The following is a 69948-nucleotide window of genomic DNA, read 5'->3' as shown; positions in this document are numbered from 1 at the left end:
AATGGGGAGGGGAGGGGAGGGGACCGATCTCCCCGTACCCATCCCCGATATTTTGCGTATGTCCCCGTCCCCTCCCCGTCCCCGTCAGAATTACTTGAGAGAATCCCCATCCCCTCCCCGAATAATAACAGGGGATCCCCGAGGGTCCCCGATCCCCGAATAACTAATACATTTTTTTTTAATTTTGAGTTAATCATATTAAAATAAAAGTAAAGTTCGAAATATATTTGTTCGAAATATATCTTACATTAATATCTATTACAAAAGTCACATACATTAAATTAGTAAGTAACGCAACATGCAAGGAATACAAACTTCTTTTACAAACTATCATGAACAAATTAATAGTTTAATACAAAATTGTTACAAATAAAATCGAATTTAGATTCAAAATTAACTTTTTCAATGGTGGCGTGGGCACTTTATAAATGTGGACTATTCCCTTTACAACACAATAGTTAAATCGGAGCAAATCAAAAGCAAATATTAGATTATATTAGATTAGATTAGATATTAAAATTGTGATTCGCTGTGGGCAATTATAACATCTAAAAATAAATAAAAAAATAGATTTAAGTTTAAAATATTTAAAGAATATTAAAATTTAAAAAAAATATTTGGCTAATAGAATCTACTTAGTCTTTTTAATGTCCTAAATAAAAATTTAGGACTTTAATTAGTTAATTAGGCCTAAAAGTTTAATAATATAAATATTTTGATATTTTTTTATTTTTACCAATATTTATAATTTTATAATTTAAATTTTATAATTTATTTACTAGTAATTTTAAAAAATTAAAATGGGGAAATGGGTAGGGGATGGGGATTCCACCTCATCCCCGTCCCCTCCCCGAATAAGAAATTGGGTAAAAAAATTTCCCCATCCCCTCCCCGAATAAGAAATTGGGTATGAAATTGGGTATGAAATTATCCCCATACCCTCCCCGAATGGGGAAAATCCCCGAGGGTACCCGTCCCCGTAGGGATTTTTGCCATCCCTATGTAATATATAGCATCGACTATGGGTCTATGGTTCTCTTTGACTGCTTCAATGGTAATTTTGGGTGTAGTGAACATCAAAAGAAAGATTATATGCTACTAATTGCAAGACAATCAAGGAGATGCACCAATTAAACGCGCATAGCTATCATGAGATACTGATATGGATAATGGCAAGTTAGTAGGTAGGATTTCTTCTTTTCTATAAGAAATAGAAATTAATTTTTACCGGCTAGATTTGCGATAAACTGAGGAGAGAATGAGGAAATCGCTTTCTTTGAATCCCATGAAAGGATGTGGATAGTTGTATGAGGAAGCCATTTATGGCTGTTGCTTATCCAACAAAGATTGATAATATCAACTTAGAATGATATCAGATTGGGAAAATGGAAAATATTGATTCAACAGATGTTATTGACTTGAAAGGATATAGATGGACTGAAAAATGTGTATGGTATTGCTTTCGTGTAATGGTTTATTGTAGTCATCTAAGCTTCTTCTTCGCAACGTGTATATTCTTCTTTCCCATATATAATCAAATTACTTGTTAAGCAAATTCATTTTGTGCTCTAAAATGTTAAATTTGGGACTTATCTATATTTGTCCGGCAGAGAATACAGGGAAGTCTCAAATGGCAATGGAAAAGATGGTAGAAGGTCGTTTGCATAAACACTATGAAGATGATGTTCTTATGGAAAATTTATCATAAACGATACTTTGACTATTAAGGTATTATAAAGGTATGTGGTGGGCATCTTGTTTTATTGTAGACTCCGTTGCTAAAAGTGCTGGTCATCTTGTTTTATTTGAGGCTCAATTGTCCAATCTTAGTTGTCTATTATTTGGTATTTCAAAGCGAAAGTAGCAACATGCTGAGGGTCTAATCTTTCAATTAGCATAACCCACTTCGAACTTTGTTTTTTTTTTTTTTTGGGTGATCTGCAGTTTTTCTTTCAACCCTTGCGCTATAGTGTCAGGTGCTATAATGCATACTCATGTTGTATGCGAGTACGCCTGCAAGGATCCAGACAATATTGGTTATTCATGAAAAGTAGCAGTTGATTGCAGTTGTTGATTAATATTTTACTCTATGCTCTGCACACACTTTTGAATAAATAATAATCCACGCAAGGAAGTGGGTTCAGCTGTAAAGATTGGGAGCTGGAATTTGGAGAAGGAATCCAGAGCAGAGTTATCCTTTTGTTCCTTTTTTTTTCCCCTTCCTTTATCAGAAGTTGTCTGGTATGTAAATTTTCTGGCAATAAGAAAGTTCAAAACAGTGGCTTGCTCTGGTCATTCCATGTTTATTTTTGTAAGTTGTTTTTTTACCTTTTTTTCTTCTCTGTCATTTTCAGTTTTGATCCTCCTTGAGTATTGTAGATCCATCAATATTTTTTTAAGAACTTTTTGGGTATTTATGGTTTTTTACCTTTAGTCAACCCTGTTAATCTCACATCTTCAATACATTTTGCTTGATTACAGAAGCTGGATAAGGAATGCATATGTGAAATTGACCTATCCTGAATGTTTCTATTTACAACACAACACAGAGCAAAATGGTCAAAGCCCTTATGATAGGTCCCAGTCAGAGACAGCTAATGATCACGCGTAGCACAAGTGATATTTTTCTGCTTATGGCGAGAAAGGACCAAATAATTGTTGTTTTAGAATTCTCAATGCCTTTATTCATATTCTGGAGCTTATTTATAATAACAAGACTTTGGTTTCCATCCTACAACTACGGCTAAATAAACGAATAAAACAACTTAGCTAAGAATTCGAAGTAAATAACAATCTTAAAGGAACTATGTTTAAATATAAATTCTCCATCAATACGGCTTGATGTCGTAAAGCCTTCCCGCTGGATCCTTGAAGAGTCCTTGAAGGAGTCAAGACATACGTCCACGTGATGCCCACCTCATGCATGGCTTGCATGGTTGCTTGCATGTGCCCATGCATATTCTTCAAATTTGCTGTTGGGTTTTGCTTCTCGTTGGGACTTGCGTATGCTCTTATCACCTTACCATATTTTGCTCTCTTGTCAATTTACTCACTCCTCAAAAGCCTTGGTGAGGATGGGAATCGATTCTATGACATATTTAGAACGACTGTTCCAGACAGTTCTATCTAGCTTCCTGGCTTTTGATCCACCTCTGTTCTAGTATATTTGGATTCATCAGTTTAGTTCTTATAATCCTAGAATGCCTTATTGCAAGTGAGATCTGGTACCAAATTCATTTAATTTTATAATTTATCCTCTTTGAGCGAGGGTTTGTTTACTTTCAACTTTTTAATGCAACACCCATCTTATATTTGTTCGGCGTCGCCCATAATTTGCAGGCTTGAAGCATCAAGTGCTGATGCACCAGTAACTCTAGCTGCCTGTAATTAATTGTTGGCTCTTTGTAGGGCAAACATATGAAGTTAGAGTTTAGCCCTAAAAGGTTTTGTTTCGGGGAGATCCAACTGAAGCTTTTATGTAATTTAATTATTCAATATTGTATTATGGTTATGAAACGTTTTTGTTTTTCCTTTGGTTAATGAAATTGCATGTCTGCTTGTAATAACACTTGAAAATTTGTTCTGTTTCCTCTTTTGTGGACGCAATAAAAGATGATTTACAGGGCAATTTGCAGAATTACGAGATTTGGCAAAGCGTTTAGTTAACCTGAGAGTAGAGAAATTAATAACTAAGAACCTGTTTTTGAGGGGATTAACATGTCCTTTCTTATGTTTTACAATCACTTTTCCAATAGATTTTAAAATTAATTTTTTAAACTACTTACCATTAAAATCATTAAACACTCTCGTCAATGGATTTTATGACTTGGGCACTATAGCTCTGCCCATGGACTAACCTATTGGCAGAACAGTAAATCCAGAACGGGATAATAAATATTTTAACATAAGTCAAAGAAAAGATAAAAGAAAAGAATTCGATAGACATCTACGTTGTAAAATATGATACTATGTAAGTGTAGCAAAAAATAATAATAATAATAATAATAATAAAAGAATTTGATGGGCAAATAAGTTGCAGCAAAACTTGTTAAATACTTGGGAGATAAACAGGGGCAGAGCTCGGAGTAAGTCTCTGGGAGGCCAAGTTCAAACGTTAAGTATTAATAGGGATTAATTTTAGATGGTTTTTTCATCTATAGCTATGATGTAGTCGCTGGGAATTTGGGAATTTTGCTTCTGACTGCAGCAATTGTGGACTTTGATTGATAATTAAGGCTAATGGTGATGCCACATTGGTACTAGCAGAGGCTTTATCCCATTTTTTAATTTAAATTACCATAACAGCTCTTGTGAAAATATAAAAATAATTGAAATATCGTATATTTGTTTTTACATCTCCAATCCACAAAGAAATATTTTTATTTTGAAATCCCTAAGGCCCAACCTCTCCTGGCACAAAAAAAAAAACAAACAAAAACTATTTATTTTACTGAGTTTTATCTAATTGATTTTTTTTAATGGATCTTATGGCACTTGAAATTCAACTTAATGTTTACATTATGGATGTGGGTCCTGATAACAAATTTTCAAGATTGAAAGGGGATTGGTAAGCCAAAAAAATAGTTAATGCTAAGAAAGGCAAATTGCATTCATTAACTTATCTATTAGTGACATTAGTATTGATTTTATTAGTTGCCCCAACTATAGTAGAAATGACATTTTCAACCATAAATTTTGTGAGTCGTCTTTGAAATTGGATGGGAGAAACTAATTGTATATATAAAAAAAGATATATTTTATAGTCTTGACGATGGGGTTGCTCTTCAATCTTTTCAACATATGAAAATATGTCGAGGACAGTTATAAATGTATTAAATTGAATATATTAATAAATTTTTATTTAATTTGTTGATCATTTTTAAATTATTTTATTGTTTGAATTTAGCCCCTGCTAGCTTGAATTCCTGGCATTGCCACTAACTGAGGCTACTGTTACAAATAAAAAAATAAAATGAAAAAGCAATTAACAAAATAAAAATCAAATAATTGGGCCACTTTATTTCACAAAATATAAAATTACATTTTCACCCTATATATAAAATTTACAAATTAATTGTGTAGGGGTCAAATCGATATTTTTATACTTAATTTTTAATATTTCTTTTAGAAACTTCAAATTTTTTTCAAAGCCTGCAGGTGTTGTGCCCCCCTCTAGTCGTAAAGAGCCTCCACCCCTATAAATAAAACTAAAGCTACTTGGTATCGAAAATTGAAGACTTCTTCGAGACTTTAACCCTTTCAAAATCAAAATCATGATGGTGGCAAAAAGGAATTCAGGACTTCAACCTTTTTTTTTTTAAATATGTTACTGACATTACATTAGACATTATAATTAATATTTATAATCATACTATATAACTGAGACCACTACCATACATTGATACACTGAAGTACTTGCCCATATATTTTAAACCCTTTCTAATATTCGAGGGGTGCCTACTCCACTCACATTTCGTAAGTGAGAGACTATTTCCACTCAATTATATTGATAATTGAGGAAGTACTGAAATTAACCCATATAAAGCTCTTATGGAGGCTCGAACCCTTACACTCAACATTGTAAGTGCAAGGCTTCTCTCATTGATATGTTAAGTAAATATTTCGTAACATTTTCAAAATTCAATAAGATGATTTTTCATTAAGTACAATAAGCAGATATAAATATTAAAAAATTGTGTGATTATAGGGCATTATATAAATCCTATGTAAGTCATTGCTAACCTATCACACAATTTTAGTTTTTTATTTTCTAAGAAAATCACAAAATATCAACTCATCGCAAATAATTCACCAAAACTTACTGAATTTTATATTTACTATTAATTCTAAATTCTAAATAATTACTAATGAAGTTCAGCAATTTATAAATTAGGAGCCCGAGTTGACAATTAATAATTAACTTTGGACCTTCGTGCGGGACAGGATTTTTCTGTAACAAATACTGCAGAATTCCAAGGTGGAGCCGCATGTATTTGTGCATTTTGCCATGCCTACCTATGTGAATGCGGGACGTACAATTCTCTGTCTAGAGGATCCTTTTGATGGTGCGTCCGAATTTTGTTTTACTAGAGATGCTGTAACAATTAATATCAAACAATATTCTGAATGGCCGTACGCTTGTAGACATTTTTTTTCGCAGCTGGCTTGATGATGATATAAAGGCCGTCTTTCCTGTAAATAGATCTGTTGGATGATGACCACATTCAACAACAGATCTTACACATAGTGGACCAATCAGTCACTGAAATTCCTATCGAATTTTCATCTCCTCCTCATCGTGGGAAGCTGATCCAGTACAGTCATCATGATCAATTATCTTATTATTGAACAAAGGGTGCAAGAGGATTGCTTTGGGCAACCATTCCCAGTTACGATCAGGGGAAAGAACCTGATTCTGAGTTTGCCCATGGCAGATAATTTTTCTGTATTCATTACAAAAGCGGAATAGTTTTTAGATAATGCATGTTTCTGGTGTATGCTGTCATACTCAAAGGACTAATATTTAATCAACTTCAGCTACTACACAACCTCTTTGATTTACTCTTGGGGAGCCAACTTAGCTCGGGAGGTCAGTGTGGCTGCATTAAGGCACATCTATTCTTACAAACGGCCTCCTTTTGATGCCAATTCAGAAGAGTCCAAGTCTCCAACATGAGCATGTGTAGACAAATCATGAAAATGACATGCCAACTTATTCCATCACACTCCAAAGGGCCCAAATGGTCATGTAAGTAAAAGGACAGAAATATCCTTGCCAATGCAACAAATAACGCCAATAAAAATGTGCCAGGTGGCATGGCGGCTAGGATCCTAGGGCACTCCATATAAAGATACTCAAATTATTTTTTTATCAATTAAAAAACACAATCACACAACACAAGGCTTAGGCTTTTTTTCAATCTCTAGTCATCTCTATTATTAAGAACTTGCAAACTCTTACCATCCAATAATAGCCTCAAACTAATTTAAACGTCAGAGTGTAGTTGCGGGTCATTGCCGGCTCTACCTCTAACCTTTTTTTCTCCATTTTGTAGGTTAAATAAAGTTCTAGAAGCTAGTTTTCTCTAGATCTAAGCCTCTCATAATGGCCTTGCCTCTTCCATTCTTTCTCAAGTCCCATGGAAGGTCGAAATCAAACAACATATCTCAATGAAATGGGCCACCCCTTCAGTTTAACATAATTTTATTGTGTGTAGTTAGGTTTTTGCCCCTATTTCCTTCAGCTTAAAATTTAGGTAAAACAAGTAGTATTGGAAGGGCGTATTGAAAATAAATAAGTTTATTTATTATTGCTATTGTACTAGTTACATGAAGCAAAATAAATTTCATAATAGTTTGTTTTGAGAGTTTATATGGCAAAGATAGTGCGAAATGTAGTGAGATGAAAGGCATAGTGGAAGACACTTTGCATGGGCTTTATGAAGTATATAGTGCAAGACACTCAAACCCAAAAACTAGTGCTAGTGTAAATTAAGTGCAAGCCATGTTGGTGGTATTGGCTTAATGGGTTTAGTAGTGGGCTCACTTTTCTTGATTTAGGTGATGCTAATGATAATTATGATGATCATTTCTCTAAATACACTAAGATGGTTACTGAGACTAGAGATAACGTAGAATTGTTAAACGAGTTAGACCATTACTTGATGGAGTTTGTTGAATTTCAAGTTACTTATACATTGGATATTCAAATTGATATTTTGGCATGGTGGAACTTTAATGGTTTGAATTACCCAATTTTATTGCAAATAGCAAGAGATGACCTTACCAGTCCAGTACCTACTGCTGCATATGAGTTTGCCTTTAGTACAAGAGGCTGCATTGTAAATGAATAAAGGAATTCTATGACTCCTGACATAGTGCAACCACTCATACTAACACAAATTTGGCTACGATCTTCGCTTTTTGTAGAAGTGACAACAAATCTTCAAGCGTTGGTTGGGGAAAATGAATTTGTGAAGGCACTTGCAGAAGGTATAATATTTAATTATTTATGATTATGTCATAAAGATTTTTTAATTAATTACTTTATAAGTTATTTACTTTAAGGCCTTATGTTTCATGAAAAGCTTTGTAAATCAACACAAGTGGATCATCCAAGTGTTTTAAGATGAAAAATTTTGGTTTCTTACTTGTTTGCTTCATCTAGACTCCAAGCAATTAGGTAACTTTTTATTTTGTACAGCGGCTAGGATTGATGAATTATTAATCTTCATTGAAAATGCATCTTTACAAATATGAGCTATTTGTGATTGAGGCTTATAATTTATAGTAATTTTTGTTCGAAATAAGAATAAATTAGGCTTATAGTTTGTTATAATAGTTGGTTGAAAAGAAATAAATTATATGGTTCAATGGTGTTATGGTGTTTTAGTACGCAACAATTGGGTAAAAAGAATGAATTTTTAATAATAATAATAATTCTCTAGTAAGAAAACTCTTATTTTAACAAAATAAGGATGCCACTAAAAAACAAAAGAACATAGTTTCTAATATATTGAAATATTTTTTTTAATCTTTTAGTGTGTTAAAGTGAGGATGCCCCTTAAGTGCCAGAGCCCTCATTTAATGTATTGAAATCTGTATTTTTTATCTATTAGTGGCATCATTATTGTAATGAAGTGAGTATGTCTTCACTAAAGAATGATTATATATATAATCATTTTCAGGTATGGGCGCCCTCATTTTTTTTTAATGCAAATACGCTCTTAAACTGTGGGTTTTAATGAACTTATTTTTAATGAACCATAAAATCATGCGGTTTAATTTTCAAGTTAGGATGACCAATCGACCTGTATTTGTCTAAGGGGCTTCCTCCACTTTTACTTTTGTTTACTTATCCTTAATGCTTGTATATAGGAAATGAGACTTAATCCACATTTACTGCGAATTTAGAAGATGTTTTCTTTCACTCATATATAACTATCTAATTCTTTTTATTAACCTAAAGACTAAATAAATGAATAAAAACAATGAGGATTTCTATTCAAGTTCCTTTTTTTCTAGAGTGAAAAGCTTAGGTTAACAGAGAATCAAAAATCCCAAGAATATTTATACAAATAAAGTAAGCAACCCCTTCTTTTTTTATTCTTCACATCCAGGATTACGCCCAGGATCATTAGGCAGGAATCTGAAGATGAAGAGCAAAACAAAGAATAACACTACCGTGTAAACAAAGAGTTTGAGAGTAAGCATTACACAATCTCCAAATTAGGTTTTTGGGGAAAGGTAAAAAGAGAATAGACTCTCTATTTTTATACTACATATCCAATTTTGACATCAAAAAATGAAGTTCTTTTTAGAATTTGATTCTTTAAACAAAAAATCGTTTTATTTTTTAATGAAGTATAAAGTCATGCGGTTCAATAATATTAAAAACTGACTTTATTAAACTGCACAGTTTAAAAGCATATCCACATAAAAAAAAAAAATAAAGTTCTACACTGGAGAGGGACTATATATGTATACTCATTCTCAGGTGCGGGCGTCCTCTTTTTTTTTTTTTAATGCGGACATGCTCTTAAGCCGTGGGATTTAATTGGCTTATTTTTTAATAAATTATAAAGTCTTGCAATTTAATAGCAGTAAGAACTAACTTTCTCAAATCGCATGACTTAAAAGTATATCAGCATGAAAAGAAAATAAAAAGAAAAAAGAAAAATATCAGCATGAAAAGAAAATAAAAAGAAAAAAGAAAGAGTAATGATACAGCCACAAACTCTTGTACAAACTGACGTGGTATTAATTCATTGGTTGAATGAAAATATAAATTAATAAAAACAAATTATGTGGGTCAAGTGATATTTAATTCAACCAATCTTATCATGCCACATCAGTTTGTACAAAATAAGTTTATACAAGAGTTTGTGGATGTATCATTACTAAAAAAGAAAACACCCACAGCAGATACACACACACACATACATGAATGCATTTTTTATGCTTAGGTTCAGTCATTACTTTAGATTGTACATGTCTGATGTAACTATTGATACTTCTTTAGTGGAGGTTAATTAATGCTAATGGACTAATTCCCTTTTCTTTTTGCAGATTCATCATTTTCTATTTGTTGATGGAGAAATGGAGATGATTTTATTTTATTTAATAATTTATTTTTGTTGATGATTTTATTTTATTCAATAATTTACCTTTGTTCTTATTTACTTGGATTAACTTCGTTACTTTGAAGTTGTTTTCTTTATTGTTGTACTTTGTAGTTGAATATTTTGAATTTGTTGTTTTAGTATCCTGAATAGTTTTCATTATTTGTTGTGAGTGCGTGTGTTTTTTTAATAATAGTTGCTGTAACTCAACTCGAATTAGTAACTTAAACTGTATTTGAACTAGAATTAACAATTCGATACCGAATCGAATTACGAATCCAAACTGGACCAAACTAAATTTAAAACTAAACCAAACTGAAATAAATTTTCAACTTGTTTGGGTTGAAAGTTTAAGCGCAGACGGATTATAAACCGTAAAAAGCCGAACCGAAAACCAAAATGTCTGCCGCTAGATGCGGCAATTTGCTTACTCTATTCGTTAAGTTCTCTATGAAATTAATGCCCTTCTTCTTTGGCAGACTGTGTTGTTGCCGAAAAAGTTATACTCTTTAAGGTAGAGAATCGTCCTACACCAGCAGAAGTTATGAGGATGATCACCAATGTAGATCTAAACTATATTTGATTAAATCGCATAAGTAATGGAATGGATGTTTGCCGCTTCTCATAAAATAATCAAAAATTTCTTGCCTTACATTTTATTTAAAAAAGAATAATAACAATAATAATAATAATAATAACAAGATGTTTTGATTATTTTCAGAAAGATCTGAGGAGATCGCTCCTCAAAACTGGAGCTTAACCTTAGCCTCTTGAATTTGATACCTAATCCTATGACTAATTGAGAATTAGTTTTCCTTTAAATGTAAAATCGTGTATTTAATTTTGACATGGAGATAGTTTGGATCAAATAATTCTAAGCATTTGTAAACCCTACAGAATACTTATCTCATAAACATTAAAGGAATTCACCTAACCTTCATGGCTCATGCAACCCCTTTATAGTCTGCTTTCAGACTGAAAGCAATACAAATAGCTTTCTCATTAATACGTGAGACATGTGTTATTTAATCATCCAACTACTTCGTCCTGTTTCTCCATCACTACATCTTCAAACAATGTTTTGGAGCATCGCCGTTCATTATCTTAGTCGCGATTTGGCCATTTGGGCCTATAGTCGATTAGTATTATTATCCTGAATACACTTTGAGGAGAAAATCTAGAATATATCAGAGATATAATGTCAGCAATAAAATAAATAAATGATGATATAATATGCGTGCATTTATTTTGAAAAACCATCACACAAGTGGTAGTTATATTATACTTGATTACACATGTCATCAATGCATCAACTAGTTGTAGTACATTAAAGGTATTCTAAAACTTCTATATATTGAGGGAATGTGTTCGAATTTAACATTTGGTTCTCCTCTGGATTGTATTAAATAAATATTTTGCATCTAAAATTTACTTATTTTAAATTGTATATTTGTAGAGTGTAACAATTTATTTCTTTTTTAAAAAAAAGAGAACTTAATCGATTCTCACACTCTAAAACCATAAGTTTTTATGCCGATGTTTTCCATAGTTTACAATGGGAAAATATGCAGTATAGCTAGCTCACAAAGCGTTGCATCTCAATTAATTTTTTTGTTACATATCAAAATGCAGCAGTTTGTGAAACGTCTTAAAGCTTTAAAAGACAAAGAAACTGTAACCCTTAGCCAAGAATTTTGGTTCATGAGGGGAAGTTTAAGACATAATATATTTTTAGAAATTTTTAGTAGTGATATATAACATCACAACTGCAGTACTCACGAGCGGCAGTTTGAAAATTTTAAAATTACAAGGGATAGTGTGAGAAATGTTAAATTACAAGGGGCATTTTGAAATTTTCAAAAATTATAAAGGGACAGTTTTACGGACGAAGTGTTTCCCAAGTCCCAGCAGTTAAAAATAGACCAAGGTGTGTGACAGCTAAATTTCTTCAATGAAATTGAGGTGTTTGACAGCTCGATCATTTTTGTGCAAAGTGTACGGAACTTCAGTCATTGTTTCACATTCATTACGATAATGAAGAGGCAGAAAATTGGGGGGTTGTGGGTGGACCACGTCCACATGGCCCAATATATACCCAAAGACAAGCTTCTTTTAAGGTACTGAAATTTTGATAATGCCGGGGACGCAATTGGAAAATGACTTGACTGTTGTTCACATCATCTTCCAGAATATGGAAACAAAACACAGCACAGAATTCTACTTGGAATTATTAATCCCAATTGCATACATATGAAGCAAGAAAAATAAATCACTTCAGACGTATTTTCTACTTCTAACTTTGCTTATTGAATGTAAAAACTACTTTAAAAGCTGGGTCATAGAAACTGTAAATATGTACACGCTAATGCTATATAATATATACCCAAGGATTATTAGAAAACTAAAGTATGTTTTCTAATTTAATCTTGGATATATTTAGTAGATAACGTTATTGGGGGAGTTGATCACATGGGCAGTGTCGCTTTTTGTTGCCCATGTAATCAATACCCACGTTATTTGGTATATCGTTCTCACATTTTGTTTTTTCCCTTTCCGAAAACTTGTAATTTTTTAGTAAATTATCTTCGGTAAGGGAGAGAACTTTATACCAAACAGTGTTGTATTGTAGTAGTTCTATTAGATCTCACTGGAGGGAGAAGAAATGGGGCAATTCCAATTTAGTAGCTCTTCAATCATCTGCATTGCAATCCTATCTTCATCCTCTCTTCCATTTCCGGCTTCAACTTCATCATCAACCAACGTCGGGGACGACCTTGACGACGGAAATGGCAATCCATTCTCCAAATTCTGCGCCTTTTTGTTCTTTCCCAGCTCAACTCTCATGACCCAACTGGATCCTGAACGAGATCCTGCTCGCTTCTGCCAGACCCCGATATGAGAATTATCGTTGTCGAGCCTCAAGCAAGTGAGCGAAGGCGATAAATCTTTGCAACACTTCCTAAGCTTCGAGTTTAGGAGTTCCGAAAACCCCTTCTCAGGAATATTGTAACTACTACCCTTGGTGCCTTCAGCTTCAGGATTATTGGGCTTCAGGATTGGAAAATTAGTCTTGGCATTTTGGCCATTCATCAAGACGGCTGCTTGATCATAAGCTCTTGCCGCTGCCTCAGCTGTCTCAAATGTTCCAAGCCACACCCTCCTCTTCCTGTACAAATTATAAAAACAAAACAGAACAGAAGCATAGGATGTAAGAAAATTAAATAAATGTGATAAGGAGAAGTAAATGCTGTAATAATGAGAGTGGGTGAATTTACAGTAATGGGTGGCGAATTTCGGACACCCAAGAGCCCCACTGGCGTTGCCTGACGCCTCTGAACTTCTTTGATTGTACCATGTTGGTGGAATTAGATAACTGGGCTATTGTTATTGCACTTGCAGGGGATCATAAATATGACTGATTAGGGACGATGAGAAGTGAAGCATGATGTATGCTCATGTATATATTGTGGTACAAAATGTTGTCGGTGAATGGCTCCAAAGTCAACTAGTAAAATAGTCTTTGCCGCAATTAAGATTTCACCTGCACACCCTCATAATTTCATTCATGATAAAACGAAACCCCATAGCTGAGCTTCTTAACCACAAGAATAAATGCGTAACGTGCCACGGCCTTTTGGCTGTGCTTGCCCACACACATAAGAGAACCAAGGACGACTTAGTCTTTAGCCACATATATACAATTATTAGAAAAAAAAAAGAAAATTTAATAAACTAAAAGAAGAAACATTATCCTCATTATGTTCACTTCAGTGCATGTGAAGTCTACATGCTTTAGGTATCTTCCAACTTATTAGAAGAAAATAATTCTCTGAAAAATAAATACTTGGAAGAAAGTAATAAAAGGCAATTGCTGAAATCAATTTCCGATGAAAGGGTCCGTAACATTTTTTAATTAAAAGCTTCGAGGTATTGTTTTCTGCAATATGATTTTTTTTTTTTTGTTAAGACTAGGACGTTCATCTAATTTTAGTGTTTATCGGTGGGTAAAATCTGGATTTTTAAGAAAACTAACTTAAGAACTGATTGGTTTCAGAAATTTATAAACTGGTTCATAGGACAGGATATAATAGATTCAATCAAATCAATTTGGTCTTCGAGTTTTTTGGTCGCTTTTTGCCCCTTTTTTTTTAATATAATTTTCGATTCCTTTTGATTTTACAATGAACGAACAATTGAACTTAACTTATTGAATTTGAAAACAAAGAACAAAACTGATCTCAATTTGGTTGCTAAAAACTTTTACACTTGGCGATGTCACGTGTTAAGAGAACTTTCAAAAATTAGGTAAGCTCATGCTACGGGTGGATTATGATTTCTGTACTGATTTACCTAACCGAAGCAAAGAACAAATTAAAGCAATGGAGACTTTCGGCCACCCGGCAAAGACAACAAAATAGCATAAGTCTTATTAGTCTAGTTGGGGGTTGAATGCGCGTGGTTCCCATAGTTGACAACTTGGTAAATTCTTTCTACAAACTTCTTCAATTTCAGACTCATGAAAGTCGGTCTCTTTAATAATTGTAGGGATGAAGTCTTGATTTTTGAGCGGCAATGTCAGCCCTTTGGGTCAGCATGTCTGTTGATGTTCACTGATACAGTTGATTATCGGACCGACCTTGCTTCTTGTAGCCGTTAAACAGAAGTCACGACGCCTTTGTCTTTCCACATTTGCGTGTTAATTAATCCATCTCATCGATGGTTTTTCATAATAGTTTTTGTTTTTTTAATATTATATATATGCTCCAAAAGAAGAATCTATTTATCATCACATGTATCTTTTTGTGTGTGTGTGTGTTTTTTTTTAATTGGTTGTTGTTTGCTAAAAATTCAAATAGACCATTAGTTTAGATAATTAATCAATTAAATTACTTCTAATAGTTATTTTATTGTTTAAGTCATTAGCACCCATTTGGGATCATTTTTGAAAGGCTTAAAAGTAATTTTGAAAAGTTAAAAGGTAATTTTAGTGTTTGGTAATTTCTTTCCTTTTAGAAAGCAAAATTCACAAATTCGCTCCATCATACAGCAAATCAAAAAGCAGGAAATGAGTAGTTTTTTAAAATCAAATTTTGGAAATTATTTTTATATTTAATACAATTTGATATAGATCCTCATATACATTATAAAAATCCAAAGTTACCCTTATTAATTAAGAATAAGATCATTAAATTTAAAGATGTTATTTTTTATTACCAATTATATTGAAATAACAAAATAAAAATAAAATTAATAGTATAAAATATTTATTGTGTTTATCAATTTTTATACATACATAATAAAAGAACATTTATATACATATAAATAAATTTTGTTCAACGTTATATCTAATTCAGTCAGTCATATTCCTACAACAGTTAAATAGTGAGAATTACCAAACACATAAGATTGTTTTTAAAACTCCTACCTTTAAAAAAATTTTATCAAACGTTTAATTGATTATCTACAAGCTGATTATTTGTACAACACAGTTAACAATAATTATTTTAAACTTAAACTAATAAGATTATCTCAACAAAAGATTGATTTGATTATTTCTTTCCTTTTTTCTTTCTTTCTTTTTTTTTTTAAAGGAAATTTGACAAGATCTAATTGGCTCATCGTGCAATTATTGGTTTGCTTGAGTTTTAGGCAAATGACTCACAGCTCTGGACTGTAAATCACCACATCAGTGACACAGAATATGGGCCTTGCATGTTATTGGCTAGTCCTTTGTTCCTGAAACTGGACCAAATATTGGCCGGCCCAATTCGCTCATGCAATCTATTATAAAATAAAAAATGTTCGAAGCGGGATAACTTCCTTAACTGTCTAAAGCTTGGAACAAATCATGGACAAAATAATTGGCGCCTTTGAAGCAAAGGTAGGATCAGTCTGTCTTTCTTCATACTTCACCACAAGAAACAATTCATGAAAAGGTTCTCTTTTCAATTTCCATCTCCATATATAAATGAAAACTAATACACGTCGCACGGTTTCTCAGAAACAACTCTTTCGTTTCGAGCCACTTCAATATAGCGTTAGCGGTTAGCTTATTTTTGCGACATTTATTAATTGAACTTATGATTTTTATCTTCTTCTTATTTATGTATCTGTTCTGTTTTATTAATTTGTTTGAGTGATTCCTGGAACTACAGGAGAGAAATGGCACCGCGTTTGCTCCACGGAATACTTATTGTGAGAATTTATGGGATTGATAAGCTACACACTGGATGCGGATTTGGTTCATGCGAACAGGTACGTACGTCTGTACAGTGTATAATTAACATCCACTTTTATATTGATAGCTAATGTTATCAATCAGCTATTCATTTAGACTCGACATACTACTAGCAATTTCATTTCACTACAACTATGAAATGCCAAACGCACCTTTAATTAATCACACTAATGTAATAGGGTAGTTGTTTCTTTAAGTCATAATTCTTTGCTTGGTTGCTCAATTAAAATTTGCCAAAGGAGAAGAGAACCACAAGTGGTGACTTGCAAGATGAAATGGTAATCAGCTTAGCCCCAGGCATTTAAGATGTATATGGAAAACTTTTTTATAAGAGAAAATAACTCGGTAGTGTACAAAAGCTCCCCTTAAAAACAGTGATTTTGGCTGGTGCAATAGAAATTTCGTAACATTTTGCCAGTAATAATTTATTACCAACACCATTTCTGTTCAAGTATCTTTCTTCTTTGCAACGATTGAAGTGTCTATAGAACCTTTTTTTTTGTGTTAGTGATCACAGTTTGTAATTAATTTCGGTGTGGGACAAGAACCCTGTCCATATTATGTTGTCCAAGCAGTACAAGGAGCTTCTCTGCAAAACCCCTGCATTTTTTATGAAGTTATGTTTCTTCTAAATGAATTAAATTTTGCAGAGATTGATAACTTTCTACTAGCTGGCCGTCACTTTTACTCTAATCTTTTTTACTTTAGCAGTGTAATCCAATACCGAATGTTAATTTTGAACAGACGAAGTTAAAACATTTCTTTTGTTTTGTTATTATGCTGAATTCATTCTTTTAATTGAATTCTGTTCACCCTTGTGATTCTGGACCACTAAACTGAAGTGGGGGAAAAATTTTCTCGGCAAAGTCAAGAGGACGTTGTGCAGTTCTGAGGTACTGTATTCTTTCTATCAATTATGAACCATCGACAAGAGGACTTGTGAATTAGATTTTTCATGCGTTATATTTTACCTTGTGTCTCTTACATGACATGTAATGATTCTCTTCTGATTTTTTTTGTAAATATTATGAAGATTGTCGGTACCGCACTTTATGCAACAGTTGATCTAGACAAGGCTAGAATGGCAAGAACCAGAATGATAACAGAACGAACCTCAAGACCACATTGGAATCAGTCTTTCCGCATATACTGTGCCCATAGGGTCTCACATGTAGTTTTCACCATAAAAAATGACAATCCTGTTGGGGCAATACTAATTGGAAGAGCCTATGTGCCGGTTGAAGATGTAGCAAAAGAGTTTGTAATAGACAGATCGTTTGATATAAGAGATGAAGAATACAAGAATATTCCAGGAGGTTCAAAAATCCATGTTATGCTGCAATTTGTCCATGTTGTTAATGATAATAGTTGGTCTCGGGGAATTAGAAGTCGCCCTTATGACTATGAGGGAGTTCCTTACACATACTTTGGCCAACGACAGGGCTGCAAGGTTACCCTTTACCAAGATGCCCATGTCCTGGATGATTTTAAGCCTAAAATCCCTCTGTCCAATGGAGAATATTATGAATCTCATAGATGCTGGGAGGACATCTTTGATGCAATTGCGAGCGCTGAACACTTCATTTACATGACTGGGTGGTCTATGTATGCTCCAATAACCTTGCTAAGGGACCCCAGGAGGATAAAACCAAAAGGTAACATCACAGCTGAGGAAATGTTAAAGACCACTCTTGGGGATCTGCTGAAGAAAAAGGCCGATGAAGGTGTTAAAGTTCTTCTGCTTATATGGGATGATAGAACGTCCGTTGATATTCTAAAGGAGGATGGTTTGATGGGGACCCACGATGAAGAGACGGCTGATTACTTCCGCAAAACAAAAGTACGTTGTGTTCTGTGCCCCCGCACTAGTGAGATTTTTACAAATATTCGGGGTTATCAGACTTCTTCCATCTTTACTCACCATCAGAAAACAGTAGTTGTTGACAGTGAAGTACCTGGTGGAGGAACTCAAAAACGAAGGGTTGTAAGCTTTGTTGGCGGCATTGATCTTTGCGATGGAAGGTATGATACACAAGAACATTCCCTTTTCAGGACTTTGAAGACAATCCATCATGATGATTTCCATCAGCCTAACTTTCCAGGCTCTTCCATTGAGAAAGGTGGTCCAAGGGAGCCCTGGCATGATATTCACTGCAAACTAGAAGGTCCTGTTGCATGGGATGTCTTGTACAATTTCGAGCAGAGGTGGACGAAGCAAGCTGATAAAAAGGATTTATTTCCTCCAGAGTCGCTTCATCAAAACTTGATCCATCCATTGTTAGATACTTCAAAGGACCTCGAATCATGGAATGTTCAAATATTTCGATCCATAGATGGTACTGCTGCTGCTGATTTTCCTACTGACCCGTTTGAAGCAGCAAGAGTTGGGCTTATCACCGGGAAAGATAATGTCTTTGATCGAAGCATTCAAGATGCTTATATCAATGCCATTCGACGAGCAAAGAATTTTATCTATATTGAAAACCAATATTTCATTGGAAGCTCCTACGGTTGGCTTTCAAAAGATATCAGAGTAGAGGATATAAATGCTTTACAGCTCATACCAAAGGAACTCTCACTAAAGATTGTTAGCAAGATTGAAGCAGGGGAGGATTTTAGGGTCTACATTGTGATTCCAATGTGGCCAGAAGGTGTCCCTGAGAGCGCTTCTGTTCAGGCAATATTAGGTTGGCAGAGGAGAACAATTGAAATGATGTACGCTGATGTTGCACAAGCCATCCAAAAGAAGGGACTTGATGATGCACATCCCAGGGATTATTTGACATTCTTCTGCCTTGGAAACCGTGAGAATATTGAAGAATATAACCCCGAGCAGTCACCGGAGAGTAACTCCGACTACTATAAGGCTCAGAAGGCTCGGCGCTTCATGATCTACGTCCATTCAAAGATGATGATAGGTAAACAAAAGTAGCACTGACAACACTACGCATTGAACTTTATTTAGTTTCTGTAATCTTGTTTTATTTAGTTTCTTAATCTTTTTTGATAATTAACTTAATTGGTCTATCAGTTGATGACGAATACATAATCATTGGATCTGCCAACATCAACCAGAGATCAATGGATGGTGCCAGGGACACAGAAATTGCAATGGGGGCATTTCAACCTCGTCATTTAAATACAACGGAGCCAGCCAGGGGTCAGATATATGGTTTCCGAATAGCATTATGGTATGAGCATCTTGGGATTCTTAAGACATCCTTCAACAATCCTGAAAGTTCAGAATGTGTTCGGTTGGTGAATCATATTGCTGATCAGCATTGGCAAATGTACACAGCCAAGCAACCTATTAGAGATCTTCCAGGTTTTTTGCTTCGGTACCCCATTGAAGTCACCAGAGATGGAGTTGTTAAAAATCTCGAGGGCACCGAGTTCTTTCCTGACACTCAGGCTCCTGTTTTCGGCACCAAATCTGAAAGCGCTCCTCTTTTAGGTGCCAAATCTTTTTTAAGTTTTCCAGATGTCACAACATAGAGATGTTAATTGGAGTACACAAGTTATTTTTTAAACAATTAGGGGGCCAAAAAAAGAGCATATATACTTAAATATCATATGCTTTTCGATGAACCATTGTATACTTCCGCTAGCATTCCATCAAAATAACAATTATTGTTTCAGCTCAATATTTGTCAATGCAGGCCCAAATCTTTTTTTTTTCCTTCCCTGTTGCTTGCTACAATGCCAACCAAGCCATAGGCCGGGTGGTAAAACTGTTCTTCATATTGTTCATGGAAGAATTGAGTTTGAGTCCCCTGTGAGGATTCATTTCGTCCTTATTTGCACAAATTTATTTTTAAGAGCGGGTTAATCAGATACAAGTACAAATTTCCTGGCCATTTTCGGTAGACCTCGTGTTACCCTAAAATTGTACAGATTTAAAAGAAGTAACTGACTATTATAATCACTAGATCAGGGTCAATCAAGTCAATCTATGTAATGTAGAGACAAAAAATTTGGGGTCCTCGACTTCGTTTTCTCAAATCTCAAGTTCAATTCTTCAACAGTCGTTAAAAATTTAATTAAGAGAAACATAAAATTCTTCAACCGCATTGGTCTCAATTGATTTAATACAATACAAGCATATAAATGGAAATTGAGACATGGTCTATCCATGCCTTAACCAGCAGACCCGCTGGCCACATGCTCAACGAAATGAATTTGTGCTCTACCTACCGTTCTATGAAGGAAGCTTTTCAGGTTGCTCTTTGTTAGCAAATTGAGTTTCCTCCCAAGATCACTCTAAGCAATTTGTCAAGCAACAAATTAACAGAAAAAATAAAATAGAGAATACATCAATCACATAACACAAGATTTACGTGAAAAACTCTAAATTCGGAGAAAAACCACAGTCATTGTCAAAAGACAACTATAGAAAAATATTCACTATATGAAAAATTATTGCAATCACACTCTCAGAAATAATTTTCTCTCACCCAAGCCCCAAATACATGATTCCTATAAATATCGCTTAACAAAACAAACTCGTAATACCTATATTGAGGAGTCAAATGCTCCTTCAATATAACCACATGTTTAAGAATATTTCTCTCTCTCAATTTCTCACCAAAACTTGGATTGCTCCTCTAGGATTTTGGGATACAAAGCTCTCAAATGAGAGCTTCCTTTTATAGGCAAAATTTTGCCTAAAATCAAGCCAATTTTTCAACATTCAATAGCCACCATTTCAATAGTTTTGGCCACTTCCAATTGCTTGTCAAAGTTCTTGGCCACCTCCAATTTGAATTCAAATGATGTGTTCCAATTTGACTTTTCAACTTTTTTTTTAATCAATTTTCAACACTCTTGAGATCAATTTTGTTATTAATATTTTATTCTACATTAATATAACAATGATGTGTGTATTTAACCCAAGATTTTCTTCACTACAACCTCTTTTTAGTTAATGTTTTTATTATTGAGAAAATATTGGATGAAATTACCTAAGTAGTCCTATTTTCTATTTCTCTAACACCCATTTTCTCTTTCTCCCAGTTCTTCAATTAATTTTTTTTTTTTTTGTGATAAATGAACATGAGTAATATTGTTGTAAACTATCAACTTTCAGGAATAAAAAGGAACAAAACCTACCATACAATTTTTACGTACCATGAAAAATAATTTTTTTTTTATCATCTAAATTTTCATTCAGAAAAACCAACGGTAACACCTAATTTCCACCTAAAGTTAATAATGCAAAAAAACCAATATCTCCAGTTTAATAGCCACAAAGATGATGCTTTAGATTTTGACAAGATGCTTTTATAATCAGTAAATTATCCAATTAAAACAATAATTTAGGTTGAATACTATTTTTAAATAAGTTGTTATAAGAGATCCTCAATCAAGAAGAAAAAAAATATTTGATGGATTACTCATACAGAAAAAAGAATTACTGGCTACAAGCAAGATGATGAGAGAGTCCTGTTTACAAGCAAGTCCAGTTTACAAACAACCATGATATGGAGAGATTTTTGTTACAATGAAGTTGAAGAAGAAAAAAATTAGTGAGGGTTAACTTCAAAATTTTGAAAATTAAAATTTATTATAATATATTTTTTCAGATGGGTTTAAGAGAAAATTAATATATTTAAATAGCTTCGCCCCTATAATAATCATGTTAAATTATATAAATAATTGAAAATAAATTATATTCAGATTTAAGTGCTAGAAATAACTATTATCTCATTTATTATGTATCATAATGAGTAAGGTACCACTCATGTATTGGAGGGTAAATTTCATTCTTTTTAGAATTACTTATTACTTTCCATTTGACTAACCTCATTTATTGGATAATGGTTAAAATAACAGTTGAGCAACGTATAACTATTTTAAAAACAAACAACTCCTAAATTTGGAGGTAGAAATGTGTCAAAAAAAAGTATAAATAATTTTATTTTAAGTAAATTACCTTTTGCTTTTTTTTTCTTTTTTTTTTGAATATGTAATTAAAAGTATGTCACACTTTGTAACTAGTATCTAAATTGTTATACAATATTGATACATTGGATGGTATAACTAATTAATTTCGTTATCTAATTGATAAGCGTCACATATCATTTAGACCAAATATTGTATTAATAGTTAAGAACTTTAGTATTACTCATAAAATATCATTTGGGATTAAAGGTATTATGGGAGGACGTTATCGACTATGCAAGGTTTGCGGGCAGAATTGATTTTAAGCTAAACCTTTATTTTAGAGCTGAAAATCTCCCACGATTGCAAACAATAGGAGTCTAAATTATGGATTAGGATAGATTAATTTTTTTAAATATTAATAGTAATTGATTTATCTTTCTATTTGTAAAATAGGAGTCTCATCTCTAATTAGCTTGGATTTATAAGATATGCTTTTGGTAGTGGCCAATTCTAGGGCGGAGTAATTTCACTGTAACTAGATCCTTTTTTAAAATCTATTATACATATCTAGATTCCTTGAAGGCATTAGTGATTTACTGGAGCAAAAAAAAAAGTAACTTACTACTAAAATCACTGTATTAGTGTCAATCAAATCAATCAATGTAGAGACTAAAAGTGGGGCCCTAGATTTCAAATTTCTATTATTGTTTCGTTTTCTCAAGTTCTTCAAGTCAACAGCTATTAAAAATTTATTCACCAGAGAGAGGCAGACAGAGATTCAATTCTTCAACCGTAGTGGTCTCAATTGATTCAATACAATACAAGCATTTAAGATGGAAATTGAGGCATGGTCTATTCATGCCTCAAGCAGCAGACCAGCTGGCCCCATGCTCAATGAAAAGAAATGTTTACCATTTCTACTGGTCCTGTAAGGGGCGTTGCCCTTGAGATTATTATTTTGCTTAAAACTTATTCTGGATTTAACATAACAATCGTGTCAAAACAGATCACCTCAACTTCTAAAGATTACTATATTACTACACTTTCTTAGTATTATCTCAATTACTATCACGGTAAGAGTTGTTTGAAATTGAGGTGTTGTAATTTTTAAATTATAGTTGTTGTGAAAAAAAAATTATAATTATAAAATAAAAGTTAACAGTATATACTAAATATAACTTTTTAATAATAATTTTATCAATAATTTTAATAAAATTATTAAAGATATAATAAAATTTTCATCATACAAGTAAAAAATCATATCAAAATAGTTTTTAAGTTACAACAGTTAGTGTTTATCAAACACTTTATACCTCAAACCAAAACGCACCCTAAGTGAGGTCACTCATCCACTAAATGGTAAATTTACTTATTCTGCGACCTTAACCCGTAATAGGATTAATTAATGTCATCGTCTAAAAAATGAGTGCGACGTAGTACTTACAACTCAAAATGTTAAGATAATTGATAGAAACTTTTAGTATTGCTGATGAACTAACCCTCTGCGGTTAAAGTTATTGCGGGAGAACGTTATAGACTAATCAGACCTGCGGAGAGAATTGATTTTATACTAATTAATTAATTTTCAGCGCTAAACCTCTGTTTTTAGCACTGAAATTTTCCCACTAGTGGCTTTGAGTTGGAAGTCCGCAACTAATTAATTAGTTCTTAACCAATGCAATTTTAAGATTAAAAATTAAAAATAAAAAATAAAAACCTGGAGCTTCGTAACCAAGAATAAATGCATAACGTGCTCCGCCCTTTGCTAGTTTGCTTTGCCCACCGACAAGAACCACTTCAGCTACAATCCACTATTATTTGAAGACTGTAATAATTTACAAAGAAAAAACAAATTTTACTCTTCATAAAAAAAATTAAAAAAAAAAACTGTGCGATTTTCACCTAACTAAATAATTGCCAACGGGACCGATAAAGTGTTAGCTCCACTAGCAATTGAGTCTTTTTAAATGGCTTGATTGAGTTTGCTCTCCAGTTCGAATCGCAAGGAAGTTGCCTTTATTGAGAGAACCTAAGCCTCTCGGTTCGAGCGGGGACTTCTAGTCTGTGTTGTGGTACGGGCTTAAAGGTGCCTCCCACAGTTGGAACCCTCCCCAGAATACCTCGTGCTTAAAACAAAAAAAATAATAATAATAATTGCCAACGGGGACCCAATTCTTTTCAGATTTCGCAATTTACTTCTTGTTTTGTTGTATCGAGTTCAATTTTGCAAGCTGGTTCAGTAAAAAAAAAAATACTAAGTAATAAAAATTGTGGAATTTTTTTTATAAATTAATTAAACCTTGTAATATTACTTATTTATATTGTGACTCTCAGATCCCCAAATATAGTATAATTTTATAAGTTTAAAACTCTCATCAGACTCTCGGTTAGACTGACTGTAATTGTTAGCACGATGCTCAATTTGTATACAAACATTTATACATGGCACGGGGATGTGGGCTGTTCATATGCTTTATAGAAGCAGGCCCACTAGCCCAGGAAATTGGGCCATTTGGTCCAAACATGTCTGGTTATAACCTTATCTTTTAAGAGCAACAAAACAAGAGATAAACATCGAGGCAGTGCCTCGCATCGCAAGCTTTTCCCTTAAAATTTTAAAATTTATTGAAAATGTATTTATCCATATATAAAAATGATACCGATCCTGTAGACCCCACGCCAATCCTTAAAATGACAGCATTGCGTCAGTTACCAATTTACCAATACAAACAGCAACGGTTGTACCTAACTTTCAAATGTGTTTGTATCCTCTTTTTTTTTTTTTTTTTTTTCATTTCCATTATTTTCAAAAATAAATTATATATTATCTATTAATTTCTGTGTTTGAAAAAAAAACAACTTGTATATATATATATATTTTTTAAAAAAAGGTATATAAAACTTACTGCATCGAGACGTACCCAAAAAAAAAAAAGAGTTGAAAAAAAAAAAAACAACAGAAAGCGCAAGGGGAGAGCCCTTTGGTTGAATTGAACCAAAGGGGCGAGGGCGAGTCAATCTTTTGCAGGAAGAAGAAACTGTCCCTGTTTTTTTTTTTTTTTTTTTTTCTTAACTTGAAAAAATTCCATTTCAACGATGACATTTTTGAGGTAAATGAGTCTGAATCTTCAGCAATTCATTATCTGTTAATTTAATGACTGCTTCTTTGGTATTATTTTTTATTTCTCAGTTGGCTTATGGACGATTTTGCAGGATTGTTAGGAATCTCCTTCTTGCAAAAAGAGTTTCGGTTGAACGATTTGTGCTTTAATGCAATTCTATAGATACCTTCCATCTTGGATTCGTCGTCTTTTTTCCTGCATGGGGTCAGTCATTCCATTTCCATACGTGTGTACAAACCTATTTATTTAATCTGATGAGTCATTATTTTTAAATACTTATATGTATGTGGTGGCTGCTGCCTTGCTGGGAACCATAACATGAGAAACAAAAAAGGGAAAATAGGATTTTGTCAAATTGTTGATGCTACTTGAGGGGAAAAAGCATAGTTTCAGTCTTTGATTAATTGTTATTCAACTTTCAGCTGTTTGTTTCCTAAGAATCGTTGACTAGAAAGGCAAAGAGGTAAAGAATTGATTCCCAGAATTTGGTTTCCGGCGCACAACATAATAAAAGTATTAACTTTTTGCTATTTTTGGTAGAAATTAGATCAGTTGAAATATAGGAGTTAATAGTTTTCAATCTATTTTAATTTCTTGGTTATGATATGGAGGGTTTGTAAGAGTGTATTTATGTGGTTTTAGTTTCCTTTACTTAATTAATTTGGAATCTTTTGTGTTTGTGCTTGCTTGTTCTCTAAGGAAGGGACATCCCGTAACTTCTTCAATTTGCCATTCTTTTCTTGAAGTATTGGCTGTTTGTTATGCTTCACCATATTTGGTTTTTGCTTTTGGGTTAGCACTATTGTAAGATATGTATTTTAGATACTGGTTGTTTCCTCAAATAGAGAGATGTTTTATAAACATACCTCGCTGTTCGTGTATAGTGTTTTCTGGAGCTTATTTTCGCTCGCTTATGCTCTGGGCAATGAAATCACTTAAGGAAAAATGCAAGCTCTTTTCGGTGTGAGCGAAAATCTTTATTCGCTTTATTAGTTCTTTTCTTACAGCCTTTACTAATTTTCTTTGAAAAATAGGATGATATTTTGCTTGATGACTTGCTTTGCTTTACTCATATTTATTTCGCTCTCGTGTAAATTAATTTTGGCCTTGTAGCTTTAATTGAAATGTGTATTTGATGGTGTGGATCTTTGTACAGATATTTGTGGTTTATATGGTGAATATGATCATAGGCTTCAATTATATAAGTTGCTCGGAATTTTCATATTCTGGATGCTTGATTGAGATGAGTAGTTGATGACTGGTGCTAATCGAATCTTGTGGTATAACCTGATTTGTAACAGAGCAGAGGCTGTTTTGGTTGCTGTAATAAACCCACACTGGTTACTGCAGTGGATGAGCCATCAAAGGGATTGAGAATTCAAGGCCGAACAGTGAAGAAACCTAGCATATTAGAGGATTTCTGGAGCTCAAGTACTTGTGAGATGGACAATAATGTTGTGCAATCCAGAAGCCTTTCATCAATCAGCATATCAAACCAACCCCTTGATCCCTCAACTGGCACTAGCAGCGCAAACAACCCTCAAGAATTTGTGAATCATGGCATGTTCTAGCGCATTAACTTTTTCTTCTATTTCTCCAAACCAACTTAGGATATGTTTGGGACTGTGCTTCAGCTTTGCCTTGAAAGCACAACAATTAAAGTGATTGGTAAAAGCTCACTTTTACTTAGTTGCAAATGTTTGGCAATCACCCACACACTTAGACAGCTAGTGACTCCATCCCATGGCAGTTGTGGATTAAAAGCTACAGTACCTCAATCCCAAGCATATACTTAGCTTAGACTACAGTTTGCCTATTGGATCTCCCTTATATGTTGTTCTGACTATCAATTTGCATGTGCTTGTTATTTTTAGCTATCAGTAGTTTGACGGTTTAGCTTGTCCCTTTCAAAATATTGCTCAATTCCTGCAGATGTCAGAGTTTGATTGAGCACTCGAGTTGCTGTCTGGTGTTTTGAGTGCAACTGTTGTGAGGATGGAACCAGTCATTTTAAACAATGCTCAGAGATATAACTGGAAATTACTAGCTAAAAATAGGTTACGCATCATATTGCTGGGTTTTCAAATAAATAACTGCTATCTATTTATTCTAGTTTCTGAAGGAAAAGAAGAGGATAAATAACATGATATATTCTCACGAAAACAGTGTTGGCTTTTTTTCGCAACTTGATACATGTAGCTGGTTATTGTGTTAAAATGGCAATGTGATTTCTCTTGTTTGCTTCAACAGCACGGGTGCACTTATAGGACCCTCTTTTGAAAAGTTTGTGGCTTAATCTTCATCCAGAGTCATACCTGCTTTTTATTTGTTTTCTCTACCATATTCATTTCATATTTCTCAAATGAAAGCCCTTAATCATGGAAGTGTTACAAGGTGCAGGTCTTCTTCTCTGGAACCAGACCCGGCAACAATGGCTAGCAAATAAAAAGCCTCAGAATAGACCACAAGTTCGAGAACCTTCTATCAGGTGCTTAACTTTCAGTGTTTCATATACTGAACACATTAATATTTCTGCACAACCTTTTTTATTTTGCGCATTCCTCTAGTTGTTGACATATTAGTTTCAACCATGGGTGAAAATTCAGTAGCGTAGATAATTTAATTCCCCTGGTCAGGTGTGTTGATGGTCGAGAAGTCTCTAGAACTTGTAAACTTCCAAGCAATTTAGAATCCCCATGCGACCTGCTCTGAAAATGGCTATATGTGCTATCAAACAAACCTTCTATGGTTCAAGATTTTGTTTGGAATCTAATCTTCTTTTGAAACATATTGTTTATATACAAACCAATCCTATGTTTTGCAGTTGGAATGCAAGTTATGAGAGTTTGCTTGGGACTAACAAGCCGTTCCCCCAGCGAGTCCCTCTTGCTGTAAGTTGGCTTTTGTTTCTGATTAGCTTTCTACTGTTATTGATGATGCCAGCATAGTTGGAGAGTCCTGACCGCTTATCCGTTACTATATGACAGGAAATGGTGGATTTTCTAGTTGATGTTTGGGAACAAGAAGGCTTGTATGATTGAGGTCGCGTAACTTGGATTCTCTGAAAACTTTATCTAGTTTTTATATTCTCTCACTTATTCTTATGTCTTACTCAAAACTCTGGAGCTAAATGATTCATAAGTTTTTTTATATAGACCATTGTATTGTCCTTGAGCTATTAATTTTCTTTAGCCTTTTTCTCAATTAGGGGAATAATATTTCGATGCAAGAAGCTCTGGGTTTCATTTTACTGATCAGATGTATTGATCGGTTTCTGTGCCGCAAGCTCAAGTCCTTATTGAGCCTAGTTTACATGTACATACGCAATCCTCTAATTGGATTTCAAAGAAGTTTTAACATTCGTAGAAAACAAGAATTAACTTGCTACAATTTTCGGAATTAAAAAAAAAACACAAATTAATTGTTTGCCCACAGCACGGCCTTTGATTTGGCAACTGTTTGTAGGACCATGACTTGACTTGCGCGTTGGCCGGTTGGTCTACATTCAATTCACTTGTGATTTAGTCCGTTGTTGCTGCCGTGAAGGAAAAAATTATAATTATAAAAAAAATTAATAGTGTATAATAAATAAATTTTTAAATAATAATTTTAATAAAAAAATATTATTATTATTAAAAAATTTCATTAATTAAATTTTTAAATAATAGTAGTTAATTAATTTAATATTGTTCTCAATACTAAATAGGATCTTGTTTAACCTCAATTTTGATGAAATCTATAACTCCTTAATTTTAATACCAAATAAAACTTTAACATTATCGTTATGAATCAAAATGACACGTAAGAAAACAATACTTGAATTGTATATAATAGTCATAAACTATAGTACCACAGTGGTATCATACCACATCTGGAATCAGCCATTGGATTCAGTCCATAGTGATTACCAGAGCTAGATCCATTTGTGGTATGGTACCACTTTGGTACCATAGCTGGACCCCTTTTAGTCTTTATTCTTATGTTAGAGCATCTTCAAAAGCTTCTATTAATTTTACTCTTCAAATATTTATTTATTTACCTATGTGGCAAATAAAAGAGTGAAAAAACATGTTATTCTCCAAAAGACTCTTCAAATAGAAATAAATTAATATTATTTTAATCAAATAATTATTTTTTAAGGAAAAAGTCAATAGCAATTAAAGCATTTCTCTCTCTTTCTCTAATGAAAAATAATAAGATACAAATTGAAGAGAGAGAAATCAAATCTCTAAATTTAAAGAGAGAGAATCATCTCTTATTTGAATAATCTTAATTGGAGTGTCTTTTGGAACCTTAAATATTGATATGGCTCTTCAAATAAGTAATAAAATCTTATTTAAAGAGTATTTTGGTGATGCTCTTAAGGAACCAAATTTGATGCAGCCACACGGTAGTCTCTTATTAAGACAAGAGTAAAAATGTTGATATACATAATTAGAGGCATGTGAAATGAATTAAGCCTCCAAATTGGACTTTGTATCAAATGCCCCCACTCCCCCGTATGATATGACCATACCAATATTACGTTTCTTGAATGTGAATTATATTGTATAAAAAAGATGGATTGGACGTCACGAATGTGTTGTGTTTCCCATTTACTTAAATCATTTGAAAAGAATTTTGAGTTCCGGTGGAAACCGTGTTTTCTTTCCATCTTCGTTTTATTTGGTCTGGTTCCAAAATTAATCTTAATTAATTTTGATGTCCTTCTCCCACTTTCTCGTCACTTTATTTCTTAATTAATTAAACGTCATAGTTGACAAAAATTGCATTGCTTAACTCTCCATTTACTGATTCAAGTGGCTGTGGGTCAGAGCTATTGAAAACTAAAATTTAATTAATTGACAAGATGAGGCAACCCCACCCCATCGTCACTCAATGTTGCACTAAGTGTCTGTTTGGTATGGCTTATTTAAGAGCCATAAGTACTTATTTAATCGCATAAGTATTTTTTGAAAATTTTTATGGTGTTTGGTTATTTTGTTAGTAGTGTTTTTTTAGCTTAAATAAGCTAATTTACCTCTACTAACAAAAGTCCAAAATTTGAGCTTTTGGGAGTAGAGGTTAGAGAGTTTTTCCAAAAAGTATATAATATAAAAAATATCACACATTTTAATAGTTCAAAAGTACTTTTTTTATTGACAACCAAATGCCCAATGACTTTTTGTCCAAAAACTCTATTGGTATAAGCTCTACTGCTATAAGCTCTACTGTTATAAGTTCTATTTAATAAGTTGTACCAAACGGAGCCTAAACACAACATAAACAACATGTAAAACAACTTACAATTATTCCATGCATGTAGCTGTTCTATACTTGCTAAAATACAAATTTAGAAAAAAGTTTAGAATAAGCCCTTCTAAGCGTCACACTCAACAATAAGCTTAATATTCATTTTTAGTTACAATTAATTTATAAGGAGTATTTCTACTCCTCATGATCCCCATTCTGGTAAATATGATATCAAACACTCATTGTGCCAGGAGGAAATAATCTTCTATTAAATGTGGTATCAAGTACACATTATGTTAGGTGATAATAATTTTATTGTAGACAATATGCCAAGATTGTCCACTAAATAACTTAGACGAATTCTCTGTCAATATTGAGTCAAGATGAATCACAAATACTAGAGGGGTGTACCCCTTAATCAATTATGAGATAGGAAATAAACATATGATAATAATTCAACTGATAAACAGTATATAACAAAAAAAAATACTAATTTCAAATTTTCTCAATTTTTATATATGATTTCAAAATAACATTTTATAGAGATTAAATTATACAATTATAGCATTGTGAAAAAGTAGACTGATTTTTACTTAAATATAAAGATCCAACCGATATAACATAAACTTTTATATTGACATGAAGGACTAAACGATATCTCTAAGATGGTAGAAAATGTTTAACCAACATGACTTACTTCATCTTTACGTACGTAAAGAATCGACCAACAAGTCAGTAAAAACTTTTATATCGGGATAAAGATCTAACTAATTTGTTGTTCAACCGTATTAACATAAATAGAGGAAAAAAAATATTTTCTGCACATGATACAGTACGTTTTTAATGTACGAAGAAAGAAAAAAAAAGAAAGAAATAGAAAGTAGATATGGATTCTGGCTCAAAAACACAACAAAAAATCAACAAAAAAAAACATGTCACAAAACCCTAATGACATTAATCAGAAAATGTCACTCTTTACGATAAGCCAAGGCGCATATGCAAACGAAACTAACTAGTATTGATGCAATCGTACCAAATATTGATGTGGGACCACAAAATCGTTCGATTAATATCTTAATTAATAACCTATTGTTGATGCCGAAATCTAAACCAATTGGTTAGAGACTCAATATCAGATCCCTGCATCAGCATTAAATTTGTTTGGTGGGAAGCTGCTGGTTGATCTCTAAGAATATTCTCTGACTATGAGCAGAACATTCATGAGCATATAATCTTCAAGCTGACGATCAATAAGTACCTGAAATTACAGAGAATGGTCAGAGGTGCCGGAAGTTTTTCCGGCGTAAACCCTCCAACGCTCAAGTCAGTTATGGGGTTTACAGGAAAAACCAAATATGTCATTTTTCATATGGCTTAATAAACATTGCTTTAAAACCCAAAGCTTTTTGAATAATTTGCAGAAAAGTAAAAATAGAGTATCCAGAAAGGATTTCTCCATCAGATCCAGAGAAAAAGAGCCCCCCCCTACTGGCGTGGTTTTCTCGGGGTTTTTATGAACACCCTACACCCACGACCTTAGATCGTGCCAATAACCATTAATTGATCAAATTCGTGCCCTCATTTTTCGGAGGAGCTTTGTGGTGGTTTATTTTAATTGAGTCTTTATTCCTGGTCATCACCTGGTCGAGGTGATCTGCTCAAGCTCATAGCACCTGATCGAGGTGATCTGCTCCACCTCATAGCACCTGGTCGAGGTGATCTGCTCCACCTCATAGCACCTGGTCGAGGTGATCTGCTCCACCTCATAGCACCTGGTCGAGGTGATCTGCTCAAGCTCATAGCACCTGATCGAGGTGATCTGCTCCACCTCATAGCACCTGGTCGAGATGATCTGCTCCACCTCATAGCACCTGCTCGAGGTGATATGCTCAAGCTCATACCACATGCTCATCTGCTCAAGCTCACACCACCTGGTCAAGGTGACCTGCTCAACCATTTGCTCACTTTCACTCGGAGGAGATCATGGTCACTCTATTTAATTCCTCAAACACCTATCAAAGAATTAACGTAATGAATGATGTTAGTTCATGAGTTTGTTATTATTTTTATGGAAGATCACAAATCAGCAATCTGCATAAATCAAGTAATATATCGATCCCCTACACCTTCCAAAAAGATCCGTCAACTAATATAATTGACAAGATTAAGAAAGAATTGTTGAAGAAGGGGATTCCCTAGCTCGTTATTTAGTCCGAACCGGTGAAATTACGGAATTCGTAAAAATTATTCAACAAGCTTTAGAAGGAATTCGGGGAGGCCCCTATGAAAATTTAGAAATCCGCTATTAATTTATAATCTATCAAAAAAAACCATGTATATGATAAAAATTGTTGCGCAACATTATCCGATTAATCTAATCTTTATTTACGAGACGTTTACATGTTTGCAAATATGAAATTAACGCTAGACAACACTACTTGAAAAAATAAAGAGCCAAGTTTGAATTAACAAAAAACAACATAATTAATGAAACATATTATATTTTGAAATTCGACATTTAAACTACACTACATCAAAATTATTCTTAATATAAAGTTAACATCCAACTCTAGCGGGAAGGAATGGTTTTCTTAGAGCTCAAGTCCTTAACTTAAAGTTTATTATTGTGTGAGTTAATAACAAAATTAAAAAAAAAGTATCCCTAACACACCATATGCTAACGCTTTGTTTTGGTTTAATTAAATATAATTTGAGGGCCGCTCCATGATGAGGCCATTTGCTTTGGAACTTTCTTCATTAAAACAACTATACAAATTCTTCATCCAAGTTGGTTTTAATAAGTTAACTAATCAATATTCATTGATGGAGGATTGGTTGGGCTAAAGATAAAGACATTTAACTTACAATCAATTTCCAGAAAACAAAAAATATGCCTAGCAGCAGAATCTAATTAGTTGATGAGAAAGAGAATAGTCAAATGGAGCAGATACAAAAGCACATCCGAAATGTATCTAATAAATTTTATATTACCCTCATGGATATCATGGGAAATGGATGCTTCAAGGAAAAGGCAAAAGGACATGGTATCTATGAGTGCACATGTTACGTATTTAATTATAAATTAACGAAAATAATCTAAGTGCATATTGCTTTTGGGGAAACGCAACTTTTGGTCAAAAAAGTGGAACAATTTAATAAAACCCTAGTTCAATCCAATCCAATGAACCTGTGAAGAAGAATCCATACTAATTCTTCTTTTCTTCTCAGCGAAGATGAAGATGGGATGCCCATGTTTTCTTTGTTATACTAAGAAATATTTTTAAAATGCACTTTACATTTTGGATCGACGTACGAGCCAGATTGGCTCTGTAGCACTCACACATGCAATTCTCTTTGGCTCTTGCAAGTTGGTATTTTTAAAACAATTCTGAGAACATGGGCGGTTTCGCTGGCCAGCCACTCATCAGATGAATTGGCTTCGATGATAATGCTTTCACGTCCACCTCACCGCACGGTGTCACCTTTCGTGTTCATTTTCTTGGAATTAATTTTGTAGGGACCTCATGAGACTTTGGAGGAAAAATAATGAGAAAAAGGGAAAGAAAATAAAAATGAAAGGTCGTAATTGATCAAACAAAAACTCATCTAAATATTAGTGGACTCAAGTACCTAACCTGAAAGTACAATTTTTTTTTTTTTTGAGAAGGAAAGTACATATTTTTAGAAGTACGGTTTCAATGTAAACTGAGGTAACGTCTAGAGAACTTTGTTAATTATGGTATTACCCACATGTTATCTCTCGCATACACACGAAGATCTTGAACTCGTCCGTCCCTCCAAGTATGGAAATAAAAGTGGTTTATTACCAAACTAATGGGTGGTTAAATAAAGCCTTATGAGTCACAAATTAATCATTTTGTCGTTAATGTGTTGATACGATAACTCGTTATTGTGTTATATATTAAATATCACAACAATTTAAATACAAACTACATATGTAGATCATAACTATATAAATGTCATATTAATCTTTTAGATAAAGAAGGATGTTACTTTTTGAGTTTTGGTTAAGAAAATTATTAGGGTTATATTTTTAATTAATTAGCGTAATCTAATGGAACCGGCCCATTTGGGTTGCTGCACTTTGCGTAATGATGGTTGCAAATTGTGATATTTTAAACCAAATTACGTGAGGGATCTATGTCCTGGGACATTGATGTGCTCATAAACAACTGGATTATCAGTGGAGGCTCTTTATAAATCTCAAGTTGGGTTTGTTGAGTTTCTAATTATATAATTTAATACATTGCAATTAGCTTATAATTAAATCATATGAATAGCTTCATTGGATCTGTTTCACGTGCAAGGTGCAACCTACGAACCGCATGAGTTGGAATACATTTGACTATTACCAATTAAGTCTAGGAAAAAAAAAAAATTAATAGGGAAAACAAACTTAATTTTTACTCTGTAATTGACCTTAAAGAATCAAATATTATATTGGTTGAAACTTAATTTTTGTTTGTTCAAAGATAAATCAACGAATAAACAAGTGTGCATAATTAAGGTATCAATGTAAGTGAGAAAATGGCTAGACGTACGGAGAGTGGAATGCCCCACATGGCCACATCTGTTCGTTCTTTTAGGGCTATAAGCCCTGTATTCTGAAGGGCACTGCCTTGACATGCCCTCCACTAACTGTGAATGCTTTGAATTTGTGCTGATGGCAATGTAACAAATGTTGGTGGCAGCTCCGGCAAATTCATCTTGTGGTAGGTGAGGTCTATTACTTACCGCACTGCCTGCGGACCCAATCCCATTATCAATTTTGGTTAATTATTAGAACCACCGAAATAAAGTAATTGATGTTACAATCAGTAACTAAATGTCTATTGATTAATTAGGTTCAATGAATTTTCTTGAGACATAATATCGCAATTGTTGGTTACAAGCTTCGTAATAATTCCATGTCAAATCAAAATTAATTTCAATACTTTCAACATGATTAACAACAAATTAGACTTTAATTGTCAGAATAATAATACCAAATTTAGACTTTAAAAAGCGACAGAAAGATAATATGAGAAATGACCGTGTTACAAGAATTATTAATTAAAAATTATTTTTGATATAATTCAGATATCAACAATTCAAATTATAAATTATAACTATCTAGAGTAACTATTGAGGAGATAATATAAACTAACTAATTAGATGGTCGTGGATAAAATTTATAATAGAACCATTCTCATTTTTCCATGCAAATTTTATACCTTTAATTTGAATATCTAAATATCACTATCTTCTTTTTTAAACTACAAATCTCAATCTTCTTCATTTGTGACCAAAACTTATTATTTATAACGACTCATTCCAGATTTGCCAAAAAATAAGATAAGTGATTGCTTGATCTAGAATCTAAGGTCTTATCATCTCACAAATCTCTAGTATTAAGTGTGTGTGTGTGTGTGTGTGTGTGTAATGGTCATTGTACTTACACGTACACCTCCCATTTCTATCTCTCTAGAATTTGGCGACTACTAGAGTCATGCTCCGGTTTAATCCTTGTGATAAACATTTGTTTCCCCTTTGACAATGACAAAAAAAATCCCATTATTTTCTAAAGAATTGTAAGTTTCGTTTTATTAATAAGAATTTGAATTTTTAAAAAAAAATTCACCACTACTTATCTGTAACAAAACAGAAATTAAAAAAAAAAAATCGGAAGTTTATTGGGTCTACAAGAATTGCTAAAAACTTGCTCAAAAAATTATATAATCCAAGCTCTTTTTTTTTAAAAAAAATTTAATCTCGGTAAATTAACCTTTTCTAATTATTCCGGGTTACAGATATTTGAGTAGCCAAACATACGGATTGTTGCCCTAGAAAACAAACAACTCCAATTCTAACCCAGCATCCAAACACCCCCAGTTACGAACTCAAAACACGAAAGGAAAACCAAAACCGGCATCCGGTTTCTGGTATACATTTGGTGGGAGGGAGAATATAACAAGGAAACCCCACTAATGCGAGCAAATACATTGCATGTGGGTTTCTCTTGTGTGTATTGTCGCGTACCGAAACTAGAGTCCACCCAAATTAAAAATTAAAACCCCCTTCTTTTTTCATCACTATCAGCATTCCATCGTCATTTCTTTTGCGCCTCGCTTTCTCTCTCTTCTTTCCCTCTGTCTCTCTTTTTGCCCTATGTGATAGGGTTTCCACTTACCTCAAAGCTGAAATCTTTCTCATGCATTCGTGTCTTGCCGTCCTGAACGACGTCGTGTTAGCTCCTATCTTCGTCTGCGCTCTCTTTTTTGCTCTCTTTGGAGGGTTTTTGGGTCAGGATCTCTTCAGATTTAACTTCCCGGGGTTTTTTGAGCTCTATTCATGTCAAAGCTCTTCGCTTTATCTGGTAAGCTTTCGATCTCTTGCTTCATTTTGTTTTATTTTGCTGAATTTGTGATTTTTAGGGATCGGATCCGTAAAGTTTGAATTTTTTTTTGGTAATTTTGTTACGATCTTATGATTGATTATAATTTATTGCTTGGATTAATTAACTAGATGGGCTAGATTAAATTAAATTTGATTTTTTATGGGTCTTGCTAAATTTGACTCAATTTTTGAGTTGATGCTAGGGTGCTACGAAGATAGATAGGTTGATAGGTAGGTAGGTATATGCATGAAAGGGAAATACGTTATTGGTATGATGGAATTTTGCTATGGTCTATGAAACAATTAGGGAATAGTTTGATCTGCCTTATGATTGTATTAGGTATCTGCTTCTCTAGTTTAGAACTTTAAGGTGAAAAGTCTTAACATATAAGCAGCTAACTTTGCCTCAAGATAAATAATTAAGATCTTATGTGATTTAATGGGGGAAAAAAACTTGATTCTAAATCATGGATAATAGATCAGTTTTATGGATAAGTATCTTTAATGGTTGATGGTGATCCAGGTTGAAATTTTTTTTTATTTTTTCATTTAAGATGCTACTTTGTGTTGAGTTGTTTGAGAGTTGGCTGAATTTGTCATATTCATCAAGATATTGGTTTATGGTTTGCAGGTTCTGATGATTTTTGCCCTGGGGGCCCAATATACCCAAACCCCAAGGAGTCAGGTCTCTTATTGCCCCTCGGTCCTAATGTGGATATATATTTTCGTGCTCGCAAGAGGTCTCGCATCAGTGCTCCATTTGTTTACAGTGAAGAGAGATTTGAGCAGAAGCAGGTCTCAATTGAAGTCCTGCCAGACGAATGTCTCTTTGAGATCTTCAGACGATTGGATGGAGGCGAGGAGAGGAGTGCCTGTGCTTGTGTTTCCAAGCGCTGGCTTTCTCTTTTAAGCAATATCCACAGGGACGAAATCCGATCTTTGAAGCCTGAGGCTGAAAAGAAGGTTGAATTAGTTTCTGATGCTGAAGATCCGGATGTTGAGCGTGACGGATACCTTTCCAGGAGCTTGGAAGGAAAGAAGGCAACGGATATTAGACTTGCTGCCATTGCTGTTGGTACTGCCAGCCGTGGAGGGCTGGGCAAGCTTTCCATCCGTGGAAACAATTCTACTCGTGGGGTGACAAGCGTTGGCCTTAGGGCTATTGCCCGTGGCTGCCCATCTTTAAGGGTTCTTTCCCTCTGGAATACATCTTCTGTAGGGGATGAAGGCCTTTGTGAGATTGCTAATGGATGTCATCAGCTAGAGAAGCTTGACCTTTGCCAGTGTCCTGCTATTACTGACCGAGCTTTGATCACAATTGCAAAGAACTGCCCTAAATTGATTGATCTGACAATAGAGTCTTGCTCAAGCATCGGAAATGAAGGTCTGCAGGCTGTTGGGAGATTCTGCCCCAATCTGAAGTCCATTTCAATCAAGGATTGCCGCCTTGTTGGGGATCAAGGGATTGCTAGTTTGTTGTCTTCAGCCACTTATTCTCTGGAGAAAGTGAAGCTGCAAAGGTTGAACATTACTGATGTTTCTCTTGCTGTTATTGGACACTATGGCATGGCAGTTACTGATCTCTTCCTTACTGGCCTTCCACATGTGAGTGAGAGAGGCTTCTGGGTTATGGGCAGTGGTCATGGGTTGCAAAAATTGAAGTCCTTGACAATTACATCATGCATGGGAGTAACGGATTTGGGCCTTGAAGCTGTGGGCAAGGGGTGCCCAAATTTGAAGCAGTTCTGCCTCCGAAAATGTGCCTTTTTATCCGACAATGGACTGATCTCTTTTGCTAAAGCTGCTTTCTCACTTGAAAGCCTTCAGTTGGAGGAGTGCCACAGGATCACCCAACTTGGGTTTTTTGGTTCCCTTTTAAACTGTGGCGAAAAGTTGAAGGCTTTATCATTGGTGAGCTGCTTGGGGATTAAGGATCAAAATCTGGGTGTCCGTTCAGTGTCTCCCTGCAAATCCTTGCGATCATTGTCCATCCGTAACTGTCCTGGATTTGGTGATGCAAGCCTGGCTGTGTTGGGGAAATTGTGCCCTCAGTTGCAGAATGTTGATTTGAGTGGGCTTCAGGGTGTAACAGATGCTGGGTTTTTACCAGTGCTTGAGAGTTGTGAGGCTGGTCTTGCAAAGGTTAATCTTAGTGGTTGTGTGAATTTGACTGACAAAGTTGTTTCAACGATGGCTGAATTGCATGGTTGGACTCTTGAAATGTTGAATCTCGATGGGTGTAGGAAGATCAGTGATGCAAGCTTGATGGCAATTGCAGACAACTGCCCTTTGCTGTGTGATCTCGATGTCTCTAAGTGTGCTGTCACTGATTTTGGTATTGCATCCCTAGCTCATGGAAACTATCTCAATCTGCAGATTCTTTCGCTGTCAGGTTGCTCAATGGTTTCAGACAAGAGCTTGGGTGCCCTAAGAAAGTTGGGTCAGACCCTTCTGGGTTTGAACCTCCAGCACTGCAATGCAATCAGCACCAACTCTGTTGACATGCTTGTGGAGCAGTTATGGAGGTGTGATGTCCTCTCATAAGCTGCAAAGCATTCGACAAAACCCCATTCGATAATATGTAGCACTGATACAAAGGATGGGGATGAACATATCAGGAAGTCTCAGAATTTTCTAGTCAGCATCTGTGAGTAGCAGCAGCAGTTTGTTTAGTTTTTGGGTCCATCTGCTATGGGTCTTCAGTCTTCAAGTGCTCGGTTTCTTTTTCCAGGGTGAATATGGCCTCTACCTTTTTTGCAGGTTTCCGAATGAAAGAAAATCTGTTACAGCTTTTTGATGCCCAATTACGGGTGTCACTTTAAGGCCATATTTTCCTGAGAATACAGCTACTGGGTTATGTTTCTAGGGTATTCCTTCCGCTGTTAATGGTTTTGTGCTACTGGGTGTCCGTACCTAGTGTTTTAGCTATAGTCTATGGTGAGACTAAGCTTTTGTCTTTGCAAATTTCGAGTCTGTTTACCAAGTGTTCCACGTTTTTGATGCCACATGTTGGGTCTCTGTTTTTCTCAAAGGGTGGATTAAAAAGTCATGAGAGTCACTTTGTTGTCGTTGCTTTTAACGGTTCAGAATTTTTGATGCCTTGTGTCGACGGGGTCTTGGCCTTGGCAGCAAGTTATATGGTCTGCCTTGACAACCCGAGGGTTGTTTTTTTCTTCACCAGGCCCTGGTTTTGCAGGCTTCATTTATTCATGGACTGTACTCTTTGCAATGACTTTATTGTGTAATGAAATCGGTTCGCCCTTTGTGATGTAATATTATTATCTTGTAATGCTTTTTATAATAAATAAAGATTATTCTTGTCCGCTTAATGTATTTATAAAATGATAATGTGAAAACTTTTATAGTTTTTGTTCAGATACATTGTTACTTCTTTAAATCAAATCAATGATCAAAGTTTCAAAAGAAAAGAGGTCGTTGCGTTGAAAGTAAAACATGGCGGGCTATTGTTAGTTGTTGACTAAATGATCGAAAATCTGCGGCTCTTGGAGGAAGCATCCAATAAAGTTGAAACGTATCTTGTTTGGCGACCTACTTTGGCAATAACAGACTTGGGATTTCATCAATTCATTTCCGGAAAGCAACTTTTTAATCGTAAGCATCATCTCCAAGGCCATCGTGGAGAATCTCTCAGGTCTCCGATCCTCGTGAAATTAAAAGCAAAATATACTCATTCCGTTTCAGATTCTTGGTAAACGAATCCTCTTTTTTACGGTTTGTCAGATACGATCACATGGGCCTGCGTTTGGTGTTTGGCTTGGTTGAAGTAAGAACAATGATAAACACTGTAGCTCCCCAGGAGATGGCTATGCAAATAGGAAATTCACATAGCAGTAAGCATCATGTACTTATGATTGGGGTCCCAAGCTTCTGCTGACGAGCCGGTCAAGCTATTTTGTATTTTTTTTCACTTATGGCCAAACTCTTGAGTGGGCTTTCACTCTCGACAGAAGACTTTTTTCACATTAACAGTTTCAAATGAAATTGTCTAATTAATTTATAACTTCATCGTGACCTATGAGATACTATTACACAATCACGTCTCCTGTACGGTTGAGGTTCCATATCATTTCTCCTTAGACAATCGTATAAATTTATATAAAATTGAGCCAAGACAAATGAGAAAAAGGAATTTGATTGGGGAGTGTCACGTGCAAGACTCCATACACTACTACAAGTGTGCCTGCTAAGGCTGATCCTTTTGCTCAGACTGATCGGTGCATGGCATCATACCCAGTACCAGGGCAGACAGCTGCTCTGCTTCTTTTCCACTACCAGACAAGTTTTTCATCCAGGTTAAAATCCTCGAGTCTCCCTGGTAACTCCTCTGTTTTTGTCTTCCTTTTTAGCTTTTTCGGTACAGACAAAAATAACTTACAGTTTACTTGGCAAAAGCAATTCAATTTACTGTGACCAAAACTGAATTGCCATTGCTTTTCTTTTCATAATGAACAATAACTCCTGTAACTTAAGACAGTTAAGTATTATTATCAAAATGAAAATCCCAGTGTACCAAATTCATGCTGCAAAATTCGAAGTACAAAGTTAAAAACATCGCTTTGATATATCATTGTTTTAGGGTGGCGTTTAATTTTTAAAAAGTAGCTATCGTGCTTGTAATGTATTTAATTACTGACCAGAATGTCAGCAGAGACATGTCTCTTCTCTTTCGCTGGCAACAACCCATCGTCGCTCTTGCAAACAATTCTATATACATAACATCCCAAATGTTTATTTCGCTTTATCCTCTTACAAGTCCTCAAAATTTCATTGTTTCATTGATGGCTGTGGTTAAAGTTGCTGTGATTCTAGTATTTTTGCTCACATCTCTCACTTCTAAACCTGGTATGCAAATAACCGATAGCACCATGCATGTCGCCATATGTGATCTTGTTATTCAACTAACCTAATAATATGTACTGTATTGTTTTAGCAGTCTACGGAGTGACGGGAAGAGAGAAGTTGGTAGGTTCAAGGCCTCCAGGGTGTGTGAACAAGTGCTTGAGATGCAAGCCATGCTCGGCTACTCTGGTTATTCAGCATCGTCATCATCATGAACAATGGACATCATCATCACGTCATGATCGTGATGAAGAAGGTCTAGGTGAAGGTGATGGATATTATCTTCAGTCATGGAAATGTAAATGTGGTAACAAGCTTTACCAGCCTTGAAGCCATTAGTGTATACATGTAATTCACCATGAATGATGATCATATATTATTGTATGTATGGTTAGGCTAGCTCTTGCTGTCTTATTTAGAGCTGCAGTATGTTTTTGTATCTCCGCTCTGGCTTGATTATGTATGTGTGCATGTGTATTGGCATCCAAAGAGGTTTTTTTCATCTGATGTATCACTACTGTAAGCACATATTATTTGGCTTGATTAGGCACAAATAAAGAAATGCAACTTCAACTTAATGCCAAATTGGCCAACAGGGCCTTATCCTGGCTCGCTGATTATTGACTTCTTTGTCTAATAAAGTGATGTAACATCAAGCATGTGGAGGCAGCAGCATAGAAATATATGATGAAGTATGGGATGGTGCACCAAAATTTGAAAACTTTCGGATCAACAAATCAGGTGTAATGTTTGGAAATTCTTACAATCTACTGATATTATACGACTTGGGATCTTCTAGGTATCAGAATTCGTACAGTACTTATTGTACAGCTTGTAAATTTACTAAGTATAACTCGAAAATTTTACGGCAACAGTAAAGATCTCTACCATTACGTTTGTTTTAGAGAAACATATCTATTTTTACTAATATTTATTGTTTAATATAGATATTTTCCTACTCACATTTCTGAGAGGGGGTTTTTGAGGAGTCACCCCATGAGAGGATTCCAAGGCATCAGCCACATGGCCCACTACCAGGCCCAGTATATGTGAGGTAAGATCACCGAGTTCCCCATGGATACTCAATAACTCATTGCCTCGCTCCGTAGACCATAATAGGAGAGAGAGTTTTTACCATTTGGCGGACTGTTTGACTGCCTAAAACGATTAAAGTGCTGCTGGTTATTTGAGAGTCGATAAGGGAATCTTACTAGATATTATTATCATATGCTTTAGTTGATCCGGAAACCCTTCCGAATGAACAAACAAAAGCTTCGAAGTGGGTTCGCAAATTGTCAATTAATTAACATCGTACACATACAGCAACTATTCCACCAATCAGTTCATGCAAGCTGGACTCTATTTTTAAAACATAATTTTGTTGCTACTTGCTAGCTGTAATTCATTGAACCAGTGGCGGATCTAGAAAAATAATTTACCGGGGGCTAAATTAGATAATAGTAAAATATAAAAAATTAAAATTTTGAATACATAAAATATTTATTAATACATTTATAATTATTCTCTACGAAATTTCATATTTTAAAAATATTATGCAATAGACTTGTCATCAATATTATTAAATTTATTATTTCTTATATAAACAACCAAACTATCATTTATTTCATCCAATTACAAAGATGATTATTAATGAGTTTCATTACTGAAAACGTTCTCTTTACTATTATTATAGAAAATGTAAGAATTAATCTTATTTTTGAGAATAGAAAATATTTTGGGTGGAGGGCTATCATTATTTTTAATTAAAATATAAGTTTTTATAATTCTTAAAAGTTAAAGTTTAAATTTTATGGGGTTTATAATTTATAATGACTATTTTAATAAATTTAATGAGGGATAATTAGAAAATAAAAATATTTTTCTCTTTTATTTTTATAATTTTTTTTTGAGCCCCCACTGGTCACATGCTAGATCCGCCCATGCATTGAACCCCTTTTTTTTTTTCCTGCGCGCTTTTGTAGCTATCGATCATTACTCATTAGTGCTAATTCTTTCACCAAAAAGGATAAAAAGACGCGGAAGGAAAAGAAAAGATAACGGCATTTTGGACTTTTGATCACAATTTTTGACCAAAATAATAAAACGATAAAGACACAAATAGTGTTTTTAATAAGCAGCCGCATCGAGCAGTGAACGCCGCAATGAGGCTGGCTTCACTCTCGCTGAGGTGCGACTTGCGAATTTCCTACAAGGATGAAGAGAACGGCCGGGTGGCTGTTTTGGGTCTGATTTTGATTGCGTAATATGTTTAAACATTTGTTTGTTTTATCCTAAAATTCTGTGGACTTTTTACAGTAGACGAGAGTGAGCTCATTGTTACGCATGCTATCCCGTACAGTCATAACTTTAACAATCTTAAATTAGTTTTTTAAAATTATGTCTTTTTTAGACACTATTGTTCATCATGATATTTACAATCATACATTTATTAAGATCAATTTACATTAAATCTTCGAGAGATGTCAAACTCTTGCATTCCTCAAACCCTTACAGTATATTTGTGGGGACTCAAATCATTTTTCTCACACTCGTAAGTGAGTGGCTCTAGTTACTGAATTAAATCTTAGTGGTTTTTAAAATTATATTACGGTGATTAAAATTGATTGCCCATTTATATGTTATATAACTGCGTGAATCAATTGATAAAATAAACGACGCAGTGATTTGAACAGATGTATTACCGCAAAAACAAAGAAATTGGTCGAGCTTGCGTAAGCGTTTACTAAATTTAAGCAAATCTTTTCATTTTGACTCAAGAATCACGTTATTTTTTCCTCATTTATATAAACTCTGATCTTTGAATTTCGTGGATGCATCACGATTTACGTGAAGCCTAAGGATAACTATCGGAAGCGAGGTGGTCATAAATCTAGATGGTCATAATTGTCATGTGCACGTACATGCTTGTATTTCCTTAAAATGCAAACAATCAACACAACTCTTTAAAATGATTATTAGAAGCAACAACGTGATAGTTCCAACTTTTTCATAAATTTGTATGGACCGACATAATTAGAGATTTTTATGTACAGACATTCGCATTTTTCTTAATATACGAACAATTAACTGTATAAATTTTTATGGTACATTCAAGATTAGATAAGTCTCTAGTCATGTTCAATCTATGGGACGATGCCCTACACTTACAGTGCGGTCGGCATAGCCCTTTATACAAACAATCAATGGTTTGCATCTTAAAAATGTTTGGACATGTCATTTTCATGATTGGTTTGGTTAAATGAAACTGGGTCTAAATCTATTATTTACATATTTATAAATGTGTATATAAAATATTTTTTGATGTGTAATATAATAATTATGATTAAAATAAATATTTTATATTATTAATTTTTAAAATATTTATTTTTAAAATTATTTCTATAAAAAAAAAAAAGTGAGTTGTGAAATTATTTTTGAAACAATGAAATTACTTATATAGTAGTTCAAAAGAAATCAAATACAAAACACAAATACATAAATAGGAACAAATAAATGTTAAAACAGTTTGGGGCCAATTTGGTAATGTTGTTACTTTTAAAATAGTTGTTAATTATACTATATAAATAATTAGTTGTGAAGAGAATCAATTATTATTTGATAATTTTTTTTTAAAAGTGCTATAAGTTTTAAAAACTGTCATATGTATTTAGTAGATCTTACTGTTAAACTACTACAAAAATATAAATGATTGAATTTCACATAATGTTAAATAAAATTTATTTATACATGTATAAATAAATAAATAAATAAATATATATATATATATAATAACTTTTTTATTGTGTAATATAATTACTGATAACTAAAATAAATATTTTATTTTATTTTTTAATTTTTTGCTCAATATAATTGCTAATAATAATAATTTCTTTAAGATTAATGATTTTGTTTCCTCTTTAATTTTGAATTTTATAATACATACAAAGATACATAAATGAACTTATTTAAGTATAAAATTAATTCTCAAAATTAAATTTTAAAAAATTATTTTATTACTTTTTAAAATCTACTGTAAGGTAAGATGGTTTTACTAAAAATAACTTCTTAAAAAATTAAGAATTACCAAAATTAATTTTTAAATATACTTTTGAGTCGCAAAAGAAAAATAATATGTGAAATGCACCCTCAGTCCCATGGGTTAAGAAATATCAAGGTGATTTCATTTTAGTTGCTGGATGTCCAATTAAAATAAAAGTCAACTCATGCCAGAGTTTACAAAAAGGGGCCCAACACAAAGTCGCGTTACAATAATAAATCAATCACGTGCAAGGACTGTACCCTTGGAGTCCACCGCACGATTTCAATCAAACGGCTGACCTCACATCTGCCCTTTTAACTTTATATCCATCCAAATACATCAAGCCTGAAAAAGCCTTCCTTACAGCATCAGCAATTCAGCTCAACATGCAGTTTCTATATTTCTCTCTCAATCACTGAAAGCGCTTTTTGATCTTTCCAGACTAAAGCAGATAAAATAAAAGGAAAAATGCTTTTAAGAAGCGCTTCTTCACCTATCTTGAGATCATGCAGCTTCCGGTCATCGCCGGAACCCGATCTGGGCATGCGGATCCATACACCCAGATCCATATCCATGTCATTTTCATCATCATCCATCAAGAGAATCCCACGAACGTTATCAGATGGCGATCTTCAGCAGCTTCACATAACAAAGACCAAAACTTTATTCAACAATCCGTTGATTTCACGTGATTTGCTTGTAGAAGAAGAAGAAGGAGGAGGAGGAGAAGATGGACAAGGAGAATTTTCTACTTATAACGAAACGACACCGCGTTTGTCTGGTGGGTTGCTGTTGGATCATGGCTGTGGCGGTGGCGCCCGCGGAAATGGCGGATTTCTCGGCGGTGGCGGTGATGGGGATTCTGGTAAAGAAAGCAAGAGCATGGATGTATATTATCAGGAAATGATCAAAGCCTATCCTGAAGATGCTCTCGTTCTTGCCAATTATGCCAAGTTCTTGAAAGAGGTATTGGAACTTGCAAACTACAGACTTTTGCAGACCATATTACAAAAACTATAAAAACTCATGGGGCCTAACATATATTTACATACACAATGAACTAAATTTCAATCAACGCCCTTATTTTTGTTGAATTTATATTTTGATTTTGGTCTTTGAGTTCAGATACGAGGAGATTTTGTGAAAGCTGAAGAGTATTGTGGGAGAGCAATTTTGGCAAAGCCGGGTGATGGGAATGTGCTGTCCATGTACGGGGATTTGATTTGGATTAATCATAAGGATGCTCCACGTGCCAAGAGTTATTTTGATCGAGCAGTTCACTCTGCTCCTGATGACTGGTAATATTTGGATCATTTTGTTCATTTTTGTTTTATTTTTTTCCCCCTCAAAATGGATTTGTTATCTACTTATCTTGTGTTTACAGCCACGTTCTTGCTTCGTATGCTCGATTTCTTTGGGATGCTGGAGAAGAAGAAGATGATGGTGATGGTGATGATCAAGAAACATGCGCATCACAGCCCAATATTTTGCCTCCACTGACAGCAGCTTATTGAATGAAGCTCACTTTTCTGATTGCGGCATCTTACTATTACACCTTTCTAGCAGCCTCTGATTTCGTTGTGAATAGTTTGATAAGTAGTAACTTTGACGATGGCTAAGTAAAGGAAAATATCTAGCGAGTGGAACCTGGGAAACTTTAGTCACAGGACAAAAAAAGAATAATCTACGCCCTGGTCGTACTATATGCTTGTCTTGTTTTTCTTGTTTGTCTTGTTTGTCTTGGTGATGTCTTTTACACTATTCTCTTGGCTTTTCTTTTCATATGGTCCCCCCAATGAATAATTCAGCTCTCATTCTTCATTTAGCTGTTGTAGATATCCTTGACTTCCAATCTCATCTAGACATCTATTGTCTATGTCGTATGCATGGATAGAGAGTTTCAATAAGAGTTTGTATCTTCGACGGTAATCGAACGTCAATGACATCTAAAATCCTTGGAAATCGAATATGCAAAGTGACTCGAAACAAAGTCCACAACACAAAAATCAGCCTTAATTGACAATTACACTTGTTCAAACAGAAACGCCTTTAAGCAGACAATACTTTTCGATCATCCGGACTTAACCCAAAATTTTTGAAAATATTCTAAAAAGAAGCCAGTAACTACAGCATGCTTAAGCAACATAAATTACGATAACTTGCCAAATTATAACATACAGGGCTCCAAATATGAATGCGGAATCCTAGTGATAATACCAGCAAGCTGGGAAAGCAAGCAAGCAAACAAACAACCAATGCTGCTGACTATGGACAAAGACTTGATCACAACCCAGTATGCAGAATCTTTCACGCCTTCATCATCAAATAATTTCTGTCTCAAACCTTTCTTATTTACGAAGAAAGAAGCCGACAGCTTTGTATATGCATCCAATTCCAAACTTCCAACTGCTTCTTAACTTAATTCTCCAACGCTATGGGTTCTTGTACAAGGATAGGCTGAGCTTGCTCTTCAGCCACCAGTCCCTCATCCTTATGAAACTGGGTTTCTTCTGGCTCAGCTGTAGGAATCTGCTCCTGCTCTTCTGTAGGAGATGCAACTTCCTTTGTTGCATTCGATGAGGTGGTATTTTCCTCATTAGGTGCTTTTGATGAAGTGGTATTTTCCTCCTTCATGGAATTCAATATGGTAGCCTTTTCAGAAGGCAGTTTAGGAAGGGACTTCCGCTGTGGTTTCTTTGGGTGAACAGGAGAAATTCCTCTGGCAGAGTTACTCGGAGGACCTTTTGCGTCCAGACTCAGCCTACCTGGTCGACAGCTGGTACTGTCTTCTACAGAGTCTGCAGGAGTAGAGCTCTTCCTTCTACCAAGCTTAGGAGATTTGGCTCTTGTTGTGGGAATCTACACCAAAATAATATAGATTAAGAAAAAGCATCACGGTTGTGTAATCTTATTGGATACACTACCACATTACCAGTTCAGTAACAGATCAATGCTGCCTTGCAGACTAAAAAAGTCAAAAGGATAACTGGAAGGAAAAAGCAATAACAATTAACTCATTTGCACTGTAATTACTAGATACAAACAATCAAGGACCCATAAAAATGTAACTACAAATTGAAAATTAAACCAAATGAATGAACCTAAGTAAACTTCATTTATGAGGTTGAAAACAATTAGAGATAGTTGAAGCACACAGAGTTCATCAGCATGTGAAGAGATCTCAACTTGAAGATATCAAAGTACCTGAGGGTGGAAAGTCTTTGACATATGAGCCAATTTGCAGGGAAGAAAATAATTTTTGATTTGATGGAAATTGTGACAGAAAAATCAACTTACTTTCTTTAGTTCCACCTTAGGAGGTGGAGGCTCTTGATAGAAGGTCGGCATTGGAGTCGCTTTAAAGTTTAAACTCTTCCTGAGCATTTTAATCTCTGCTTCTTGAGTTTCCTACAAGAGCATGCAGATACTTGTCATTATCAATGATATGGGAGAAGGTAGTCCCTTAACCAAGCAGGATTTAATCCATGGTCTCCCCTCTCACCCACTTTATAGGAAAGAGAGATTTCAACAAGTACAAATTACAGAAGATCACTGATATAAAATACCACCTTAGATTTGGCTTGCAAGGTACTTTTTTCTACCTCCTTGGCATGAATCTTTTCTTCAAGTTTAGAGTAAAACTGCACACATTGAAGTAAACAATGACATTGATTACAAATGGAGGAGTGGACAATGTATAAGCTCCACAAGGTGCAAGTACAAAACTAACCTCTCTTCTTTTCTCAGCACGTTCATCACACCGAAAACTGAAGCCATAATTTGGAAGTGCACCGACCCTGCGAGGCTTGGCATCGTCTGATTTGTAACTATTAAAAACTTAAGGAAAAACATACAAGTGTCAATTAACAAACAGAAACAAAGGACAAAATGAACTTAATAAAACCAAAATAACACCCCTTTTCGACCCCATAAGGAAGAGAACAAGAAATTATTCAAAACAGAAAAGGATACTCTAAATCCTTTCCAGCTTTTTCAGGGGGTCCTTTCTTCAAAGGTTTTGATTTAGTCTTCTCCCTGAATCCACAAAATAAAAGTTCACAAATAGCTGGAGGAAAATGATGTCATCAACACCCCTTATTTTAAGGCAAAAAAAAACAAACAAAGAAATCATTAATCAAATTCAAAGGGCAACAATAAAGATTTTTATATCTGTACCCTTGCAAATTCAATGAAATGTATTGCAGTTGTAAGAATCGTATACAGACATACAGCGGCATGGTGAAGAAATAGAAAGTGCAATTAAATGAAAATAGAAAAACAGTGCATGAAGTACATACGCAAGGCCTTCAGATGATGGTGTATCAGACTTTCCAGATTGCTGTATCAAACACAGAAACACAAACAATGATCAGGAAACACAGATGCAATCAAAACCTGAAAAAATGAGCTGTAGTATCCTAAAGTCATCATATTCCATGCAAAAGCAGTGCAAAAAGGTTGAATCAAACTTCACCTTAGAGAACTGGGACTGTCTCTCATTGAAAGTCATGCTTTTAAAAGATTGTTTGGAATGTGAATTCAAACCAACGGAACCATTTGAAATAGTCGACGTTCCGTCGTCATTTTTACCATCTTTGCTTTTCTTCACGCCAGTTGATGAAACGTTTTTGGGGTTTAAGGGCTTCTCGCTCTTGCTCTTGCCATGACCCTTTAGTGGTATGGATTGCTTTGAAGTATCAGCAGCCTTGCCTTTCCCAGTCTATGAGGGGCACACAACAACAAGATCACAGATAAAACAAAAGTTTAGATTCAAAGAAATTAAAAAGCTTGAAAAGCTTATACCGTAGCCACAACCAAGCCATTGCTTTCCACATTATCACTTTCTCCCTCCATGACCTCCCCGGTGGTTCCACTCTCATCCAACTTATCAACAGTTTCTGAATCTCCATTTGGCCTTGCAGTCTCAGTAATTGTCTGGTTCACATCATCTGCAATAACCCCATCTTCTCCAGAAGCAACAAGTTGTTTATGGGCACCATTTTGAAGGGCCACCTCATCTCCCTCAGCCACTTTAAGATCATCAGAATCCATCACACACTGCAAACAAGAAGAAAATTCAGAAGCAATGATAGTTACGTATCCTAGGCAAAAACAAAACTCATTAAAAATTCGAGCAAACAAGATAGCGTAACATTAACACAGAAAACATTTATCTAATTTGTCTATCTCCACAGCTATGTAATAACATATAATCTCAAAGAACATATATGAGAATCAAACTGATTTGCAGAACACATTTTCTCAGTTAAATTTAATAATAAAAAAAAAGAAATGGGAGATGGCAAATGTTTAATCACTGAAACAATTGGCCATTTTAAATAAAAACCTAATCCCCGAACACCATTAATAAACAAGCCACCATTTTTTTTTCCTTTTTCATTTGCAGTCTCTATACTTTCCAAGTAATAAACGAAGCATTCATAACCTTTTTTTGAAGGGAAAAAAAAAAAAAAGAATTTTCTTATAATAAATTAGTCGCAGCAAGTTAAATTTTAAAAACTAAAACAAATAGAACCAAATCAGAGCGATGTATAAACAAAAGGAACAAGTTGAAACACAAATTGAATATCAAAACAAAGAAATAATCAGAGAATGAAAAGATCTCAATATCAATCAAAACGAACACAAACTCAGTCGTTTCACATTGATCTACTCAAAACCGGAACAAACATGCCACCCAATTCCTAACAAAAGACCCAAAACGACTCCGTTCTGTGTCATATTTTTCCCTCAACTCTCACAGCAACCAAACGAGAGTTTCAAAGCTTTACCTCGAAAACCGCGCAGCAGCAATCAAAGCTCCATTATCTCTGCTAAAACAACAATAACAATGAAAAATAACAATAATGAGGCAAATTTGTTTAAAAGATCTACAGGATGAAAAAATGAAACAAGATTTCACAAATCGGCGGATCCGAACCGATCTTCTTCGGATTCAAAATTCGGATTTTAAAATTTTTTCTGTTTTTGGTTAAAATGGCTATAGAATAATAAATAGAGTAGTAGCTTGAAGGCTCTGTTTTATACCAGCGGCTTTCAAATCCAATTCTACAGGTCACTCTCGCGCAGAAAAAGACATGCAGACACACAGAGGGAAAATATACGGTCGTGGGGTGTGTAATGTATAATTAATCGATATGTTATACGGTTATACGGTTTTAGTGGAAATATCAGGTATTTACGGACGGTTGAGTAACTAACACGAGGCCCTTTCCCTTTTTAATGGATTTTCAAAAATTTACCCCTTAATTATTTTTGGGATAATAACATCGGGATCCCTACTTATTTACATTTTCATGAAGAATTATATAATTTCTCTATTTGTATCAGTAAAATCCTTTATCACTTTGTTATTACCCAATCTTTTGGGAACCGCTGGTTTTTCTTGACATTTTTTTTAATGAATATTTTCAAAACTTTTTTTATTTTTGTCCAAAAAGATACTTTCACAAATTTATTCTTGGATTTTGTTTCAATAAATGAAACCCAAGGAACAAGGTAAATATATATATTTTTTAAAAAAAAAGAAAGGTTACCTTTTCCCAAAAATTCGTTACATAATATTTCTATTTTTCTCTACAAACAAAGTCTGACTATCTCCTTTTCATCGCGTCGTAAGGGAGCTCTCCAAGTTCTTCTTCTGATGGCACTGCACCTTAAGATCTTCTCTTTCTATTTTGTCTTTTTATTTCCTTTCACTTCTTGTGTAAAGGTAGATCTCTTTTTATTCCATGGGTGGAAGTAGTTCTTCCATAGTCGTAGATCCATGGCTTCTACTCTGTCCAAACACTGATTTACAATGGTTTTGATTTCTTTTGCTGCTATTATCCATCAAAATGTATTTTTCTAGTAGATTTAAAGTTTTTCAACTCTAAATCTAAAAAAAAAAAATGCAATGTGTAATTCAGTTTATACGAGAGACATGTTATTGTATTAGTTGGTGATTAAGCTAAAAGAAATTGATATTTTAAAAAGAGCTGAAGAATATATGTATATACTGATCTAATTTTTAAGAAATTATTATATAATGTCGTCAACCAATTAATGAATGCTATATCATCAACACGAGGCCTCCTTCATATCATTTAATATGCCAATTAAAATTCAAAAATTTAGGTCAAAATTAATTGTGGTTTTCTTTTGTTTTGTTTGTTTTCAAAAAAAAAAAAAAGTGATACAAATATACTTATACATTTACAATGAAAAAATTATTAAAATCTCTTAAATTAATTTGGTAATGGTGTGGTTTAAAGATCTAAATCTGTAACAAGTCGATTTTACATATGAAGAATTTTAAACCACTTCTTGTATGTGAGTGAAGAGTAAAATGATTTATTGTTGGAGAATTAAAGAGATTCGAATTCGGTGTAACACTATTTAGTTCAAAGTAACTGACTTAAGTTGAATAATAAAATCGGGGTGATGAACTTAAATTGGTAGCAGATGTTTTTAAAATTTAAGGCAAAAATTATACATTAGTTATATTATAAAATTTACCAATTTAAAATCAATTATTCTAATTTTCTAAGATGTAAAATTATTAATAAAATTTTCTATTCTAATATTGCTAATATGTGTTTCAAACTAGATAATAGAATTTTCACTAATTGTTTCATATAATCTTTTAGTTCAATTGTAATATTTCCACTTATTGTTTCTTCTCTTAAATCACAACTTTCTTACTACTTTTTTAGATTAAACTAACTTTTCTATTCTTCTATTTCTTCTTTTTTATATACAGTTTTTTTTTCTATTGAAATAGGTAAAACTAGCACATAAAAAAATAATAGCTGAGCAGTGACCAATAACCATGGAAAATAGAGAAAACTGTTAGATTTTTTTCCCCTTGAACATAAAGTAGAGGAAACATTTTTTTTTCTCTTAAGCAACAAGAGCACATCGTATCTCGTTTGTTGGAGAAGAAATTTTGGGGCTTTTATGGAGGTTTAAAAGGAATATATAATTTTTTTTAATTATAACATAAAAATCCTTAATCGTAACGATAAAATAGAGTTTGGTTGTGTAGGAATTAAAACTATTAAGTATTACATTAAACATAATTTTACTTAAAGAATTTGATAGTTTATTTAGGAAAAGATAATTACAGAGTAATAATACTCAAAATTTTTATTGAATGTATTAATTTTAACGGTTGTATAAGAATTAAAACTATTAAGTATGCATTAAATAGACTTTTGTTTAGGAATTGGAGATAGTTTATGTAGGAAAAGATAGTTAAAAAGTAATAACAAATTAATTTAATAGTAATAACTTTAGAATTCATATTTTTTTAAAATAAAAACAAATAGTTTAACATAAATGTAAGGCTTTCCTATATAGCAGGATCCTAAGGAACTACCTAAGTTGCCTAGGGTCGAGCTACTCCCGATTGTTTTTTTTTTTTTAAATAAGCGATGGGTGCAAAATGTGGTGACTAATTAATTAATAATGTTTTTCTTTTGGCTGCTTATGCTTAAAATATTTAATGTTAATTAAGAAACCCTAACGTGTTAGATTATGAGAATCAACTATAATTTATGCATGCATTGCATGAGGCCGGGTGAAGACAAACTGACCGGACGAGGCTGAGTTGTCGAGTACGCCAGGAAGTGTTTGAATCAAAACCATGATTTTCGGGCCACCGTTTGATTTTGAACCCGCACTCTCTTAACCGTTAGAAAACACTACACCATCAAACCATCTACGTTTTTTTTTTTTTTTTTTTTTTTCGTAGTTGTTATTCAAATTGTATAAGGATATGTTCTGAATAAATGAGAAGGCTAATTTCATTCCACACCCATTATTATTGACAATCATTAACGCTGTCATAATATTATTATAAACATCAACACAAGTCCGACCGCCATTTTCTGTTTGTTAATTTAAACAATTGACCAGAATTGATCACCAATGTAAAGACATTTTTCCTCTAAATTGTAAATTAACAAAATAAAATAACAGTTGGGGGTGCGTTGATGATTATCAATAATAACTGGGTGGAGCTAAATTAATCCTAAAGATTTCTTTTCCCCACTTAAATATTTGGGAGCGTGTCAATTGCTTCATTTTTAATTTTTAGAGCTCAAATAACAATAGTATATGTCGATTGCCGATGTAATATAATAAGAAACAAGTGTTCCAATGTTCTGAAAAAAGTAGATCATGAATGGAATCAAAGCATAAATTAAAGTTATAATTATGGTTTTAAATATTAATGGGGCGAGAACCGCCCTTTGATCTGATTGATTCACTTTCTATATATCTCAACTTTTTGAGAGCGGGTGTTGTCTCTTTTTAATTGTATTTTGGGATTTTTTTTTTTTTCTCTTTGAAAGCTGAAAAAGCAACAATCATGACTGGAATATCAGCAAATTTTGGTAGAATTTAAAATATATATAAAAAAAAACTGGTTAATGGGGCAGTGAGAAAATCAAATCAGCAAAAATGAAGATGGTAACCTAGCTACTTATTTACAAGGGCAATTAAAAATAATTTCGGGCATGTTATGTATTGTCAAACAATGAATTGCTAATTCCAATTTGAGATGATATAGCATTTAGCTATTGGTGCTTTTCTTTGTAGACTTATAATACACTCTCATCAATCATGATTGTAACAAAGATTAGGTTAAATATATTTTTAAGGTCAAGCAAACACCCATTATTGCTTTGCTTAATAGACTTGTGTTACCAACAAGATAAGACACAAAATCCTTTCAAGCCAAGATGCGGCCAGCACAAAGCCACAAACACAAGGTGATAAGATTAATATTTTTTTCTTTTTTTGAATTACATGAGACTATTACTCAAATTACAATTCATCATGAGATTAGTACTGGAATTAATTTACAAATCTTATATAGCACATCCAATATTTTTACCCTCGCTAATATTCGAGGAACGTCCATTTCACTCACATTTTGAAAGAGAGAAAATTATCTTTACCTAAATTGTGAGGTATGGGTTCTAACCACTAGGCTAATAGCTGATAAGATTAACTTCTAATTGAAATAATTAATGGATTTTAATTTTCGTCAAACCTCGTACATCTATAGTCAATGATATCACACCATTTTCAAGTGTTTTATTTGTGTTTCAACTTTCAAATCAGTGAAAGCACTGGCGACTTACTGCTGAAAGCTAACATGCAACAGATTTCAGGTGGGTGGAAAAGTTGGTGGTGAAAACTTAGGTGTGTATCTTATTTCTAGGCAACATTATCATAATTACAAAGTTAGATGCAGAGGTAATACAAGTGATTTAGTGGACTATGATGCTTTGTTGCGTTGAGTGACATCTCTTAAGTGGAGTTGTTTTGACTCTATTTATAAAGAGTTATAGAATCACATTGTGTCATAGATGCTTACTAAATAATCATTTCAAGCATCTTACGGCATACATAAGCTTATCATTCAAAGTTATAAGCTTATAGTATACATAAGCTTATAGTGTGCATTTATTAAATTATATATCTAAATGCATAAGCTTAAAATTATTTGACAGAGAAATTAACAGTGTAAAAAAAATTAATTGTGTTATGTGACTGTAAATTTTGGAGAAAAAGAAAATTAGTGAAATGTAAATTGGAGTTTATACGCGACATGTAGAGTGAGTGAGTGACTTCATTTTTTTTGTATACAAATATAGATACACAAATACAATTGAATACAATATTTACGTGGGATATATTTAAGTGAACAAGTCAAATTAAAAAAAAAAAAAATAGCTGACTAAAAGCACACCGAGTAATTCCAAAATGCGCCCACACGGCACGTGAAATGAAGCAAAAGAGCCAATAGAGATGACAAGTGCATGTTCCCTTCTGATTTCTGCTCTTCACTCATTCTCAACGTCTCTTCTCTTCAAAGAACATGATTTATTTTAGAGTTTGCATTTGTGACGCGGGGTCCTCTTCACCTTCCACACGTGTCGTGTTTATTTTAGGTCAAGCATAAAATTGTATTAATTAGCACAGCTCCTTTACTTATATGCTCCATGCCTCATCTCATTTCTATTTATATTTGAATTTTGCAGACAATAAAATGAGTGTTTTTGTAATTTTGTTGCTCATTTTCTTGGGAAATTGATTGAAGGAGACGGTCGAATGGAACAAATTTTCCTAGAAAGTAATGGAGAGAAGAAAATCTTTTTGCCAAATATAGAAGCAATAAAAACCAGGTCAAATAGCCAATTGAGCAACTTTCAGGTGATAATGGTGTGGCCCAACATTCTCTTTTGTGCAACAATAAACGAAATTTATTCTTCTTTTTTATGGCCAATTAAAGGACCCACGTTAAAAGGAAATTATAAATAGGAAGAACAGACATGATTTTTTGTTTTTTCAAATTATTATAAACTCATGTACCTGTTGAAGCTCGAACTCAGAATTTAAAATTATATTATTTTTTACCCTTTTGAGCCTTTAGTTTAAGCATGAATAAAAGGTTAAGGTTAAATAATATAAATATCAAATCTGTAGAGTTATTACTATTTGTCTCTTCCTTAATTACTGTTCTTTTCTCTGCATCCTAACTTCACGGACTCTGGGCCTCCCCTCTCTCTTTTTCCAGTCTTCTTCCTCCATCCTTTTCTCTTTCAGTCTTTTACTGAACAGTCATAACTATTGTTCTCTTCACATGACTTTACACCATATTTTTTCAACTGACTGCGGGTGCATTTGTGGTTGGGTAACTTTATCTTAAAAGTTACAGTAGTAAAGTGTTTGGTAAACACTAACTATTATAGTTTGGAAGTTATATTGATATGATTTTTCACTTATACGATGAAAAATTTATTATATCTTTAATAATTTCGTCAAAATCTATTATATCTTTAATAATTTCGTCAAAATTATTATTTAAAATTTATATTTACTATATTTTATTAACTTTTTTTTTATAATTATAGTTTTTTATCCACAACAGCAGTATCTCAATCCGAAACAGAACCTTAATTACATAAGCTGATAAAGAATTCTTGACATACAAATATTTTTTCTTGTATTCAATGCATTATAAGCTCCTTAATCTATTTAATCTTGACCATTCATTTCTCCTTAATCTAAAGGAAGTGTAAAAAAATAGAGTAGTTTTATTGGGCTGCTGATCCACTCTTAGTATATTAATGTTTTAACTAACAAAAATGAAATTATAAAACTTAAGTAGGGTCAAATGATGAGTTCGAGAAATAAAAACTTGATTCTCAACCGTACGTGGAAATTAAGTTTCCATTCTATAATTTAAAAAATATGTGTATCCACATGTTTTATTCTTATCATTCTTATTTTTTAACAAATAAACACTATCAATTATTTTTATTTCAGATTTTGATTCTCCAATCACATAAATAAACATATCATAAATTCATTCTCATATCAGATCTTCAGATTATTCAAGAAAAAGGACAACAGTTCAGTTGAGGTGGGCAATTTCTCCAAATTAAACCTTATAAGCGGTTCGATATTTGGTTTTAGAATAAACTTCAATTGACAATTTTCTGAATCAACCTAATTTAATTTTCAGTTTCATATTTCTCTTAATTGATCAGGTTTGTTCCAATTTAATTTCAAATTCATGCTTTTAAACCCGCAGACTTCCGTAGTATAAATATCTTTCTAATTGTGAGTTCATTTTTTGCAGTTGTACATCAAACATTTCAGAAGGAAACAATCAAATAGATTCACAAGAATTTATAAAGAACCTGCGATGCAATATTAAAATAACACTGAAGAGTGACTATATAATATATAGTCTTGTGTGCATAAATTTGAAAATAGGATTCCTTGAAGGAATCGTATGGAAGTCACAATCAAAGAGACATCAATTGAACTGGGGACCCCTTAACACAGTCTAATATGTTGTTAGTTATTTTGCGTAAATATCGAGATAATATATAATACATGAATAATTATCATCTCTTTTTAATTTTCTCTGTGTCTCTATTAAGAATAACTTTTTAGGATACTGTTAATATTTCGTTCAACATTATTTGCGTAGCCATTTCTTGCCGTTTCGATGATTCTCACATGCAGAGACATCGACTACTTGGCCACTTATATATGGACCCTCATTCTCTATAAAATTAAGGTCTTGAGCCGATTACTTGAAATCTTGAAAAGTCCTACTCCCACCGCATGCAGAGTTAACTTTCTCAAACTTGGACACACACGACCGTGACCAGACTAAAACACACGAATATCTCTCAATGAATATATTCATTGTCATAATCTCGAGGCTGCTGTCAACTTCTGAAGAACCAACCTGTGAAGCACGGAGCAAATTTAACATGTTTAAATGTTTTTCAACAACAGGTTGTTCTGATTCTGATCCTCCTTGATCCAACAGTAAAAAAATTTACAACATTCAAGTCTCCTGGTGGAGTGATGGAGCCATAATGATCACCAATTTCCTAGATAGGGAATGAAACCCCGTATCTGATTCCATCTCCTTGACAAAACACTTGTTCGAGCTGCCTGTTTTGCGGAGAGGAACGACGTCACATGATGAATGATAGAACTAGGCAGTTCTGATATTCTATCCATGGCATCAACTGTCTTATCCATACTCTGCAACTTACAAGGAAAGATCGAAAAGAATGAAAGATAATCAATATATTCTAAACAAATTAATTAAAAGAACCCTAAGGCTTATTTGGTATTATGGTTAAACAGCTCTAGCTTAAACATTAGTTATTATAGATTGGAAGCTAAGTTAATTTTATCTAGTACTTGTAATTAAGAAAAACAATTAATGCAGCAACATATAATTAAGAAAGATAACAGAGAATCAATAAGTTCTAGATCTAACAAATTAAAAGAACCCTAAAACATGTAGTAAATTTTCCAGAAGAATTCTTCTAATTTAGCCCCAAAATTAATTTCTGACAAATTAAAAGAACCCTAACCGGCCGTTTTCAGAAGATAAATTTAACATATATAAAAAATTGCACAATGGGTGGTTAAAAAAAAAAATTCAAACATAAAACAATATAAAAATATCTTGTCAATAAATTAATCCGACGAGAAGTTCACTTACATGTGTTTTAACAAGAAGATGGGAGAGAGATGGAACTGTACACAGGCTTAAATAAATAAATACGTACTTGGTCATATAAATAGGTAGAATTTTTTTTTTTTAAAAAAAAAAAGCAGGGCTAGGGTTTGGTGGTGGCTCAGGGGTTTAGGGTTGGAATAAACAGTGGTGCTGTGGTGATACCCCTAGTCAATTTCTTAAATTATGTTAGGATTAACTAAAGATTTTTTTAAAAAATTAATTATTAGCTTAATGCGTGAGTGGAACTCTTTTTTTTTTTTTTTCAAATTTGATGATTAAATGGAAACAGCTCGTAATTAAGATTTCTTCATCCTTAAAAATCAATAATAAAAATAAATCTACTACTAAGATAATTACATGAATAATTATCTCATTTTCTCTACTAAGAATAATTAGCATTTTTAATTAAAAAAGAACAATTATCCTTTTTAAGATATTCTTTTATATTTTGTTCAGATTATTTGCTTGCCTTTTTTTTTACTGTTTCATACTTTCACGATCACGATTCTCTTCTCACTTATAGAAACATTGATTATTGTCTACTCACGGACCCTCAACCATGACTATTAAGATAAGAAATGTAAAAAATATGTAAATTAATTAATCAAATAAATTTGTAAAGTTGGAAACTTAGAACAAACCCTTGAATTTTATAATAATCATTTTAAACCTTTTTTCCCCTTTTTTCTTTTTCTTGGTATATTTCCGGGCTAGACCCACTAGCTGTCAACGGATTTGTCTTTGGACACATTGTTCATTTTTAGAAACTTAAATTATTATTTATTATTATTATTTTTGTCGTAGTAGGGCCTCATGCTGATGCGCCCTCTTATTTTAATGAAATTTTTGTTGAATTATTTGTGGTTTTTGTTTATGAACGTATGGAATCAAAAGGTTAGCAGATGAACTTATCAGGACCAAAGGTGTTGGAACTACGGCAGAAATAATGGGTCAGATGAATTTAATCCCATGGAGTACAAGCACATAATTTTCAAAGAGAGGTTGTTTTCTTTTCTCCATCAAAAGGGTACCTTTCTTATCTTTTCTTATATTTTCACAAGCACAATAATTTGATTTTGAAGGTCAGGCCAGGCCAAGAAAATGCTAAATTTGACATCCACAAGTTGTTTTTCCATACAATTGTTTCTTAGGAATTAGGGAGCTTCTTGCATCAGTCACAGTTTTTAAGCCCCACTATTGCTTGTAGCGTTTCTTTCTAACCCCTTAATGCCTATGGGTCACTCCCTTCTTTTGTCTAAATAATTATTATGCTGGAAAGCGAACCGTCATTTTCATTTGTTTTCACAACTTAGGCCGTTGGCTAAGCATAGGGACCCATTCCTGATTCCTTGCCTTTAAAATTTCGAGCCAAGTGATTCATAGCCTCTGGAGTTATGCAATATTCAATGCATTTAAATTTTTTATAGGTCCTGGAGATGATTTAAGAAAAGAACAAGTTTATTTTCGTTTTACAGCAAACATAACCATGCACCATGTACTGATCTCTTGAAATCTTATACATTTCTGTCACCGTTTATGGATATTCAATCAAGTTCCTCACGTTCAAATAATATGAAACGACAATTTAAAGATTAAAAAAACTGGGGGGAAAATTAGAAATGTACAATACCGAGCATCTACAAACATGGACACTCTATTCGGTAAAGAAAACTAGAAGCTAACTAATCAAGAAAAGGCTCCCAGTTGGTCTTTGGAGACCCAAAAAGAAAAAAAGAAAATGTCACAAGCTTCTCCACCTTGCTCCGGAGTTCACTAGTTTAACGTAAGCATTCTTGAAGTCTTCAAAGAACATATTCTGATTGTCGGCATACATCTTGATCCATCTGCGCATTAGTTTAAGCATCAAAGATAAGAAAATTTTGTATGTAATTGTTGATTATTAACAAATTTTTTATTGTTTTCAGTTCCCAACATCTCATTTCTAAAAGTATCTCCTAATTAATGACCACTTAAGAGTCATTTAAAAGAAGTTGATAGAATTCAGGTAAGTTTTAAGAGGCTCTTCGAAGATGACAAACCTCAAACATTCATCATCCTCAACAAGTGCACGATCTGAAGGAAGTCCAATCATGCTTGACATACCAGCTACAAGCAAAAGCAAAGAAAAGAATCAATTGATGAGAAAAGAAAAACTAATCAAGAAACAATAACTGGGTCATCTAGACTTTCTTTTTGCAAGGGTTGCATCAAAAAGTTACTATCCAAATTCGGAAATTCAAACAAACATAAGATTCTTTATTAAATGCACAGGAGAGAACATAATGAGTTCTGTGTGAGAGGCTATTCACCTGAAGACTGCCATGGCTTCTCTAAAAGAATTTTATAGTACGAATTGTCGAAAACTATTGGATTTCCAAAACCTTTGGTTCCAAGAGTATGGGCTCCAGATAAAGCAACTAGCTCTTGTGCTCTGAAAATAAAAATAAAATAAATAAAAGCCATGGTTTTCCTCAATCCAGATGTTCCTGAATTGGAATTACTGTATGTTAATGCTTTTCCAACAACATGAATGTAGTACCAACTACATTGTGGCTAAATGCCTTATAAGCATGCATATTACTGATTTTCATAATTTAAAAAAAATGATAAAAATGGCCAGCTAGATTTTAGTTTTATAAGGAATTCACTCAACAGATTACTGAATTTAATTAGAGAAGAAAATATGGATAAAAAATATGTCTGCTGGTATAAACTCACGAGAAGCCTTTTCTTTGAAAGCATTGCTTCAAACCAGAAGCATCCAAAGTTTCTTGCGGAAGTTTTCCTTCGGGATCAGGCTCCCTATGAAGAAAAATCCCTTATTAAAAGCAAAAACAGTGAAGGCTCGGATAGTTATCGTATGAAATGATATGATATTTGATCAATTTTCCAAATGAATCAGCACTGAAGCACATAGGATTTAATATTGATGAAATTGCACATTTGAGGATCCCTCTGGTAAATAATCTTTGTTTGCCTAATTGATTCTATTTAAAGTTATTAATCTTAGTGGAAAGCTAGCTACTTACATTGAATCAAGTCTGCCCATAGGAACTGGGATGTTTGGACCTCCGCAAACTGAAACTGCTACAGCTCCACCCAAAGCGATCATATCTGCCCATGACACTAAACAATGCAAGATTCACACATCTTAGCACCATAGCATACGTAGCTATCAGAGATTCAACAGCAGAATTTCAGATGGACAAACCTGGCCGTATTGCATTCACGTCACCCTTTGCTTTCTCTAGAATCTAAACAACAATGGATCCAGTAAAGGGTTAGCTGGTAGAGCGACATAAGAGTTAATTTGTTTGGACTTATGTTCAAGGAATCTAAGGGATGGATAATTAGAAAACAAAGTACATATATCAAAACAATAACAAAACAAAGGAAACAGAGCATGCCTTCAAAGGCTTTTTCAGGCCTGCATTTTCAGGTCTTTCCAGTTCATAAACTATAGAACCGTTCATACCACCTGCACTAATGACAAGAAGACATGATAAATTTTATAGGAAACTGAGGAAGACCAATCATAATATCCTAAAACTTACCCGAATTATCATCCATTTCAAAGGTCCCTGCATCATGAAATGCAAGACGAAGTACACTAGCAGCCTTGCCTTTTGAAACTACCTTAGTCACTTCTTCTTTCATAAGCAGATAGTCACTCATACCTGACCTGTGGTGTCAGTAAAGGAAATTGAAAAATAATCAGAAAAACGGAAAAAAAATTTGCAGGATCTAGTCAATCAACACAGAGAAACTATTAACACTTGGCCAGTTACCTCAGAACTCAAATGGGGATATGTTTGTAACTACTGGCCTCCAAAAGCCACTAAACTTTTACTTGGAAGATAATGTTTAGCAACCCACACTCTCTGTATTATATTTGTTAACTAGTAATTCTGTTTAGCAAAATATGTGGATTAAACCTTTTATCCAAGCTTTAGGACACGGGCACTATTGAAGGCTTGTATGTGAGTAATGCTACACTTACAAAGTTGGCATACAAATATAGTATCTCAAATGATTTCACATACATATGGCCATCAAAATCAAACAATTCACCATGTATCGGTGAGATGGTAAGATAAAATGATCACATAAGACCAAGCAAATTGTAACAACTAACAATGTCATGTCATACGCGACATTAGGTGAGGAAAAAGAAAAAAGTTGTGCGCCAACTTTTGAAGCATGGCAATATCGTATATGAAAACAAAGCTCATGTATGAAACATGACAATATTGGAGAGACGTATGCTATTCAATTATATCCAATTAGATGATTTAATTACAATCTTAAATGAACAAAATGAAAGTTGCATCCAAAATCAGACAATTACAGCTTTTGGAAAAAAAGAAAAAAAGAAAAAATCAACTTACTCAGCTTTTGCGCCCAGGTCTTGCACAAATTCGTGGAGAGGAAGAAGAAATGGAAGTGTAGCCGTAAGCAACAGTCCTCTCCTCCTCCTATTCGAATTGCAAGATCCATCTTTCCCTGTAAATTTAAACATATGTAGAGAGTTAAAATACATAAATCAAGAACTAATCACAAGAATCAGTTTTATGGTCAGTCACTGGAACCTCGGTGGTTGACTAAGGAGGAAGAAATTGTGAGGGGATTGGCGCGAAATTCGACCGTTGAGAGAGAGGGCCGTTGTGATTTGGCGGGAAACTTGAATTTAAATTTGGGAGCGAGGAGAGGGGAAGAGTAGTAAGCGGTGGAGCAGCCGCAGAGGCTGGAGGCAGTTGATGAACGCATCCTCAACGGACGGCTGGCAAAGCGCGTCCTCGCGGGATTTCATTTTTACGATGATAAGTCTTAGTTCCCTGCGGTTGGGGTCCAGAATGTCGTGGTAGCTGATTGGTCGGCCTTTTCAATATTCAAGAACCAAATAGTTTGACTTTGGCCAGTAAGCAATTAGATACTGCCACGCGGGAATCATCGGAAACTAACTCTGGGACCCCCAAGTTCTCTAATGGCAATAGATTGATATCCTACCACTCTAGAAATGGGCATATGTACATTTGTTTCATCTCTGATAAATATCATATTTACTTCTTATATTTCTATTTTTTTTTATACAATTCTTATTAAATTTTTAATTACATATTTCATGTCTTCCATAAAGTCATTAAGAAATAACATATAAAATTAATCATTTTTTATTTTTTTACTATTTTACTCCTCTTTAGAGGATTTTGTGAAATTTATGAATCGTTCAGTTTCAAAATTAAAAAGAAGATTAAAGAATTAGTTACACGTAATTACTAAAGAGCCCTTTCTTTTCTATTTTTTCTTTTTTTTTTGGTCTTTTACTTTCCGCTCTCTCGGGTAATAGATTGCCCTTCTGTGAAGAAGCATCAGTTAATGCAACACCCAACACCCAACCATAATTTATTTGCTTTTTATTTAGGTTTCTCTAATTTGAATTTAGATTTTAAAATGTGTTGCCATAATAGATTAATAGCCCTCTGAAAAAATGATATTGAATTGCAGGGTTTCTGGGTAAATAATCTATTTATTTTGCATTTCATGATAAGCTCTCGGTTGGTATACATACAGCGAAGACAAGAAAGAGTACAAAGTGATGGAGCTGTACTAATAGCTGGTACTACAAAATTTGAAGGCTCTAACAAATATACAACGTAATAAATATATTATATGTTAGGTATACGTGAAAATAGCAAACACGTGAAAGTAAGAATTGTCCAGCAACTGCTATCTTGGGCCAGAAAGTCTCACAGCTGAAAGATAAGCATCACTATTGCAATCAGAAGGACCTGAGGAAGTGCCCTCTTCACTGATAGATCTAAAGAAACTTGAGTAGAGCCTGGCACCCAGTGGAGAACAAGTTGGTGGCTGAGGAACTGGGCAAATACCTTCAAGCATTTGCACTACTTTGGTCATTGATGGCCTTAGAGACATGTCTTCTTGTACACACCACAATGCAACTTTGACAGCTGTAAACACTCTGTCACTTTGCTCATCTATGTTTAGCCTTGAATCAAGTATGTTTCTCAGTGTCCCTTCTTCCATCATCTTGAATGCATAGGATGGGAAATGGGCTTTGTCTGAAGTTTCATTTGGGTCGAAGTTTTTTCTGCCTCCAATGATCTCTAGCAACACCATACCGTAGCTGTAAACATCACTCTTCTCAGATATGGCATAGTTTGTGATCCATTCTGGTGCAAGGTACCCTCTAGTTCCCCTTAGAGTTGTGAAAACATGGCTTTGCTCCCGAGTCATTAGCTTTGCCAGGCCAAAATCTGAGACTTTCGCATGGTAATTGTCATCAAGGAGCACATTTTCGGGTTTTATGTCACAGTGAATAATTCTTTGATCGCAATCTTCGTGGAGGTAAGCTAGGCCTTTTGCCGTACCCAAAGCTATATTGAATCTGGTTTCCCAATCTAGAAGAAACTCTTGGTTTTTCTTGAAGATCCATTTATCCAAAGATCCATTTGCCATGAACTCATAAGCAAGAAGCCGGTGGGTTCCTTCAGCACAGAAGCCTCTGAGCTTGACCAAGTGAAGATGATGGATACTGCCAATAATGCTAACCTCAGCTCTAAATTCCTTTTTGCCCTGACCTATGCCTTCCAACTTCTTCACAGCCAGTCGAGTCCCGTCTGGGAGAACCCCTTGGTAAACCGAGCCAAACCCTCCTTGCCCAAGTTTCACAGAGAAGTTGTTAGTTGCAGTCTGAAGATCTCTGTAAGTGAAACGGACAGGCATTCCAGATAAATTCTCCAAAAAGTTATCTTCTTCTGATGTCTCCTGAGGAGATTCTGGTGCTTTTCTCTTCTTCCTAACGTACCTAATTGCCACATAAAGAAGACCGAGTATGACAACTGATGTTGACAGAACGATGATAACAACAACTGGGAAGTGCTTTTTGTTACTTCCAGACCCTCCATTGTTTGTGTCACTGCCTCCATTACTCAGTATCTTAATGTATGATACAAAACCAGAGCCCTGATTAGAGCTTTGGAGGCTACCTATCCTGTCAAACAAGAAACAGTTCCCGGAACTATTTTGGAAGAACATAGCAAGACACGAGCAGTTACCAAGGCAAGCTTTCTTGCAACCATTCAAATCAGCTTTTGAAGAGGGAGGAACAAACCCAAGTGCAAAATAATTAAGCCCATCTCCAGCACTGACAAGCTCTGTAGAACCCTTCGAGTGATCACAGGGAGAGGCAATCCCTGTCTTGCAATTTTGGCTACTGATAACTGAAGGGCACTGGCACTTGTTAATACCAGAACAAATATAATATGCATCACAAGGTTCTGGTGTGCTGCAAGGACTATTCGGAATTTTTGTATTTGAAGCAGTACTCGGCTCTCCATCTTGGAGATTGTAGAAAGAGATAAATCCATCATTCGCCAGAACAGCAATCCAAGTGGCATTTCCATCAGTATTATCTGAGAATATAAATTGCCACAGAAAGATTTTATTATTATCGTAGAATCTCCATGAATTAGCACTAAGTGATGCCGAAGTGACCTCCCCCCCACCCTTGTTAATGGTTTTCCGCTCTTCCCTCCCCATGGACCAATAAGGTTGTGGAGTTGGGAAACCTGCAGAAAGGACCACATCTCCGGGCTTGATTTCCAGAACGTAGCTCAAGTTATTGGTACTAGGAGCACTTACAAGTTTCATACCTTGAGTAAAATCCTGGTTCGAAATAAGGGTGTCTGTGGGATGGCTAAAGCTCTGCCAAAGGACCTTATTATCATTCCCTAGCAAAACCAGATTCCCTGAGTCCCGCAATTCCATTGCAGAAACTGATGCTCCACTCGGATTCACTGACCAAACAACACTCCCCCCTTTTTGTAGAGACACTTCACCATCTTTTTTAAAAACAAAATTGTCAGAATTTGCAACAGGTGACCCTCTATTTGCAGTCCAGATAATTGTGGAACTGGCCTTGTGCATGATAACAAGCAGAAACAATGTGACATCATTTTCAGTAGTTCGGAAGCCAAAAGCAAAATCTGAGTTGTTTGATAACAGAAACAAACCATTCTTATCAATAAAAGTCATTTGAGCTCCTTGAAACCCTGGAAGTATCTTCCCTATGCTTTGAATACTAGCCATACAAGTTTTAGAAATAAGGATAAGCGATACCAAAAAGAAGCCGATGAGATGAATCAAATTCCCAGTTCCCATGACTACACACAAGAAATCAACAGACCGAATATAAAGAAAGAAACTTCAACACTAACCAAAAAAGATTGAAAGAAAGAAAAAAAAAAAAAAGAGAGCCTTTTCAAGCTTTATACAGCAAATTGACAAATGACAACCAGAAACTCTATATTCAGCAATTGAATCAACCAATTCCCCTAAGAACTCCTATACAGCCATACTTAGGCAAACATGAGGTATCCAAAAATGAAAAAAGACCGAGTGAGAGAGAGAGAGTATTTGACAATTGCAAGTGACCAAATATGAATAGATATGAAAAATCTATAAAGACTATCTATTAAACTTAGAACAAGAAAGCTAGAAAAAACCAAAATTGTAAAACAAGGGGGGGAAAAAACAAAAGAAGAAGAAGAAGATAATAAATTTGTACTCTAAAGCATTGGTGCCGACGCCGAAACAGACTCTGAAGAAAGTGGGGGAAGAAACTACAAAAAAACAAATGTGAACACAGCCCACAGCTACAAGTTGACTCGTTGATGGCAACGCTTCCTTACGAACGCAAGTCAACAAAACATTAGACAGCAAATGGGTACTCTTCACTTGGCCGTAAAAGTGAAGGCGAGTTAAGTGAAGAAGGAACCCGATTCGAAAGGGAAACAGTTATTAAACAAATGGGTAGCTCTCACCTCATTAGGAGTCAGAGGTTACAGAAACAAGTGAATTTGCAGACATGGGATGGTCTCCGGCTTTTTCCTACATCTGTTTCTGCTTTTGTCACCAAGTTTGGAGAGATCTGCGCTGCCTTGTGTTGTGTACTTTTTTTTTTTTCCAATTTAGTTATTATCCTTTGAAAGTTTGAAGCTCGTTTTTGTTTGTTTGTTTATTTTGGTAATTTTTGGATTTGTTAATGGTGGTGTGGTTTTGGGGATGGTGGTTGGCGGATTTAAGGAAGAAAAAGGAACACTGTCAAAACTCAGAAGTCTAGTTGTATGTGGTGGGGCTGACAGATCCAGTGATAGTTTATTTGTCTAATGAATGACGTACCAATTCAGTCAACCATCCTATAATATCACCCATCAATTATAGAAATTCAAATTACTGTGTCTTAAATTATTATTACTAATACATCCAAAAATTATTTATATAAAAAAAAAATCATATGGTAATTCTCTCCCATTCACTTTTTATAAAAAAAAAATTACCAACTTTAAATAATATACGTACATTGATAATAAATAATAAATAAATGTAAAAATAATGTTTTAAGGACGTTAAAAACTTTTAGCCAATTAAAATTAAATTGAACTTAATGGATAGTAGATAATATTAGATTTAATGGACTGTGAGTGGAAGATATTTTAGTATTTTTACCATACATATGAAATAATAAATGATGTTAAGAGCATCTTCAAAAGACTTTTTAAATTTTACTCTTTAAATATCAATTTATTTATTGATGTGGTAAATAAATAGAGTAAAAAATACAATCTCTTCCAAAAGACTCATCAAATAAGAATAAGTTAATATTATTTTAATCAAATCTTTCCACATTTAAATTGATTTACTATTATGTTTTTGAAATGAAACATAAATAATAATTATTACAGTCTTATCTTTTCAATAAATAATAAAAAAATATTAATAGAAGAATGAGAAATTCACTCGGTAATATTAAAGAGTGAGAAATAAATCTTTTTTGAAGAATCTAAATTAACGTGTCTTTTAGAGTGATTAATATTGTAATGACTCTTCAAATAAGAAGTAAAATTTTATTTGAAGAATCTTTTAAAGATATTATAAGACATGTGAGTATTTATTTAAATTAATTG

At 34.0% G+C, this 69948-nt stretch overlaps 8 protein-coding genes across 14 annotated transcripts; 4 read left to right on the top strand and 4 right to left on the bottom strand.

Annotated features, from left to right (window-relative positions):
• Positions 1–12180: 12180 nt before the first annotated feature.
• LOC18054676 (ethylene-responsive transcription factor SHINE 2) lies at positions 12181–13756 on the bottom strand. The gene is made up of 2 exons (XM_006450375.2): positions 13397–13756; positions 12181–13287 (listed from the first exon to the last, which is right to left on the bottom strand). The coding sequence occupies exons 1-2, from the start codon at positions 13474–13476 to the stop codon at positions 12759–12761; spliced, it is 609 nt and encodes a 202-aa protein (XP_006450438.1). The 5' UTR covers positions 13477–13756; the 3' UTR covers positions 12181–12758.
• A 2378-nt stretch (positions 13757–16134) lies between these two features.
• Positions 16135–20015, top strand: LOC18054675 (phospholipase D alpha 1). The gene is made up of 5 exons (XM_024178085.1): positions 16135–16165; positions 16277–16376; positions 17202–17252; positions 17393–19277; positions 19391–20015. The coding sequence occupies exons 2-5, from the start codon at positions 16284–16286 to the stop codon at positions 19852–19854; spliced, it is 2493 nt and encodes an 830-aa protein (XP_024033853.1). The 5' UTR covers positions 16135–16165; positions 16277–16283; the 3' UTR covers positions 19855–20015.
• Positions 20016–25177: 5162 nt separating this feature from the next.
• On the top strand, positions 25178–28614 carry LOC18054674. Of its 4 annotated transcripts, XM_006450373.2 has the most exons (6): positions 25281–25352; positions 25456–25568; positions 26671–26924; positions 27765–27852; positions 28189–28255; positions 28352–28614. In XM_006450373.2, the coding sequence occupies exons 2-6, from the start codon at positions 25513–25515 to the stop codon at positions 28403–28405; spliced, it is 519 nt and encodes a 172-aa protein (XP_006450436.1). In that variant the 5' UTR covers positions 25281–25352; positions 25456–25512; the 3' UTR covers positions 28406–28614. The 4 variants fall into 4 exon arrangements, with proteins under 4 accessions (XP_024034406.1, XP_006450436.1, XP_024034404.1 ...); XM_024178638.1 differs by lacking the exon at positions 25456–25568 and having other exon boundaries at positions 25178–25352; XM_024178636.1 differs by lacking the exons at positions 25281–25352; positions 25456–25568 and adding an exon at positions 25929–26325 and having other exon boundaries at positions 26666–26924.
• Positions 28615–36675: 8061 nt separating this feature from the next.
• LOC18054673 (EIN3-binding F-box protein 1) lies at positions 36676–40314 on the top strand. The gene is made up of 2 exons (XM_006450372.2): positions 36676–36972; positions 37624–40314. Exons 1-2 carry the CDS (start codon positions 36948–36950, stop codon positions 39534–39536), a joined length of 1938 nt encoding a protein of 645 aa, XP_006450435.1. The 5' UTR covers positions 36676–36947; the 3' UTR covers positions 39537–40314.
• Positions 40315–46211: 5897 nt separating this feature from the next.
• LOC18054672 lies at positions 46212–47727 on the top strand. Its single transcript, XM_006450369.2, has 3 exons — positions 46212–46857; positions 47017–47189; positions 47276–47727. Exons 1-3 carry the CDS (start codon positions 46360–46362, stop codon positions 47403–47405), a joined length of 801 nt encoding a protein of 266 aa, XP_006450432.1. The 5' UTR covers positions 46212–46359; the 3' UTR covers positions 47406–47727.
• Positions 47728–47879: 152 nt separating this feature from the next.
• Positions 47880–52030, bottom strand: LOC18054670 (protein WVD2-like 6). Of its 3 annotated transcripts, none has more exons than XM_024178148.1 (10): positions 51940–52030; positions 51684–51722; positions 50695–50949; positions 50366–50611; positions 50190–50230; positions 49864–49926; positions 49622–49718; positions 49461–49532; positions 49189–49299; positions 47880–48750 (listed from the first exon to the last, which is right to left on the bottom strand). In XM_024178148.1, the coding sequence occupies exons 3-10, from the start codon at positions 50941–50943 to the stop codon at positions 48310–48312; spliced, it is 1320 nt and encodes a 439-aa protein (XP_024033916.1). In that variant the 5' UTR covers positions 50944–50949; positions 51684–51722; positions 51940–52030; the 3' UTR covers positions 47880–48309. The 3 variants fall into 3 exon arrangements, with proteins under 3 accessions (XP_024033916.1, XP_024033917.1, XP_006450433.1); XM_024178149.1 differs by having other exon boundaries at positions 51684–51725; positions 51940–52026; XM_006450370.2 differs by lacking the exon at positions 51940–52030 and having other exon boundaries at positions 51684–51933.
• A 9464-nt stretch (positions 52031–61494) lies between these two features.
• LOC18054669 (putative L-ascorbate peroxidase 6) lies at positions 61495–64745 on the bottom strand. 2 transcript variants are annotated; one of them, XM_006450367.2, is made up of 10 exons: positions 64552–64745; positions 64351–64465; positions 63517–63644; positions 63370–63440; positions 63174–63216; positions 62992–63088; positions 62681–62764; positions 62272–62393; positions 62002–62068; positions 61495–61806 (listed from the first exon to the last, which is right to left on the bottom strand). In XM_006450367.2, the coding sequence occupies exons 1-10, from the start codon at positions 64727–64729 to the stop codon at positions 61704–61706; spliced, it is 1008 nt and encodes a 335-aa protein (XP_006450430.1). In that variant the 5' UTR covers positions 64730–64745; the 3' UTR covers positions 61495–61703. The 2 variants fall into 2 exon arrangements, with proteins under 2 accessions (XP_006450430.1, XP_024034007.1); XM_024178239.1 differs by lacking the exon at positions 62681–62764.
• A 701-nt stretch (positions 64746–65446) lies between these two features.
• LOC18054668 (G-type lectin S-receptor-like serine/threonine-protein kinase SD2-5) lies at positions 65447–68995 on the bottom strand. Its single transcript, XM_006450364.2, has one exon. It carries the CDS (start codon positions 68141–68143, stop codon positions 65690–65692), a length of 2454 nt encoding a protein of 817 aa, XP_006450427.2. The 5' UTR covers positions 68144–68995; the 3' UTR covers positions 65447–65689.
• Between the last annotated feature and the right edge of the window lie 953 nt (positions 68996–69948).

Source organism: Citrus clementina, unplaced genomic scaffold (genome assembly GCF_000493195.1).
Source record: "Citrus clementina cultivar Clemenules unplaced genomic scaffold, Citrus_clementina_v1.0 scaffold_1, whole genome shotgun sequence".
NCBI lineage: Eukaryota > Viridiplantae > Streptophyta > Magnoliopsida > Sapindales > Rutaceae > Citrus > Citrus x clementina.
Note: the sequence above shows the minus strand (reverse complement) of the source record. Positions and strands in the feature narration are given on the sequence as shown.

Excerpts from the sequence above, each read along its gene's own strand:
- LOC18054672 (XM_006450369.2), top strand. The coding sequence starts at position 46,360 with ATGCTTTTAAGAAGCGCTTCTTCACCTATCTTGAGATCATGCAGCTTC. Across the intron at positions 46,858-47,016 it reads ATGCCAAGTTCTTGAAAGAG|ATACGAGGAGATTTTGTGAA; the intron begins GTATTGGAACTT and ends CTTTGAGTTCAG. Across the intron at positions 47,190-47,275 it reads CACTCTGCTCCTGATGACTG|CCACGTTCTTGCTTCGTATG; the intron begins GTAATATTTGGA and ends TTGTGTTTACAG.
- LOC18054674 (XM_024178636.1), top strand. The coding sequence starts at position 26,176 with ATGTATTTTAGATACTGGTTGTTTCCTCAAATAGAGAGATGTTTTATA. Across the intron at positions 26,326-26,665 it reads AAAAATGCAAGCTCTTTTCG|AGCAGAGGCTGTTTTGGTTG; the intron begins GTGTGAGCGAAA and ends GATTTGTAACAG. Across the intron at positions 26,925-27,764 it reads TCAAGAATTTGTGAATCATG|GTCTTCTTCTCTGGAACCAG; the intron begins GCATGTTCTAGC and ends TACAAGGTGCAG.
- LOC18054673 (XM_006450372.2), top strand. The coding sequence starts at position 36,948 with ATGTCAAAGCTCTTCGCTTTATCTG. Across the intron at positions 36,973-37,623 it reads AAAGCTCTTCGCTTTATCTG|GTTCTGATGATTTTTGCCCT; the intron begins GTAAGCTTTCGA and ends TATGGTTTGCAG.
- LOC18054670 (XM_024178148.1), bottom strand. The coding sequence starts at position 50,943 with ATGGATTCTGATGATCTTAAAGTGGCTGAGGGAGATGAGGTGGCCCTT. Across the intron at positions 49,927-50,189 it reads CCATCATCTGAAGGCCTTGC|GGAGAAGACTAAATCAAAAC; the intron begins GTATGTACTTCA and ends TTGTGGATTCAG. Across the intron at positions 49,300-49,460 it reads CCTTGCAAGCCAAATCTAAG|GAAACTCAAGAAGCAGAGAT; the intron begins GTGGTATTTTAT and ends ATGCTCTTGTAG.
- LOC18054668 (XM_006450364.2), bottom strand. The coding sequence starts at position 68,143 with ATGGGAACTGGGAATTTGATTCATCTCATCGGCTTCTTTTTGGTATCG.
- LOC18054669 (XM_006450367.2), bottom strand. The coding sequence starts at position 64,729 with ATGCGTTCATCAACTGCCTCCAGCCTCTGCGGCTGCTCCACCGCTTAC. Across the intron at positions 63,645-64,350 it reads GACCTGGGCGCAAAAGCTGA|GTCAGGTATGAGTGACTATC; the intron begins GTAAGTTGATTT and ends CTGACACCACAG. Across the intron at positions 62,394-62,680 it reads TTTCAAAGAAAAGGCTTCTC|AGCACAAGAGCTAGTTGCTT; the intron begins GTGAGTTTATAC and ends TTTTATTTTCAG.
- LOC18054676 (XM_006450375.2), bottom strand. The coding sequence starts at position 13,476 with ATGGTACAATCAAAGAAGTTCAGAGGCGTCAGGCAACGCCAGTGGGGC. Across the intron at positions 13,288-13,396 it reads GAAATTCGCCACCCATTACT|GAAGAGGAGGGTGTGGCTTG; the intron begins GTAAATTCACCC and ends TAATTTGTACAG.
- LOC18054675 (XM_024178085.1), top strand. The coding sequence starts at position 16,284 with ATGGCACCGCGTTTGCTCCACGGAATACTTATTGTGAGAATTTATGGG. Across the intron at positions 17,253-17,392 it reads GGACGTTGTGCAGTTCTGAG|ATTGTCGGTACCGCACTTTA; the intron begins GTACTGTATTCT and ends AATATTATGAAG. Across the intron at positions 19,278-19,390 it reads CCATTCAAAGATGATGATAG|TTGATGACGAATACATAATC; the intron begins GTAAACAAAAGT and ends TTGGTCTATCAG.